General features: G+C 45.7%; 3 protein-coding genes across 9 annotated transcripts in view; all 3 read right to left on the minus strand.

The window, feature by feature from the left end:
- The window catches only part of LOC110517556 (dnaJ homolog subfamily B member 5), a 13,795-nt gene extending 11,358 nt beyond the window's left edge, over positions 1–2,437 (minus strand). The window contains exons 1-2 of one of the 2 annotated variants that reach the window (XM_036979913.2): positions 1,767–2,437; positions 131–383 (exon numbers count right to left, since the gene is read on the minus strand). In XM_036979913.2, coding sequence (XP_036835808.1) covers positions 131–341 — 211 coding nt within the window. In that variant the 5' untranslated portion in view covers positions 342–383; positions 1,767–2,437. Of the gene's footprint in view, positions 1–130; positions 384–1,349; positions 1,454–1,766 lie in introns of those variants that run through there. The other variant, XM_036979912.2, reaches the window with a different exon arrangement.
- A 14,649-nt stretch (positions 2,438–17,086) lies between these two features.
- Positions 17,087–41,759, minus strand: epg5 (ectopic P-granules 5 autophagy tethering factor). Of its 6 annotated transcripts, none has more exons than XM_036979908.2 (47): positions 41,626–41,759; positions 41,125–41,227; positions 40,854–40,952; positions 40,004–40,705; positions 39,616–39,876; positions 39,293–39,491; positions 39,022–39,158; positions 38,799–38,906; positions 38,533–38,606; positions 38,240–38,348; positions 38,020–38,134; positions 37,417–37,567; positions 37,178–37,327; positions 36,877–37,034; positions 36,538–36,689; positions 36,294–36,434; positions 35,987–36,148; positions 35,780–35,902; positions 35,432–35,694; positions 34,784–34,924; positions 34,419–34,563; positions 34,072–34,269; positions 33,780–33,887; positions 32,638–32,760; positions 32,320–32,486; positions 31,597–31,824; positions 31,396–31,519; positions 28,389–28,533; positions 27,383–27,554; positions 27,128–27,293; positions 25,544–25,686; positions 25,248–25,404; positions 24,674–24,868; positions 24,312–24,525; positions 24,050–24,225; positions 23,742–23,949; positions 23,551–23,626; positions 23,252–23,355; positions 22,990–23,165; positions 22,594–22,797; positions 22,278–22,487; positions 21,974–22,118; positions 21,654–21,896; positions 21,250–21,463; positions 20,951–21,163; positions 19,242–19,356; positions 17,087–19,139 (listed from the first exon to the last, which is right to left on the minus strand). In XM_036979908.2, exons 3-47 carry the CDS (start codon positions 40,899–40,901, stop codon positions 18,957–18,959), a joined length of 7,746 nt encoding a protein of 2,581 aa, XP_036835803.2. In that variant the 5' UTR covers positions 40,902–40,952; positions 41,125–41,227; positions 41,626–41,759; the 3' UTR covers positions 17,087–18,956. The 6 variants fall into 6 exon arrangements, with proteins under 6 accessions (XP_036835803.2, XP_036835804.2, XP_090093817.1 ...); XM_036979909.2 differs by having other exon boundaries at positions 41,129–41,227; positions 41,626–41,749; XM_090237691.1 differs by having other exon boundaries at positions 38,458–38,606; positions 41,129–41,227; positions 41,626–41,744.
- Positions 41,760–44,502: 2,743 nt separating this feature from the next.
- On the minus strand, positions 44,503–50,669 carry LOC110525023 (protein limb expression 1 homolog). Its single transcript, XM_021604983.3, has 6 exons — positions 50,128–50,669; positions 48,645–48,850; positions 47,116–47,256; positions 46,186–46,281; positions 45,509–45,586; positions 44,503–45,204 (listed from the first exon to the last, which is right to left on the minus strand). Exons 1-6 carry the CDS (start codon positions 50,210–50,212, stop codon positions 44,905–44,907), a joined length of 906 nt encoding a protein of 301 aa, XP_021460658.3. The 5' UTR covers positions 50,213–50,669; the 3' UTR covers positions 44,503–44,904.
- Between the last annotated feature and the right edge of the window lie 21,420 nt (positions 50,670–72,089).

Here is a 72,089-nt window from a genome sequence, read left to right on the forward strand (position 1 = left end):
ACACACACACACACACACACACACACACACACACACACACACACACACACAACGATAAATTACTTCATGACAATTATATAATCACACCGACAACACTCTCAGAATGCTGAGCACCCTCTCTTTCTCTTACCCTCCTCTCCTAGCTGGTCATAGATGACCCTCTTCTTGGGGTCACTCAGAACTTCGTAGGCCTCAGCGATCTCTTTGAACTTGTCCTCTGCATTTGCGTCTGTGTTCTTGTCTGGGTGGAACCTCAGTGCCATGCGGCGATATGCCTTCTTGATCTCCTCCTCGTTAGAACCCTTAGGGATACCCAGCGTCTTATAGTAGTCCTTCCCCATGGCAACGACCTTTCTGTGACCCCCAACACACACCCTGGCACTCTGGAGGTAGAGGGAGAGAAAGGTTACTGGGTTAGGTATACTCCTGGGCCTGAAAAAAACTGATCCACACAGCCTGGCTCTCTGGTGAGGCACACACACACATGCGCACACACACACACACACACATGCGCACACACACACATGCGCACACACACATGCGCACACACACACGCACACACACACACACACACACACACACACACACACACACACACACACACACACACACACACACACAAGTATTCTAAACACACATGTGAGTATTCTAATGAATCTTGAAGTCTTTACTCCATCACAGATGATGTGTGGAACTTGCTGTGGTAATGTAGTAAGGTGTTGCCATGGCAGTGTAGTAAAAGCTCAAAGTTAGTGAATGTGAGGAACTCCCTACCATCTGGCACCTCGCTATCTGCTACACACACACACACACACACACACACACACACACACACACACACACACGCTATCAGTAGTCTTATAAAACTGCAGTCCTGTTAGCCTAAATATGACACTATGCGTCTGTCATTGTAGGCTACAGTCTGCCCTGCGAGCTATTTTATAGCTGGATAAAATACATCAATCAGATGGTAGGCTATTTATATGGCCTATGTATGGTTGTTATTTGGGTTTTCCTGTAAATATCTTCATCACTGTGAATCTCTACGGTAGAAAACGAGACAAAGAAACAGCACCTGTCATCCATTATAGAGCCGATCTGCGCCGCACCGAATTTTGCTGTCGTTGTTCCGGCAGGTAGGCTAATTGTAGACTATTGCCGGCAAATATGTCAAGAGACAACAACGCCTCTCTCAGTGTGAGAATCGAACCTATCGATTGACCAATGCAGAAACCGGAGTGGTGCAACACCAGCTATTCCACAGGCTTCAATGACAGCGGTGGAAACTGACAGTGAGCGGTGCGGAGAGAACACATAAGAATAGAAGGATGAAATTAAACGTTTCCTACCCGATATAATTTCCAGTAGAAAAATCGGCAGATCAGATGAACATATCCCCGTCCCTCTCTTCTCTCCCGCCCTGGTATCCCTCTCGGGTCTTTATTGTGTGACGTCAGAGTTCAACTGCTCACCGGTTCCGAAATAGTTGGTGACAGAACAACGCTCTGACGTCAATTAGGCGAATAAAACCAAAACCCATGCCATTCAACCAGTGACTCAAACTCACATAGTTATGCGGTGTGGTTCTGGTTAAATTAAATAGACCTTCAACACTTATTTCCACTTACGATGTTAAACGTCTGAGGAGAAATACAGCAACAACCCAATTCCTGTCCTGGCCATAAGCTGAAATAGCCTAGGCCATATCTACTTCGAGTTAGTCTAGTAAATTTTTCCGTAGCCGGTGTGTTTTCGTAGCGTCTTACCGTATGCTAGTGACTGTCTCTGGACTTCACCAACTGTCCCTCGCCGCTCCTCCGCACGACAGCTGATTTGCGGGTCGAACTCTGCCAGTTCAAAGCGCAGCGCGCTTTGTTCCAGTCCACTCCGAGCGGATGGGAAAATACAGCCCGACTGTCTAGATAATTTGTTGCGCTGATTGAAGCGTTTATCAAATTAACTTCACCCGAGTCAATTTATCCAATCCATTTAATCACTGATCCACTAAGTGAGATGTTGGTTTACTTGACTTCCATTCCTGGGAGGAGATAAACAGTCTGAAGTTTAGGATTAGTCTACATCATGGCTCTGCTTCACTCTGAGAGAGCTGGGATTCTACTCTAAAAGAAAACAGAGACATATTAGGAGTCTGTCTGTCTGTCTGACTGTCTGTCTGTCTGACTGTCTGTCTGTGTGAGAGAGAGAGTGTGATAGCAGAGCCCTAGGCAGATTTACCCAATGCCCGTGGATGGTACTCCAGGCTGAGGCGGTGTGTGTTTGTGTGTATGCCCGTGGATGGTACTCCAGGCTGAGCTGTGATATAAACAGAGTTGGTACATGTGATCACTGGCAGTCAGGGACTAGAACCTTCCCGCACACGCAGGCAGGCAGGCAGACAGACAGAGAAGCCTGAGGAATGAGTCAGTCTCTCTCACTCAGTGCAGAGACCAGGGGTACATTTCAACAGTCTTAAGTGGCTGCCTCTCCTTGTGTCCTTTCCTTAATTGACAAATCTTACATAAATCTTACATCACTTCCATTCATCCAATGTTGTCAGTTCAGTACAAATAAAGAGGAGAGGCCATTTTAGACTGCTGAGACGCAGCCTGTGTCTCCTTCCCAATCTTCTGCTCTATACGTACTGTATTTATATCTGTCCACATGTCTACCTCTTCTCCCCTTCCTTTCTCCTCTTTCAAGAGGATGTGTTATGTCATCAGAGAGAGTTATGCTGTAAGAATCTTTTCTGTGACATTTTTACTGTTAAGGACGTTAACTGACATTAACTGCCTGCTCAGTACAGCACAATTAAAAAAGGAGTTGATTATAGTTTTCATTCCTACATTATGCAATTTCCAAGAAAAGGCACTATGTTCAGAAGCCTGTAAGCAGTAAATGTACCTCCAAGAGACATAAGAGAGCGCAGAACCATTAGGGTGTGGGGGAGGATTGAAGAGGTGGAGATAGGTGGGATGGGTGGAGAGGTAGAGATGCAGGCATGTCACTCAAGGTAGACAGAGAGGGAAGGGGATAGATAGAGGCTAAGGGGGAATTGTAGAGCGAGAGAGAGAGAGAGAGCGAGAGAGCGAGAGAGAGCGAGAGAGAGACAGAGAGACAGAGCGACAGAGAGACAGAGACAGAGAGAAAGTAGAGGAAGAGAGCGAGAAAGTTGGCCCAGGTTTAGTCTGGCTATAGCTTGAGTCATCCCTTTCTCTTCAGTAGTGAGGAGGTGTGAAAGAAACGAGTGACTTAGTGGAGAAGAGCAGCTCTCGTGGGAGGAGTCTGTCTGATAAACCGTGCACATGCACGCAGCATGTACAGTGCCTTCGGGAAAGTATTCAGACCCCTTGACTTTTTCCACATTTTGTTACGTTACAGCCTCATTCTAAAATGGATTGAATTGTTGTTTTTTTCTCTCGTCAATCTACACACAATACCCCATAATCACAAAGCAAAAACAGGTTTTTAGAAATGTTTGCTAATTTATTAAAAATAAAAAAACTGAAATATCACATTTACATAAGTATACAGACCCTTTACTCAGTACTTTGTTGAAGCACCTTTGGCAGTGATTACAGCCTCGAGTCTTCTTGGGTATGAAGCTACAAGCTTGGCACACCTGTATTTAGGGAGTTTCTCCCATTCTTCTCTGCAGATCCTCTCAAGCTCTGTCAGGTTGGATGGGGAGCGTTGCTGCACAGCTTTTTTTCAGGTCTCTCCAGAGATTTTCGATCGGGTTCAAGTCCGGGCTCTGGCTGGGTTGTCCCGAAGCCACTCCTGCGTTGTCTTGGCTTTGTGCTTAGGGTCGTTGTCCTGTTGGAAGGTGAACCTTCGCCCCCAGTCTGAGGTCCTGAGTGCTCTGGAGCAGCTTTTCATCCAGGATCTCGCTGTATTTTGCTCTGTTCATTTTACCCTTGATCTTCACAAGTCTCCCAGTCCCTGCCGCTGAAAAACATCCCCACAGCAAGATGCTGCCACCACCAAGAGATAGTGCCAGGTTTCCTCCAGATGTGACGCTTGGCATTCAGGCCAAAGATAATCTTGTTTCTCATGTCAAATCAATTGAATTTACCACAGGTGGACTCCAATCAAGTTGTAGCAACATCTCAAGGATGATCAATGGAAACATGAGGAACCTGACCTCAATTTTGAGTCTCATAGCAAAGGGTCTGAATATTGATGTAAATAAGGTATTTCTGTTTTAAAATGTTTAATAAATGTGCAAACATTTCTAAAAACCTGTTTTCACTTTGTCATTATGGAGTATTGTGTATAAAAAAATATGTAATCCATTTTAGAATAAGGCTGTAACGTAACAAAATGAGGAAAAAGTCAAGGGGTCTAAATAGTTTCTGAAGGCACTGTACACTGGTGTCAGGTGTAAGGGCACATACCATACAGTACAGTTTTTTTTCTGTTGACATTTCCTGAGACATTCCCCTGTGGCAAGCTGGGTTTGGCCGGTAGGGATATCCTTGTCTCATCGTGCACCAGCGACTCCTGTGGCGGGCCGGGCGCAGTGCACGCTAACCAAGTTGCCAGGTGCATGGTGTTTCCTCCGACACATTGGTGCGGCTAGCTTCCGGGTTGGATGGCGCTGTGTTAAGAAGCAGTGCGGCTTGGTTGGGTTGTGTATCGGAGGACGCATGACTTTCAACCTTCGTCTCTCCCGAGCCCGTACGGGAGTTGTAGCGATGAGACAAGGTAGTAGCTACTAAAACAATTGGATACCACGAAATTGGGGAGAAAAAGCGGTAAAAATTAAAATTAAAATAAAAAAAGTGAGTGTGAGTGCAACAGGGTAATTTGCATTGATTTAATTGAATAAACATGATTAATCCTATAAAGGGATTAACACACTGGGTAACATTTCTGTGAGTGTAATATTTCTGTGAGTGTAATATTTCTGTGAGTGTAATATTTCTGTGAGTGTAGTATTTCTGTGATTGTACACAGGAAGGCTCTAGACACTACATGTACTGACTGCTGACCCAATGTTTGTTTCCATGACAACAGAAGGAGCTGCCAACAGCGGAGCCCTCTGAGTGCTCTCTGTCTGTCTCAGCCTAGTCCTCTGTCTGTCTCAGCCTGGTCCTCTCTCATCCTGGTCCTTTGTCTATCTCATTCTGGTCCGCTGTCTGTCTCAGCCTGGTCCTCTCTCATCCTGGTCCTTTGTCTATCTCATTCTGGTCCGCTGTCTGTCTCAGCCTGGTCCTCTCTCATCCTGGTCCTTTGTCTATCTCATTCTGGTCCGCTGTCTGTCTCAGCCTGGTCTCTGTCTCAGCCTGGTCCTGCGTGTGTGAGGGTGGTGAGCGTGTGTCCCAGCAGAACGGGTAACAGAACCTGTCACAAAGTCTTACTAGATCTACTAGCAACCAATTCCATGAGCAACAGCACTTAAGAAGAGCTCCTCCTTAAATTGCACATGTTTGTAAAAAATGTGTATTATATGTTTACAGTTGAATTATCTTGGTGCATTGCTGTGTTCGGGCCATTTACAGGACCTGGAAGATACTTTTCTTTTGTGGAAATAGTTTGTAGATTTTGAGAGATTGATCGACTTGGTCTTGCTGCGGTGCTGACCCATCAAGACTCATCTGCGGTGCTGAATCATCAGACAACACAGGATAGGGGAACTATAAACCCAACATGGACAACAACAAGAATTAGGACATAGATAAACAAACACAAAACCAACAAAGGGAGAAAGAGGAAGGATTTCTGAGGAATTTCTGAAAGATAGTTCAGGCCTTGATAGCGAAACAAGCATTCAGACAAAAAAACAAACAATCAAAATAGCACTTGGAAAGGAGGTGGGAACATTCTGAACACTGAGAGAGTATTTTAATTTATGTGCAATGTGTTGTTTCATTGAAAAACACATTTCATATTTTTACTTGTATTCTTCATAAAAGTGCATTGTTTAAAAAGTGAATTTATCTATAGGTGCATTATTGAAATAAGTGCTTTCATCAAGAAGCACAAGCACGTCATTCTAGAGTAGAGTGAATTGTTTAATGAGGTCACAATGGAGATGAAAAGGAATGCATTCTCTAAGCATTGTTTCAGAGACCTTGCCATCACATATCTTGAAAATGTTACAAGTGAGTCAGGAAAAAATAAATTGCTAAGAGAATCCCCAGAGACTCTGAGGGCAGACTTAATTCTAAAAGCAGATGATCCTAATGCTTGGCACACAGCTCTCCACAAGAACAATAATGGACTTAAAATGTCAGGAAACAGAACAATGAGGCAACTGTACATTGATTCCACCCCCAAATCTAACATGCATTTTTATAATAACGGCACTGTGATGGTTCAAGGTTCGGAGGCCAGTCTGGATCAATTTGTCCACAACTTCGACCAATAAAACCTCTTGTTGCTGAACTTAAAACCTCTCCATTGTCACTACCTACAACAGCCTCCACTCCCTCTGTGCCCCAATATGTAGTCCCCAGTGTTCCTCCCTCGCCTGCAGCAGACACAGCCCTGAGCAAGCCTCTCTCACACGGGACACCTGCAGTACCACAGAATATTATAGAGGAGGAGACCAGCCTGGTGCGTCAGCATAGGGACGAGATCAGCCTGGTGCGTCAGCATAGGGATGAGATCAGCCTGGTGCGTCAGCATAGGGACGAGATCAGCCTGGTGCGTCAGCATAGGGATGAGATCAGCCTGGTGCGTTAGCATAGGGACGAGATCAGCCTGGTGCGTCAGCATAGGGAAGAGATCAGCCTGGTGCGCCAGCATAGGGACGAGATCAGCCTGGTGCGTCAGCATAGGGATGAGATCAGCCTGGTGCGTCAATATAGGGATGAGATCAGCCTGGTGCGTCAGCATAGGGATGAGATCAGCCTGGTGTGTCAGCATAGGGATGAGATCAGCCTGGTGCGCCAGCATAGGGACGAGATCAGCCTGGTGCGTCAGTATAGGGATGAGATCAGCCTGGTGCGTCAGCATAGGGATGAGATCAGCCTGGTGCGTCAGCATAGGGATGAGATCAGCCTGGTGCATCAGCATAGGGATGAGATCAGCCTGGTGCGTCAGCATAGGGACGAGATCCAGGAGCTGCAGTGTGCAATGAAAAATGTTGAGGAGGACAACCAGGCTCTCAGGATGGAAGTGTGTAGACTTAGAGAGGAACTGTCCAGCACAGTCAAAACCAGCCACATGTACGACCTGCAGAAGGAGCTACATGAGCTAAGGCAGGCCACCACCAGCCACCACCATCCACTCTACAAAGAGTCCCACAAAAACCCAGGACCAAGCCAACAGCTGAATCAAAACCAACCAACCCAACCAACCAATGCACCAACCCAGCTGACACCCTCCATCCCCATCTCACGGCCTGTAATTACTCCCATCACTCCTGACATACTCCACAGATCTGATGAGAAACAGACATTATATTAACGATGGACTCCAATGGAAAGTTTATATTAAACTTTTCCCAAATAAATAAAAAGGTGGCAAAATGATGGTGCCCCACAACAGAGAGAGGTATGGATCTCTTGACTGTGGCCCAGCTTGTCTCCCCATCATTCACACAGGGACCAATGACCTGCGTGCCCAACAGGAGAGAGTGGCCACATCACTAAGAGGAGTGATTGACAGGTCCTCCACCATCTTCCCCATCGCAAATATTGTAATATCTACCTTGCTCCAGAGGAGAGATTTCTACCACAGGAGGTTGGTGGCACCTTAATTGGGGAGGATGGGCTTATAGTAATGGCTGGGGTGGAATGGTATCAAATACAAACACATGGTTTGATGCCATTCCATTTCTTCCTGGCCATTATTATGAGCCCTCCTCCCCTCAGTAGCCTTCTGTGATTTCCACCTTGCCACCATCGAAGGTAAATGCCAGCCTCTCTCGGGGGACTGTGTGCTATGGCCTAACGTACACCTGGCCCACCATCCCACCCTCAGCTTGGACTGTCTTTACGACAATGTACACCTGTACAAAGAGGCAGTCCCCACCTTCTCCAGGACCTTAAAGGATGTTGCTCTGGGTGGCCAGTCCACCTCACCTCACAGGAGCAACAGAACAGTCACAAACTCCCTGAGACAAATCAGATGCTCCATTAGACATGCATGCAGTGGTGCCTCACAGAGACTGGAGAACAGCCAGCAACACTGCCCCCCACACCACCATCTACCACTTCTCTCCCAGGAACTGCATGCAGACACACTGAGCTATGACCAAGTCATACGCAGGCAAAGAGGCCCCACGCAGATTTTGGAGCATCGCCGGCCACACTGCCCTCCACACCACCCTCTTCAATTCTCCCTACAACCTCCCTCCCATGTTACCAGACCAGGCCCGCCTCAGCACAGCTCTACCAGACCAGGCCCGCCTCAACACAGCTCTACCAGACCAGGCCCACCTCAGCACAGCTCTACCAGACCAGGCCCGCCTCAGCACAGCTCTACCAGACCAGGCCCGCCTCAGCACAGCTCTACCAGACCAGGCCCGCCTCAGCACAGCTCTACCAGACCAGGCCCGCTTCAGCACAGCTCTACCAGACAAGGCCCACCTCAGCCCAGCTCTACACAGCACAGACTTCTACCCTAGGGTCTGGCAAAACACTGTTGAGGTTATTGCACCACATGATGCAGTCCACACCATGTATCATTCACATCATCAGCCCTTGTTTGCTGAGAGTCGGGAGCTTCGCCAGCCACACTGCCCTCCACACCACCCTCCTCAATTCCCCCCACACCCTCCCTCCCAGGCTAGTTTTGGTTACCCTCCCTACTCCCATCCCCAGGGCAGGCCTGGGACACTCCTGCCCCCCATGTCAGCCCCAACCCTGCAACAGGAGCTAGAATAGAGCATTGGCAGCCACTCCGGTCGGGTGGACTGAGCTCTGCCAACACTGCACTCCCAGTTCCTGCCCCAGCCCCGGCAACGAGCGACTTGAGAGAGGTCTGTCAAATGCTCAGTCTGCTCTGCTCTCAAGTGGTTGGCCAGGGACCTTGGCAAAGTCTCAGCTCACTCAACAAATAACTGCAGATGACCCTATGCCTGTTAGCTCTTATGAGCTGAATACCCCCTCTGACTTTAAATCTCTCAGGGTGCTTGGGCTAATGCATCTAATGCGCGAAACATGAATAAAAAAATGGACACAATTTCCATTTGGGGACATGACTCATGTCCTGACATTCTGGCTCTCTCTGAAACATGGTTAAATGGTTCTGTCGCTGACAAAGACAAAATTATTAATGTATTTAGATGTGACATATTACAGAAAGGGAGAGGAGTGGCCATACAGTGTATGTAAAATTACATTTCATAGAGTCCCAATCTTTAAATATTTCTGTTCCCAAGAAATTTGAGCTCCTTGTACTGTAGATGTGTCCATAAACCAGAATACATATGTATTTGTTGCTGGGATATACCGCCCCCTTGCTGTCATGGCGGATGCTATTTGTGCTATATCTGAGTGTTAAACACTTTTTCTGTCCTTGGAGTTGGTCATTTTAAGGGATTTGACTCTGGATTGGCTATCCCCGGCCTCAAATCAATTTAAGAGTATATGCATTTGAACGTGACTCAATTGATCTCAAAACCCACATGGCTACATTTTTTAAAATCCTGTTAACTCATTAATTGATTTAATTCTGACTAATAATTCCCATAAATATTTGGCTCGTGGAGTATTTGTATATGATCTCAGTGATCATTGTCCCATAGAACAGTATGTATTAGAGATATGAAACAACAAAAATACTAAAAATACTAATCCTCATTTAATGAAGATCTCCTCAAAGGTTGTTACATGACATGTTCTACTCTGATATAGCCACCAACTCCAGTGTTCCTGACCCTGAGTTGGCTCTAGAAAATGCATCCTACATGTTTATTCCTCTGGCAGATAAAACACCACACCTTTTAAACAATTCAGAGTCAAAGATAGATCTAACCCTTGGTTTTCATCTGACCTCACTCAAATGAGAAATCAAGCCTGGGCCAAAGCAAGGACAGCTGACTCTGTAGTGGACTGGAAATCTTTCAGACAATTAAAAAACAGGTGTACTATCTCGATAAAGAGAGCAAAAAAAAAGCTCATTTTTTTACATCTCTAACTCTGCTGGTGATCCTTCTAAATGTTGGAAAACAGTAAATGCGCTGAAGCGTACAAATTCCTCTTCTTCCTTGCCTAAGTGAAAGGGGGATACCTAGTCAGTTGTACAACTGAATGCATTCAACTGAAATGTGTCTTCTGCATTTAACCCAACCCCTCTGAAATCATAACTGAGAAGAATGGGATAAGTGATGCTTTTAATCATTATTTTATCTCGGTAGGCTTTTTATTTGCGAGAAACTGTGGTTTAATAAACTTTTTATTTTATTTTTTAAATATAACCTTTATTTAACTAGGCAAGTCAGTTAAGAACAAATTCTTATTTACAATGATGGCCTATACTGACCTAACCAGGACAACACTGGGCCAATTGTGCACCGCCCTAAGGGACTCCCAATCACGGCCGGTTGTGATACAGCCTGGAATCGAACCAGGGTGTTTGTAGTGACGCCTTTAGCACTGAGATGCAGTGCCTTAGACCGCTGCGCCACTCGGGCACCCTGGTCAGTCAATCGACTGCTCTTCCCTCTGCCAGCCTCGAGCTGACTCAACGGTTAACCTGTCAACTTCTAGTGAATCTTTGTTTTCATTTCAACAATTTACTATCTGTGATGTAAAACAAATCCACTGGGGCTGATATACTTTACAATTTTTTTCTGCAGCTCTCTGCCCCCCTTATTGCTGAATCATTAACCAATATTTTTTACCTGATGATTATATCTGCTACTATCTCTAAAGTTTGGAAGGTGGCCCACGTACTGCCCCTTCATAAAGGTGGAGACCCTTGTGACTTAAATAATGATCGCCCTATTTCTAAACTTTCTTGCCGAGCTAAAATATTACAATCCTTGATTAATTCTCAGCTAACATCTTGCTTATCTTTGAAATGTATTCTAAATGTACATCAGTCAGGATTTAGTCCAGGTCATAGCACTATCTCTGCTGCATCCCTAGTTATAGAAGTTGTGGTAAACTGTATGGATAAGAGCAACATTGTGTTCATTTCTCTACATTGACCTGTCAAATGCTTTTGATACTGTTGATCACTCACTGCTAATTTAGAGGCTTTCCTCAATTGGCCTAGACCAGGCTGCATGTAACTGGTTAAAAAAATGACTTGACAGATAGAACTCAGTGTGTATCTACTGATGGTGTTGAACCAGGTTTCCTGGATATTCAAAAGGTGTTCCTCAGGGGTCGATTCTGGGTCCCGTACTTTTTACTGTTTACATTACTTTTTACTGTTTACATTAACAATGTGGACTTAACAATATGGACATATTAACAATATGGACTAAATTTGTAAACAACAGCCGGTGTATGAAATCTAATGTTAAGGAAGTCTTGTGATTTTGCTTGCCTGAGGTAGAGTATCTCATGATAAACTGCAGACCACACAATTTATCAAGAGAGTTTTCATCTATATTTTTCGTAGCTGTCTATTTACCACCACAAACCGACGCTGGCACTAAGACCGCACTCAATGAGCTGTATAAGGCCATAATCAAACAGGAAAAAGCTCATCCAGATGCAGCGTTCCTAATGGCCGGAGATTTTAATGGAGGGAAACTTAATTTTGTTTTACCTCATTTCTACCAGCATGTAAAATGTGCAACCAGAGGAAAAAAAACTCTAGACCACCTTTACTCCACACACAGAGATACGTACAAAGCTCTCCTCGCCCTACATTTGGCAGATCTGACCATAATTCTATCCTCCTAATTCCTTCTTACAAGCAAAAATTAAAGCAGGAAGCACCAGTGACTCAGTCAATAAAGAAGTGTTCAGATGACGCAGATGCTAAGCTACAGGACTGTTTTGCTGGTACAGACTGGAATATGTTCTGGGATTCTTCCGATGACATTGAGGAGTACACCACATCAGTCACTGGCTTCATCAATAAGTGCATATATGATATCTTCCCCACAGCGACCGTACGTACATACCTCAACCAGAAGCCATGGATTACAGGCAAAATCCACACTGAGCTAATGAGTAGACCTGCCACTTTCAAGGAGCGGGACTCTAACCTGGATGCTTATAAGAAATCCAGCTATACCCTCCGACAAACCATCAAATAGGCAAAATGTCAATACAGGACTAAGATTGAATCGTACTGCACCGGCTCCGACGCTCATCGGATGTGGCAGGGCTTGCAAACTATTACAGACTACAAAGGGAAGCACAGCCGCGAGCTGCCCAGTGACATGAGCCTACCAGATGAGATAAATTCCTTTTATGCACGCTTCGAGGCTAGCAACACTGAAACATACATGAGAGCATCAGCTGTTCCGGACGACTGTGTGATCATGCTCTCCGAAGCCGATGTGTGTAAGACCTTAAAACAGGTCAACATTCACAAGGCCGAGGGCCAGACGGATTACCAGGACGTGTACTCCGAGCATGCGCTGACCAATGGGCAAGTGTCTTCAAATCAAATCAAATCAAATGTATTTATATAGCCCTTCGTACATCAGCTGATATCTCAAAGTGTTGTATGTACAGAAACCCAGCCTAAAACCCCAAACAGCAAGCAATGCAGGTGTAGAAGCACTGTGGCTAGGAAAAACTCCCTAGAAAGGCCAAAACCTAGGAAGAAACCTAGAGAGAAACCAGGCTATGTGGGGTGGCCAGTCCTCTTCTGGCTGTGCCGGGTGGAGATTATAACAGAACATGGCCAAGATGTTCAAATGTTCATAAATGACCAGCATGGTCAAATAATAATAATCACAAGCAGAACAGTTGAAACTGGAGCAGCAGCACAGCCAGGTGGACTGGGGACAGCAAGGAGTCATCATGTCAGGTAGTCCTGAGGCATGGTCCTAGGGCTCAGGTCCTCAGAGAGAGAGAGAAAGAAAGAGAGAAAGAGAGAATTAGAGAGGGCATACTTAAATTCACACAGGACACCGGATAGGACAGGAGAAGTACTCCAGATATAACAAACTGACCCTAGCCCCCCGACACATAAACTACTGCAGCATAAATACTGGAGGCTGAGACAGGAGGGGTCAGGAGACACTGTGGCCCCATCCGAGGACACCCCCGGACAGGGCCAAACAGGAAGGATATAACCCCACCCACTTTGCCAAAGCACAGCCCCCACACCACTAGAGGGATATCTTCAACCACCAACTTACCATCCTGAGACAAGGCCGAGTATAGCCCACAAAGATCTCCGCCACGGCACAACCCAAGTGGGGGCGCCAACCCAGACAGGAAGATCACATCAGTGACTCAACCCACTCAAGTGACGCACCCCTCCTAGGGACGGTATGAAAGAGCCCCAGTAAGCCAGTGACTCAGCCCCTGTAATAGGGTTAGAGGCAGAGAATCCCAGTGGAAAGAGGGGAACCGGCCAGGCAGAGACAGCAAGGGCAGTTCGTTGCTCCAGAGCCTTTCCGTTCACCTTCCCACTCCTGGGCCAGACTACACTCAATCATATGACCCACTGAAGAGATGAGTCTTCAGTAAAGACTTAAAGGTTGAGACCGAGTTTGCTTCTCTTACATGGGTAGGCAGACCATTCCATAAAAAAGGAGCTCTATAGGAGAAAGTCCTGCCTCCAGCTGTTTGCTTAGAAATTCCAGGGACAATTAGGAGGCCTGCGTCTTGTGACCGTAGCGTATGTGTAGGTATGTACGGCAGGACCAAATCAGAGAGATAGGTAGGAGCAAGCCCATGCAATGCTTTGTAGGTTAGCAGTAAAACCTTGAAATCAGCCCTTGCCTTGACAGGAAGCCAGTGTAGGGAGGCTAGCACTGGAGTAATATGATCAATCTTTTTGGTTCTAGTTAGGATTCTAGCAGCCGTATTTAGCACTAACTGAAGTTTATTTAGTGCTTTATCCGGGTAGCCGGAAAGTAGAGCATTGCAGTAGTCTAACCTAGAAGTGACAAAAGCATGGATTAATTTTTCTGCATCATTTTTGGACAGAAAGTTTCTGATTTTTGCATTGTTACGTAGATGGAAAAAAAGCTGTCCTTGAAATGGTCTTGATATGTTCTTCAAAAGAGAGATCAGGGTCCAAAGTAACGCCGAGGTCTTTCACAGTTTTATTTGAGACGACTGTACAACCATTAAGATTAATTGTCAGATTCAACAGAAGATCTAGAACAAGCATCTCTGTTTTGTCCGAGTTTAAAAGTAGAAAGTTTGCAGCCATCCACTTCCTTATGTCTGAAACACATGCTTCTAGCGAGGGCAATTTTGGGGCTTCACAATGTTTCATTGAAATGTACAGCTGTGTGTCATCCGCATAGCAGTGAAAGTTAACATTATGTTTTCGAATGACATCCCCAAGACATCCCCAAGTCTTCACTGACATTTTCAACCTACAGACTGAGTCTGTAATACCAACATGTTTCAAGCAGACCACCATAGTCCCTGTGCCAAAGAACACGAAGGTAACCTGGCTAAATGACTACCAACCCGTAGCATTCACATCTGTAGCCATGAAGTGTTTTGAAAGGCTGGTCATGGCTCACATCAACACTATTATCCCATAAACCCTAGACCCACTCCAATTTCCATTCAACCCTAACAGATCCACAGATGATGCAATCTCTATTGCACTCCACACTGCCCTTTCCCACCTGGACGAAAGGAACACCTATGTGAGAATGCTATTCATTGACTACAGCTCAGCGTTCAACACCACAGTGCCCTCAAAGCTCATCACTAAGCTAAGGACCCTGGGACTAAACACCTCCCTCTATAACTGGGTCCTGGACTTCCTGACGGGCCGCCCCCAGGTGGTAAGTCTAGGTAACAACACATCTGCCACGCTGATCCTCAACACGGGTGGCCCCTCAGTCGTGCATGCTCCAACACCATCATTAAGTTTGCCGACGACATGACAGTGTTAGGCCTGATCACCGAAAACGATGCGACAGCCTATAGGGAGGAGGTCAGAGACCTGGCTGTGTGGTGCCACGATAACAACCTCTCCCTCAACGTGACAAAGGAGATGATTGTAGACTACAGGAAAAGGAGGATCGAGGCCGCCCCCATTCTCATCGACATGGCTGCAGTGGAGCAGGTTTAGAGCTTCAAGTTCCTTGGTATCCACATCACCAACAAACTGTCATGGCCCAAGCACACCAAGGCAGTCGTGAAGAGGGCACGACAAAGCCTATTCCCCCTCAAGAGACTGAAAAGATTTGTCATGGGTCCTCAGATCCTCAAAAAGCTCTACATCTGCACCAAGGAGAGCATCCTGACTGTTTGCATCACTGCCTGGTATGGCAACTGACCGCAAGGCACTACAGTGTTGTGCGTATTGCCCAGTACATCATTGAGGCCAAGCTTCCTGCCATCCAGGACCTCTATACCAGGCAGTGTCAGTGGAAGGCCCTAAATATTGTCAAAGACTCCAGCCACCCTATTCACAGACTGTTCTCTCTGCTACCGCACGGCAAGCTCTACCAGAGCACCAAGTCCATGTCCACGAGGCTTCTTAACAGCTTCTAGCCTCTCTACTGTTATTTTACTGCTGCTCCTTAATTGTGTGTTATTTTTATTTTTTTACTTAACACTTATTTTTTCTTAACTGCATTGTTGGTTAAGGGCCTGTAAGTAAGCATTTCACTGTAAGGTGTCCGTCCACCTGTTATATTCATCAGCCATCAGAGTCCAGCAACTGTGGGGCATATGCTTTGGTAATGCCAATTTCTGAGGGGGTTTTGGGAGGCATTCATGGGCCAGATGGTGTTTGAGCTGCTAATGGAGAATGGCTATTGTTTGTTTTGTTTCAGTACAGGCAGTTATGTCATGTCAATGGTTACAAAATGCAGATACTGTAGGTGTCACAATAACAATGGAATCCAATTTTCTTTTGTTCATTTTATTTTCTCTTTTCTGTATTTTATTTCAACTGTTGCATGTATATATATTGTAATGTTTTATTTTTTGTTTCAGTCATTGTTCTTGTTTAATTGTTTTGTATGATGCCTTGGTGGAGTGGGTGGGAAGGATCAGTTCTGAGGATGTCGTATTGATGTCAATCTCTCTCTCCATGTTCTCAAATTTGAAAATGTATGAAGTATAAAAAAAAACACGAAACATAGATGATTTTGTTCAATAGCTGAGAATAAAAACGGACTTCTATAGAAATAGGTCCTACCTTGCGCTAAATAGTTGACAGCAGATTATTCAGTCTGCGTTCCCATCGGTCCTAGACTATGACGACATCATCTATATGAACACAGCTGCCACTTCCTTAAAGCTGTTAGATGCAGTTTATCATAGTGTACTGCGCTTTATTACAGGTGACCATTTTTGTACTCCACACTGCATTCTCTGCCAGGAAGTTGGTTGGCCATCTTTGATGTCACGTAGGTTGACACAATGCCATGTTGTCTTTTAGTTCCACTGTACCTAACATCTTTACTAAACTTTAGACATACGAGTTACCACACCCGGTCTCAGGGATGATTCACTGGAAATTCCTTTGGTCTCTGCTGAGATAGGAGAATCAGCTTTTAGTTGTTGCACATTTGTGGATCTTCAAAATGTTCTTAAATGTGATGTTCTGGTGCCTCTAGGGCACTTCAGAAAACTGAGTGAGAACATCATTACTGATGAATGTGTTTTTTTTTTAACCTTGTTTCTCTTTCTGCTTGCATTTTGTATTTATATTGCTGTGTGTATTTCGTGTAATTTCTGTAATTCAGGGCTCGTCTGTAAAAAAGAGGCCGTGTTCTCAGTAGGACAAAAGAGGTTACATTTTCTTCCAAACATTTTTTTTGTGAAGGTGTAAACCTGACTGACTCGCTCACTCATATACAGACCCAATGGAGTCTGGAGTGACAGACTGTGTGTGTGTAAGTTCTCTCCTTCATCTGATGGGCTCAGTACTGTACACACCATTCTCTCTCCTCTAAGATCTATCTATCCCATTTCCATGGAGACAGCCGGCATCTGAAGTGCAGCATGCTCCTTTCACAGACAGACATACAAGGTGCCAGACATTAACACATGATTGATGAGACTTAAACACGTTTTAATTTCAGAAAAATCATTTATTCCAGATCCAAATTGCGTAATCACACTTCTAAACACCATATCACCAGGGGTGGAATTGGGGGAGAATGTGTGTAAACACTGTTCCCAGAGTGAATTCCTAAGTGATTACCCCCCCCCCCCCCCCCAGCCCCAACATTACCCATCTGTATATTATGATCCTCTGCTAGGCATGCCTGTGGACGAGGCTGATCATATACACACAGCCAGTACATTCGGGGGGGGGGTGGGACCTGGCCCCATTCTAGACTACTGAGCAAGGAGTCATGTCTGTTTTACACCTTACATTTCTATCTGATCGTCCTGTAACATTGCTCCCCACTGGCAGCCCATAGTAAGGCTGGCAGTAAGGCAGGTTACATACTGTACAATCATATCACTGCTGTTGTTCCTGCTGCTGCGTCATACCATAGTACTCCGGAATATATGGCTGCTCAAATGGCGCCCAATTACCTATATAGTGCAATACTTTTGACCAGAGTCCCATCGGTCCTGATCGAAACTAGTGCACTATAAAGTGAATAGGGTGCCATTTGGGAGACGTCCTGAATAAATGACTAATAACCAAGTGTGCTTCTCCAAAGCATAGAAGACAAGATGGTTTTTCCTAAGGCTAATTGATAAGTTGAGTGTATTTGGCACAAACAATAAAAGCACTTTTAGCCAATTCAACCATTCTACCTTCAGTCATAGCAGGCCATGTAACTGTTGGGTGGATCCCCTGGCATTCAATATGGGCAATATAATACTGGTATGTAAAATCTTCCTCCACATGCACCCCTGGGGATGAACTTAAAAGAGCTCTAAATACGTTATACACCACGAGTTATAATCTCCATCATTAAATGTTGATCACAGAGAATAAGTGAAATCAGTGCCACTGGTTTATGGTAATGTCTGTGAGTTTGTTTCTCATACTAACTCTGCTTCATAATTGTCATCCAACACTTGCAACATCAGCCATAGGCAAAATGTGGAGGAACTGCTGAAGTAATTAAAAATAAAAGGCAACACCCTTTAAGAAACAAAAAGCTAATTCCCAGCAAATAGATCTGTGTGTGGGGGGGGGGGGGGGGGGGGGGGGGAGGAGAGAGAGAGAGAGAAAGAGATAGAGAGAAAAAATAGGAAGCCGAACAGAGACAGTAAGGGCTCTATTTAATCAGATCCGATTTAGCCAACATCCGGTCGTTTTGACAGTGTCTGAGGTGGAACTGCTTTATTGCTGTCAAATCCACAAGTGGCTCCTGGCATTATACCTAAAGCGGCATTACCAGTAAGAGAAATCCCATGCAGTCTTTTTACAAGATCAAACACTGGAATGTGAGATGTAAGATAGAAATCCTTAATGATTTTCAATTTGAGCGTAATTATTTCTACATAGCCTAGACCTTTTCGTTCTGAACTAATGCGAGTGGGACGGGTGTGGCTTCGTGACGATGATCAAGAGCAGCCACTCACCGGTTTGACAGCTCCAAAGTGGTTACACTTCATACACGGCCAAAACATCAGCTATGCGGTCGTCGGCTATTGCCAGATAGGCATAGATTCAATCAGATCAAGCGTTAAGTATCACACTCTAATAAACTAGACCTTTAACTGATAAACTTATAGTTGTGTCACAATCATTAGCAGTCAAATCATGTTCTTTGTTGAGATCCAGTCCATTATGGCTATCAGTCCAGCTCCAGCATTCGATGGCTAGTAGGCTACTAGCATATCGGTGCACATCTCAAATGACACTATATTCCCCATGTAGTTCCCTACTTTCACCACAGGATAGACTGCTGTTTCTAACTTTTCTTGTTTAGCATACTGTGTCACAGTGCTAGCCGATGCTAACTGGCGCTGCTATCGTATGATGTTGAGGTATCCTTGGTCTGGGTAGAGGAGGTTGGCCAGCAGAGAAAGGAGGCAAGGTCCATCTCTAAGACAGTGTCCTGGGTAGTGGATGAACTGAACAGCTTTTCCTATTGAGTCCTTTAGGCCAGCATACTGTTTACTGCTGGGCATGGACTCCAACACAACCAGAGCCTAGAAACACACATGAAACACACAAGCTGAGCAACTCTCTGTGTGTGTGTGTGTGTATATATATATGTATATATGTATGCGTGTGTATGTATGTGTGTGTACCTGTTGTGCTTTAGCAGTCAGCTGCTGGTCGGTGCTGGGCTGGAGGCGGACCTGGTCCTCTGAGGGAATCTGGACTGAGAGAAACGCAGACAGACTGCGCACCACCACCCTGAACCTAAACATGCACACATCGGAGTTACCTAAAGAATCACACAGTAAACACCGAAGGTGAATATACAGTGCCTTCAGAACGTTTTCAGACCCCTTGACCTTTTCCACATTTTGTTAGGTTACAGCCTTATTCTAAAGTTGATTGGATTTTTTATTTAATTTTTCCCTCAATCTACACACAATACCCCACAATGACAAAGTAAAAATAGGTTTTCACAAATGTTAAAAAAATAATCACATTTACATAAGTATTCAGACCCTTTACTGGGTACTTTGTTGAAGCACCTTTGGCATCAATCACAGCCTCGAGTCTTCTTTGGTATGACGCTATAAGCTTGGCACACCTGTATTTGGGGAATTTCTCCCATTCTTCTCTGCAGATCCTCTACAGCTCTGTCAAGTTGGATGGGGAGTGTTGCCGCACAGCCATTTTAAAGGTCTCTCCAGAGATGCTCGATCAGGTTCAAGTCCGGGCTCTGGCTGGGCCACTCAAGAACATTCAGAGGCTTGTCTCGAAGCCACTCCTGCGTTGTCTTGGCTGTGTGCTTAGGGTCGTTGTCCTGTTGGAAGATGAAAATTCACCCCAGTCTGAGTGCTCTGGAGCAGGTTTTCATCAAGAATCTCTCTGTACTTTGCTCCGTTCATCTTTGCCTCGAACCTGACTAGCCTCCCAGTCCCTGTCGCTGAAAAACATACCCACATCATGATTCTGCCACCACCATGCTTCACCGTAGGGATGGTGCCAGGTTTCCTCCAGACGTGACGCTTGGCATTCAGGCCAAAGAGAATCTTGTTTCTCATGGTCTGAAAGTCTTTACGTGCCTTTTGGCAAACTCCAAGTGGCTGTCATGTGCCTTTACTCAGGAATGGCTTCCATCTGGCAACTATACCATAAAGGCCTGATTAGTGGAGTGCTCCAGAGATGGTTGTCCTTTTGGAAGGTTCTCCTCTCCACAGAGGAACTCTAGAGCTCAGTCAGAGTGACCATCGGATTATTGGTCACCTCCCTGACCAAGGCCCTTCACCCCCGATTGCTCAGTTTGGCCGGGCGGACAGCTATACCATAGCAGACTACAGAACGCCAAACTTCTTCCATTTAAGAACAATGGAGGCCACTGTGTTCTTGAGGACCTTCAATGCTGCAGACAATTACTAGTACCCTCCCCCAGATCTGTGCCTCCAAACAATCCTGTCTCGGATCTTCCTTCAACCTCATGGCTTGGGTTTTGCTCTGACATCCACCGTCAACTATGGGACATTTATGTAGACAGGTGTGTGCCTTTCCAAATCCACAGGTGGACTCCAATCAAGTTGTAGAAACATCTCAAGGATGATCAATGGAAACAGGATGTACCAGAGTTAAATTTTCAGTCTCATAGCAAAGGGTCTGAATACTTTCTTACTGACTTACTGAATACTTTTCTAAAATACTGTTTTCGCTTTGTCATTATGGGGTATTGTGTGTAGATTGCTGACTATTTTTTATTTGATTTAATCCATTTTAGAATAAGGTTGTAATGTAACAAAATGTGTTAAAAGTCAAAAGGCTCTGAATACTTTCCGAAGGTACTGTACATGTCCAGTATGTCTGTGAGTACCTGTTGGATAGGGGTGATCGGCGGCCCAATCCTATAGCCCCCAGCAGTCCTGAGCCGAGTCTCTCCTCTCCCATCTGAGAGAGCCGTGTCTGCAGCCGCAGCAGCCCCGCTACCACGGCTGGAACCTCCCCCAGCCCCTGCTGCAGATGCTCCACATACACACACAGGGCCTTGTGCCACCAGAGGAACAATTTAGCCTCATCATAGGGACCACTGTGAGAGAGAAAAAAACTATATTACCAACACACACAGAGAGAGACACACACACATGGGGGGCGGGGGGGGGGGGGTGGTCAGACCTGGGGAAGACCTGACTGTTCCATGTGTTGAGTAGAGCGAGCGTCCTCTTCTCATTGGCCACTGTGTGTTCCGTGTTGAGGCGCTGCAGGATGTAAGCATAGAGTGTCAGGAAGCTGCCTCCTGATTGGCTCTCAGACAGGAAGTCGTCCACGGTCAGCTCAGGCACCTGCAGGGATGCCAACACAGGACCCCACCCGACACCCTCCTCTTCCGCTAGAGCGAGAAAAATAAAGATAGACGGAGGGAGGGGAGAGCAAGCGATAGAGTGAGGTTTTCACCTCATGTATGAAATAAAATACATCTGTCCGTCACCAGTAACCCCTGCTGACAGACCCTGACATAGACCCTCCCCTAAGACCTTCCTTGGTAAACCCCTCCCCATGGTTACTGTCTCTGTGGTTACCATGGGTGAAGTAGGCGGTGATGCAAGCCTCTGTGATGCGGGTCATGTGGCGTACGGACGCTAGGCAACGGGAGCAGGCTGTCAGGAGCGGCAGCACTGGGAAACCCTGCCCCTTCCTGTCCAGCCAGCCAATGACACGAGCTGCCAAGGCCTCGCCTGTAGACACGCCCACTCCGTTCAGCAGAGCCAACGAATCACAGAACAGACTACAGAACGCCATGTGTCTCTGCTCCAAGCCCACCTCTACAGACACAAGAGACAGAGAGAGACAGAGGTTATTGATGAAGGTGATGATGAAGATGACTATGAAGAGTTCTTACCAGGTGGGTTGAAGGTGATGATGCTCTCCAGTAGTGCCTCTAACTGCATCTCCAGGTTAGCCAGACTGATGCTACCACTCTGCTCCAGAGAGACCAGACACTGGACACACCAGCGCACACACACACTAGCCTTCAACGTCTCCTCCTACACAGAGAGAGAGGGAGATTAATGCATTAATTTTGTCTGCGGTAATGAGAGAGACAGTCGGTCTATATTAGAGTGAGGAGAGATTGACTGTCTGTTAATGATAAAACTAGAGAAATAGGGGGAGGGTGACATTCTGTTGTGTTCCCTCTTTCTCACCCGGTATGGCATCCCATGGGGGCGTGGCCGCAGCCCAGCAGCACTGCGTAGTGATAGGAGCAGTGTCTGAGCGGCGGAGTCTGCGCTGAGCAGCAGAGCGTGAGGGTAGTGGGTGCCTACATATCCCATGATGCCTTGGTAGGAGGAATGGTCCACCTGGTGCCATGGCAGGGAGACAGACTGGACCAACAGACTAAGGAGAGGGGAGTCCTGGAGGACAGAGGGGAAAATAGGCTAAACCAGGGACAGACCCTCGACAATTCCATCAATTGTGTACAAACACAAATAGCTATCCAGTGTCCTAATTCTCCCTCACCGGTTGGCTGAGAAGCTGCTCTTCTTTAGTGAGGAACACCAGCATGTAGAGTAGATAGACCAGCATCTTGTGTGAGTCTGTGTGTATGTTAGTGTTAGAGCTGGCTGGAGTTTGCAGGCTGTCACTCAGAACGCTGACCCAGTTGACCTTACAGAGGACTGCCCCTAGGAACAGGAAGCAGCTCTTAGGACTTCCTCTCTCCACCTGCAGAGGAACAGATTAACCTTGGGTAAAGAATCCCTCTACACCTCCCTAATGCTACATCGCACAGCACTACCCGCAAACAAGTCCTATTGACTGTGACACTCAAAGTGTACGAGGAGTCCGTTTGTTTTAGGAATCCAATGAGTTGTGGGTTGAGGTTAGTGATTAAGGAGTCTGGGGTCAGAGTCTTACATTGAACAGCTGTTCCATGAGGTGTGTATCGGGGTGCAGGTGTGTCCAGGGCAGGCTGCCGAGGTGTGTGTGGTAAAGGTAGAGGAGGTACTCTGGTGTACGAGGAGAGCTGCAGCTGTCACAGTACTGCATCAGACACAGCCACAGAGCTCCACGCTGCCCGGGGAGGAGGCGGTCTGGAACACACACACACACACACACACCTTAAATGTAGGCTCAAACACATGAATGACCTTCATTACATCTAACATCACACGCAAACCTCTGAACTTGTGGTGTAGTGTTTGGGTCAGCTGGGTGTAGAGATCCACAAGACAGCCTGCAGCGTTGGCGTCTGACTCCAACCAGGGATAACACCTCGGATTACTGAGAGAGACAGAAAGGAGGAGAGAGAGTAAGAGAAGATAGGAGAGAGGGAGAAAATATTATAGTCCAAACAGCGCAATGCCACAGGCCTGTGGTTTTGTTAGCGTTATACAAGGCAAAGTAAGAAAGGGAGGAGTGAGATAGAAAGATGGAAAGGAGAGAGAAATAGACAGAGGGATAGAGACGTGTGTTTACCTGACATCGTCTGTCTCCAGAACCAGGATCCAGGGCTTAAACAGCCGGACCATCTTACCGTGTAGATCCTGCAGGGCTGAGAGAGACAGAAAGAGGAAGAGATGAGCGGTGGGGAGGAGGAGATATGTCAACAGTGACTGGGGGGGGAGCAAAATGTCTTAATGAAAAACAGCCTAAACTGTGTCTGGTACCTTTCAGCACTCTGGCTCCCCCCAGTGGCTCCCTGGAGCAGGCGCTGAGCTGCAGGTCGATGAGGTAACCAATCAGATATCCCCAGAACGTGGTGACCTCACTGACGTATGGCGCCCAGGCGGAGTAAAGGCCAAAGCTGCGGAGGTCCGGCTTACTGAGACGACAACGCTGAAAATACTCACACAGCCAATCAACCGTCTCCTCCACCTGAGGAGGGCCAATCAAGAGACAAGGCAGGGTTAAATAAACTGGACTGGAAATTAACAGTATTGAATATGAAGATTTAGGTAGGACTTTCAGCACTCACCTGCTGAGGAGAGAGGGTGATGGGGGCTTGGCTGGGGGAGATGGATGTGGGTTTGGGGGTATCTGCGGTACCGGAAGGCTCTGCTGTGGGTTTGGTGTTGCAGGGGAGAGGAGAGACGCCAAGCACACACAGAGTCACCCTCCAACACTCTGGGCTCAGCAACTGCTCTGTCGAACCTGACAAGGACACACACGAGCACACGTTCGACGTCCGCACACACGTTGAAGTCCGCAATAAGAGATAACAAACAAAACAGTCTTACTGGTCATGAGCAGGCGCAGGCAGTCGCTGTAGTGGTCAGGAAAGTGGTGTCTGAGCAACAGGGTCCAGTGTCGTGTGAAGAGGTGAAAGGGCGTGAGGAGGTCAGCCTCGGGGTCACGGCCACAGGAACACAGAGCAGTGTGGACCAGCTCTACCAGTCTGCTACGCTCCGAGAACACTGGCTCGGCCTTACTCAGCCACGTACTCAGGTCAAACTACACAGGTAGAGAGAGAATCTGGTCATCTTAACACAGGAATACCACAGGCCTCCAGTTCTCTGTGTGATGTGTCGAGGTGGAAGTGTGTGTTCTGCGTGGGTGGTGTGTGTAGCTGTTGTGTATGTTTCTGAAGGTGGAGGCTGACCTTAGTGAGCAGCATGAAGATGACGTCAGCGCTGTCAGGGTGCAGTGATGTCACCACTTCCTTGTAGAGAGAGACAAGCTGATTGGGTGCTGCATTTGGGGTGAAGAAGGGGGAGAGGAGGGGACACAGACGTCTCTGCTCCAGGATAGTGCTGAGGACACGCCCGCACTCTGCCTGGTTGCCCTGGATAAAAACCTACACACACAAACTGGATTAACACCTACACACACACAAACTGGATTAACACCAACACACACAAACTGGATTAACACCTACACACACAAACTGGATTAACACCTACACACACAAACTGGATTAACACCTACACACACAAACTGGATTAACACCTACACACACAAACTGGATTAACACCTACACACACAAACTGGATTAACACCAACACACACAAACTGGATTAACACCAACACACACAAACTGGATTAACACCAACACACACAAACCGGATTAACACCAACACACACAAACTGGATTAACATTTACACACAGTCACGTCCTATGTGTATAAAATTAGTTTGTTTGTGTGTTTGTGTGTGTGTGTGTGTGTGTGTAGTACCTGTCCCAGTATCTCGACGCAGGAAGAGAGGTACTGGCGAGTGGGTGGGTGGCGGAGTGTGTCCTCACAGACGAAAGAGACCACCTTGTAGAAGGCAGCCACTCCTACACTCTGCACTGCTGCCGTCGGCTTGGCCTTGTACAAATTCACCAGAGCACTACACACACACATTTTTAAACTTTATGGCACATATGACTATCAACAATTCTATTGAGAAATAATATGATACAGGTATGGTGTGTGTGTGTGTGTGTGTGTGTGTGTGTGTGTGTGTGTGTGTGTGTGTGTGTACTGACGTAATGAACTTCTCTGTGTGTACTGCAGCCTGGGCAAGGCTCTGAGGGGGAGGAGTCTTGGCTTCCGTCTGCAGCTGCTTAATGTCGCTTCTCAGAGACACGATCTGATTCTCCACTGCTTCCTGCTTCTGTACACACTCGCACTGCACACACACAGAGACGGGAATGAGGGGAATAGGATGCATGTTTACAGAAGGAACACCTATGTGAGAATGCTATTCATTGACTACAGCTCAGCATTCAAAGCCATAGTGCCCTCAAAGCTCATCACTAAGCTAAGGATCCTAGGCCTAAACACCTCCCTCTGCAACTGGATCCTGGACTTCCTGACGGGCCGTCCCCAGGTGGTAAGGGTAGGCAACAACACATCCGCCACGCTGATCCTTAACACGGGGGCCCCTCAGGGGTGCGTACTCAGTCCCCTCCTGTACTCCCTGTTCACTCAAGACCGCACGGCCAGGCACGACTCCAACACCATCATTAAGTTTGCTGATGACACAACAGTGGTAGGCCTGATCACCGACAACGATGAGACAGCCTATAGGGAAGTGGTCAGAGACCTGAACGTGTGGTGCAAGGACAACAACCTCTCCCTCAACGTGATAAAGACAAAGGACATGATTGTGGACTACAGGAAAAGGAGGACCGAGCACGCCCCCATTCTGATCGACGGGGCTGTAGTGGAGCAAGTTGAGAGCTTCAAGTTCCTTGGTGTCTACATCACCAACAAACTAACATGGTCCAAGCACATCAAGACAGTCGTGAAGAGGGCATGACAAATTCCCCCTATTCCCCCTCAGGAGACTGAAAAGATTTGGCATGGGATCTCAGATCCTTAAAAGGTTTTACAGCTGCACCATCGAGTGCATCCTGACGGGTTGCATCACTGCCTGGTATGGCAACTGCTCGGCCACCAACCGCAAGGCACTACAGAGGGTTGTGCGTACGGCCCAGTACATCACCGGGGCCAAGCTTCCTGCCATCCAGAACCTCAATATCAGGCGGTGTCAGAGGAAGGCCCTAAAAATTGCCAGAGACTCGAGCCACCCTTGTCATATACTGTTCTCTCTGCGACCGCACGGTAAGCGGTACCGGAGCGCCGAGTCTAGGTCCAAGAGGCTTCTAAACAGTTTCTACCCCCAAGCCATAAGACTCCTGAACAGCTAATCAAATGGCTACCCAGACTATTTGCATTGCTCCCCCCCTCTTCTACGCTGCTGCTCTGTTATTATCTATGCATAGCCACTTTAATAACTCTACCTACATGTACATATTACCTCGACACCGGTGCCCTCGCACATTGACTCTGTACTGGTACCCCCTGTATATAGCCCCGCTATTGTTATTTACTGCTACTCTTTAATTATTTGTTATTCTTATCTCTTACTTTGGTTAAGGGCTTGTAAGTAAACATTTCACTGTAAGGTTGTTGTATTCTGTTGTATTCTGCGCATGTGACAAATACCATTTGATTTGATTATTTGAACAGTCAGTTAATCATGTCACCCTTTCTTAGTGGAATTTTCAAGCAGAATCAGCCCATTCTGAAAATTAAATCAAAACAGAATTAACTCATTGTCCTACCGTGACAGTGATGTGTGCCGCTCCCTGGCAGGGCTGGCCCCCCCTCTGCCCTCTGCACTCAAGCGCCATGGTAACCTGCTCTGGCCTGTTCCTGTAGAGTAGAGGAAGACTCTCCAGCAGCTCTGATTCCAACGCCACCTGCTGGGCCTCCCGAGACACTGCAAACCTAAACACACCAAGCACACTGTGAACCATGTCCCAAAACATCACATACAGGTATACATCCATGGCGTGACGGTTGGTGTGTGTGTGTACCTGGCCTGCTCCTGCAGACAGCAGAGGTCCTGCTGTAGGAGAGTGGAGGCAGCAGCAGGGTCAGCGAGGCAGGCAGAGGGGACCTCTGGTACCGGAGCTCTCTGTGATTGTAGCTCGGGGAGCGGCCGAGGGATAGTGTGCTTTTGCAGGTTAGACTGGATACGCTTCCTCGCTACACACACACGAAAAGGTTACAACAACGACAATAACAAGGCCGCTTGGTTTGTTAGTACTAAAATCATTTACAATGTACACCCTACCTAAAAGCGAGCGATCGCTTTGTGCACAAGTAAGATCAGGGATATTGCCCCTGCGTATTGAAACAGGTCGGTGTAATGGTGAAATGTAAGAGGAAAGACTAATGTAAATATTGTGACCTTGATGAAATAGAGAATGAAATTCATTTGATCCTCTATTGCCCTTTCTACCTTGACATATACGATTGTCCTTATTCCAGAAAGCCCACCAGATATACCCTGGAAATATGTGGCTGAGCCACGAGGAAAAACTGAAATGTTTTTTTTCTGTAAATTATGTATTTCCATTTACAGATTTTTTTTTATAAAGCCTGGAATAAAAGAAAAAGGTTCACCTATAATAAAATGACACAAATATTTTGCTCCCACATAGGGAATGGCACCTATGTATATAGATTGTATGTAGGCTTGTCTCACACATGGAATCTTCTCTGTGTGAGACTTGGTTCGAACGCCTTCTGTGTATTTTTTCTGTAATTAACTGTGTTTATGTGTGTTATTTTTACTGCTCTTGGGATAAATAATGTTTGCTTGGATAACCTTATTTACTATTATATATGGGTTTCTTTTTCCACTCTTTATCCACTGCATCCTGCACAGGAACACCGGAAGAATTATCACTGAATTATTGTAACGTGTCAATTAAACCCATGAGGAATGGGCTGCCAACCAAGCGGGTTGACACAAGAATAAAACGTCATTAATTCAGTCAACTACTATGTGCTGAGGCGGTGTTCATGTGCGTGTACCTGCGCTGGGGTTGGTGTAGTCAGTGAAGGCAGGGTTGTTGCTCTGTATGAAGGTGGGTTCATTCTTCACTTTGTCCCAGAGATCCAGCACCTCCCTCTCATCATACTGGACACGCTCCTGGTCCACATACTCCACCCACAGCTCCTACACTCAACCAATACAATATGATACATCTAGCAAGCAATACATCTAGCCACCAATACAATATGATACATCTAGCAACCAATACAATGATACATCTAGCAAGCAATACATCTAGCAACCAATACAATATGATACATCTAGCAACCAATACAATGATACATCTAGCAAGCAATACATCTAGCAACCAATACAATGATACATCTAGCAAGCAATACATCTAGCAACCAATACAATATGATACATCTAGCAACCAATACAATGATACATCTAGCAAGCAGTACAATATGATACATCTAGCCACCAATACAATATGATACATCTAGCCACCAATACAATAAGATACATCTAGCCACCAATACAATATGATACATCTAGCCACCAATACAATAAGATACATCTAGCCACCAATACAATATGATACATCTAGCCACCAATACAATATGATACATCCAGCAAGCAATACATCTAGCCACCAATACAATATGATACATCTAGCCACCAATACAATATGATACATCTAGCCACCAATACAATATGATACATCTAGCCACCAATACAATATGATACATCTAGCCACCAATACAATATGATACATCTAGCCACCAATACAATATGATACATCCAGCAAGCAATACATCTAGCCACCAATACAATATGATACATCTAGCCACCAATACAATATATCTAGCCACCAATACAATATGATACATCTAGCCACCAATACAATATGATACATCTAGCCACCAATACAATAAGATACATCTAGCCACCAATACAATATGATACATCTAGCCACCAATACAATAAGATACATCTAGCCACCAATACAATATGATACATCTAGCCACCAATACAATATGATACATCCAGCAAGCAATACATCTAGCAACCAATACAATATGATACATCTAGCAACCAATACAATAAGATACATCTAGCCACCAATACAATATGATACATCTAGCCACCAATACAATATGATACATCCAGCAAGCAATACATCTAGCCACCAATACAATATGATACATCTAGCCACCAATACAATATGATACATCTAGCCACCAATACAATATGATACATCCAGCAAGCAATACATCTAGCAACCAATACAATATGATACATCTATCCACCAATACAATATGATACATCTAGCCACCAATACAATAATTATACATCTAGCCACCAATACAATAAGATACATCTAGCAACCAATACAATAAGATACATCTAGCAACCAATACAATATGATACATCTAGCAACCAATACAATATGATACATCTAACAACCAATACAATATGATACATATATCCACCAATACAATATGATACACCTAGCCACCAATACAATATGATACATCTAGCCACCAATACAATATGATACATCTAGCAAGCAATACAATGATACATCTAGCAAGCAATACAATGATACATTTAGCAAGCAATACAATATGATACATCTAGCAACCAATACAATATGATACATATATCCACCAATACAATATGATACACCTAGCCACCAATACAATATGATACATCTAGCCACCAATACAATATGATACATCTAGCCACCAATACAATATGATACATCTAGCAACCAATATATCTAGCCACCAATACAATAAGATACATCTAGCAACCAGTACAATATGATACATCTAGAAACCAATACAATATGATACATCTAGCAACCAATACAATATGATACATCTAGCAACCAATACAATATGATACATATATCCACCAATACAATATGATACACCTAGCCACCAATACAATATGATACATCTAGCCACCAATACAATATGATACATCTAGCCACCAATACAATATGATACATCTAGCAACCAATACATCTATCCACAAATACAATATGATACATCTAGCCACCAATACAATATGATACATCTAGCAAGCAATACAATGATACATCTAGCAACCAATACAATGATACATCTAGCAACCAATACATCTAGCCACAAATACAATATGATTCATCTAGCAACCAATACAATATGATACATCTAGCAACCAGTACAATACATCTAGCCACCAATACAATACGATACATCTAGCCACCAATACAATATGATACATCTAGCAAGCAATACAATATTACACATCTATCAACCAATACAATATGACACATCTTTCAACCAATACAATATGACACATCTTTCAACCAATACAATATGACACATCTATCAACCAATACAATATGACACATCTTTCAACCAATACAATATGACACATCTATCAACCAATACAATATGACACATCTATCAACCAATACAATATGACACATCTATCAACCAATACAATATGACACATCTATCAACCAATACAATATGACACATCTTTCAACCAATACAATATGACACATCTATCAACCAATACAATATGACACATCTATCAACCAATACAATATGACACATCTATCAACCAATACAATATGACACATCTATCAACCAATACAATATGACACATCTATCAACCAATACAATATGACCCATCTATCAACCAATACAATATGACACATCTATCAACCAATACAATATGACACATCTATCAACCAATACAATATGACACATCTATCAACCAATACAATATGACACATCTATCAACCAATACAATATGACACATCTATCAACCAATACAATATGACACATCTATCAACCAATACAATATGACACATCTATCAACCAATACAATATGACACATCTATCAACCAATACAATATGACACATCTATCAACCAATACAATATGACATCTATCAACCAATACAATATGACACATCTATCAACCAATACATCAAAGGCAAAGCAGAGGCAACAGTGGCAAGGAAAAACACACGACACACACACCTGTTGCTTGTGCATGACCTTGGCCAGTCTTTGGGGGTCATACTGTGGTGGGAGAGAGGGCAGATACACTTCCTTCTTCTGAAGAGTCTCATCGTCCAACCACACGGCAAACACACCAAACAGCCTGTAAACAACCAATCAGATCAGCCTGGGAAACAGCCAGTCACAAAGTTAAGGGGAGGGGCTAGTAGCTGTACGTACCTGACCAGCTCTGTGTGTATCTGTGGGGATGTGAGGAAGAGATGTGGAGGGGAGTTGGGGCGGTCCTCTCCCTGGCTGGGTGTGTGTGTGGGGGGCACCCTCAGGGCCTGGCTGGCGGCGTGGTGGAAGTCAGACACCTCCTGTAGTCTCTGTCTCAGATCTCTCAGTAACACAGCCTGAGTCGAGCCCTGGAAGAACCGACGACCAATACAGCCCCCTGCATCCAGACTGCAGACACCAGAAACAGGGGGACACTGAGAACATTACTGAATTGATACCAGCCTAGAGCAGGGTTCTCCAAGTGGTGTCTGAGGTCAAATCTCTAAATAAATAAATAAACTAACAGATTAAACTCATTTGGGCCAAAATAACCGTGGAATAAGTTTAGAGGGTGTGGTACAATTAAATATTATTCATCTACAATTTATATTCTTAACCCTGGGCAACATGGGCCTGGGAGACTGACAGGGATATCGGTATTCACAGTACTCCACCAAGTATTTCCCCAAAAGCTGTAAAACTCCCAAGTTCTCCCTCTGCCACATCGACAAATGTGTAGAATTGCAGGAGATTATCTTGTAAACTGCAACATTCTCTCACTGATGTCAAGAGGCAGGACTCTAAAATGTTCATTCCCAGGGCCAGAGACTGGGTTCGTCCAGCCACGCAGCGCTGAAGTCATAGAACCCCTGGCCTAGAGGTTATGGTGTGTGTGTGTCGTACCCATACTCAGGTCCTGGCTGTCTCAGGTAGAGCTGCAGGAACCTCTGCCAGACGAGGGGGAGTAGCGGGTGGTCAGGGGGTGTGGACAACGCCTGACACGCCCACCTGTACACCTGCAGCCGCTGCAGAGATGGAGCCACTGGGAGCTTCAACCTCTGCTGGGCCTTCTGTCTCACACAGACACAAGAAACAAAGATAGTGAAACACAAACACTATGTATCTCAGATTAAGGCTTATTAATCTCTCATAGTTTTATTGTTCTGCTGGTCAGGTGAGAGGTTGGAGTGTGTGTGTGTGTGTGTGTGTGTGTGTGTGTACCTTCAGAGCCTGGTCAGGTGAGAGGTTTGGATCAGACAGTAGTTCATGCTCCACACAGCGTCCCAGCTGAGAATCCTCCTCAAACATCCCCTCCATGTTCAACACCAGCCAGGCAAACCACACCTAAACACATACAGTTATCATTTCACATACAAACCACACCTAAACACATACAGTTATCATTTCACATACAAACCACACCTAAACACATACAGTTATCATTTCACATACAAACCACACCTACACACATACAGTTATCATTTCACATACAAACCACACCTAAACACATACAGTTATCATTTCACATACAAACCACACCTAAACACATACAGTTATCATTTCACATACAAACCACACACATACAGTTATCATTTCACACACAAACCACACCTACACACATACAGTTATCATTTCACACACAAACCACACCTAAACACATACAGTTATCATTTCACATACAAACCACACCTAAACACATACAGTTATAATTTCACATACAAACCACACCTACACACATACAGTTATCATTTCACATACAAACCACACCTAAACACATACAGTTATCATTTCACATACAAACCACACCTAAACACATACAGTTATCATTTCACATACAAACCACACCTAAACACATACAGTTATCATTTCACATACAAACCACACCTAAACACATACAGTTATCATTTCACATACAAACCACACCTACACACATACAGTTATCATTTCACATACAAACCACACCTAAACACATACAGTTATCATTTCACATACAAACCACACCTAAACACATACAGTTATCATTTCACATACAAACCACACCTAAACACATACAGTTATCATTTCACATACAAACCACACCTAAACACATACAGTTATCATTTCACATACAAACCACACCTAAACACATACAGTTATCATTTCACGTACAAACCACACCTAAACACATACAGTTATCATTTCACATACAAACCACACCTAAACACATACAGTTATCATTTCACATACAAACCACAGACGTTTTGTTTAGTTGTGGTTTTTAGCAGAATTTTTGGGAAAATGCAGCAAAAATGTTTCCTTCTGTTTCACACAGAATGACAGCACGGATACGACAAGTTAGATAGGACTGAGGTTAAAGTTCTCACCTCCCCACTCAGCGATTGGCCCTCAATGAATGAGGGTGTGGCATTTCCAGCAATCCAACCAACCAGGGAAGAGAGCAGACCCCGGTCTCCATGGTAACCTAAAGCAATCTACAGAGGGGTGAGAGAGAGCATCACAGACTGATCTACTGTGTGTGTGTGTGTGTGTTTGTGTGTGTATACTCTTTCTTCACAGAAAAAGAACACACACTGATCAAAATAAGCATAACAGCTGAAATATTTGGGACTCTACAATCTCCAGTCTCTCTGTGTGTGTGTGTGTGTGTGTGTGTACCTTGTGCTGCTGGTACAGTAATCTCTGTACACACTCCTCCTGGTGGTGTGTGAAGGCAGAACGACAGATCTGATCCATCAGGAATAGAACGGTCCTGTCTCGGTACCACAGGTTCTGCTGGGTAAGAATTCCCACCCAGAACTCTAGAACCGCTGCCGGACCCACACGACCTGGCCTCGAACTCTCCACCACGTGAGTCTGAAAGAGAAAAAACACACACACTCATCGTGAAGAGATTCATGGACTGTTCAGAGGCAGGAACATCCACTTCTACAGCTGGCCAAACTACTGATCTGGTTAACCCCATGTTTCACACCAGTTCGGATGTATTAGGTGTGTGTACATACCTGTATGACACTGTTGAGCAGGCGTACCATGTCCCCATAGGTGCCTCCAGTGAAGAGTGGCGCCACCCTGTGGGTGACCTGCTGCGTTACACCCTGAGGACACACACCGTCACACTGCAGGAACAACTGGACACAGCCCACAAACCTGGCACAGAGAGAGGAAGAGAGAAACATATATCGTAGTCCAAACATAGCAATACCACAGCCCTCTAGTTGTGTGAGATTTTAGTGTGATTTTAAGGTTTAGTTTAGGCAGGGGTAAAAGATACTGAAAGTTAACTGTAGAAGCTGTGCGGGCAGAAAAGAGGGAGGATGTTGTCCAGTACAGAGGAAGTAGGGTCTAGGACATAGTGTGTATCTCTTACTGTGTGTTCTTCAGCAGGTAGAAGCTGAGAGGGTAGGTAGGAGGGAGGATGTTGTCCAGGAGATGGACAGCAGCTCTCAGATGTTGAGACTGAATCAGGTTCTTCAACAGATCCACTCCTTCTGTGCAAAACACCTCCAGACTGGGATCAGACAGACAGACGGACGGTAATAGATGTTACACACATGTAAACACACAGTATGTAACTGTGCTGTGGTCCTCACCAACCGGCCAGAGGGCTCATAGGGATAGTGACTTTGCTCTCTGTGCCGGACACCGCAGCTGGTTTCACTGACCTGTAATACTAATAACTGCACTATACTGCTTTTGTACCATGTACACTTCTTCACAATATTTACGACAGTATATACACACACACACACACACTGCATATATAGATATATCCTCACTGTAAATTGTAACGTTATATCCTCACTGTAGCTCAACCTATACTATAGGGTTTTATGATTACTGTATTTATATTGTATATTCTGTATGTCGACTTTGTGTAAATTTCTCTGTCTGTATTCTGTTTGTACATTTGTCTATTGCTGGCAGCACCTGTTCATTTAGTCTAACTCCATGTATGTGGAAATGTACTTGGCGAATAAAGGTATTCTGATGTGAGAGAGAGAGCAGATGGTCACACCTGTGTCCTACAGTTGTCATGGCAATGGCCAGGTAGCAGCCAATGGGAAGGCCCGCCTTTACGGCCCTTAGAACAGGGTGCATGTTTGGGGCGTGCGTGAGCTCCGGAGAGGGGTTGGGGGCAGAGCCGGGGGTGGACCAGGCTGCTTGAGGGTACTGGGTGTTGCCATGGAGCTTCAGCCTTAGCAACAGTTGCCAGGCCCACTGGCTGAAGGAAGCCTCAGGTGACAGACCCAGACGGAGAACACTAGCCAGGTAGGACACCTGATCGACAGAGACAGAGAGATGTGTGTTAAACTCAGAGATGAGACGGGTGTATGATGTGCACGAATGTGTGTATTTGCGTTACCTGTTTGATTCCCTCTGAGATGAGTCCATTGTATGGCTTGTCTGTGAGGTATTTCTGATAGGCTTCTGCCACCAGCAGAGCGACTTCACTGTGGAGAGAGGAGGGCAGGGCCAGAGTCCCATCCTACAAGACACACACACTCAACATTACACACTGTACACACTCAAACTCAATGTAGGGTTAGGTGTGTGTGTGTGTGTGTAGTACCTGTGTGTAGCCCCAGTCCAGCCCTTCCAGTAGAACACAGGCCAGGCTGTTCTCCACAGCAGAGAGGGGGTGTTGGAGCAGCCAGCCCCCGATCACACACACTTCCTCCGGGCTAGGACGCCACAGGAACAGGGGCAGCTCCTTACTGAGGTACAGTGCCACCTATCATACACAAGGCTAATCAACATGCAGGTGTACTTAACCGAACCACCTCTTTTACACTTGAGGTCTTCATCCCCATCCTTTCCACAGCAACCCCAGGTGTTGACAGACGCCACGTGCGCACACACACACACACACAACTTACCATACCGACTGTCTCGATGGTCTCTCTGAGTCTGTCCAGCAGGACTGAGATGATGTAAGGATGAACGGTTGCTATGGCGGCCAGCAGCTCCCGCCCCACCTTCGAGTAGGTTTCCCTCGTAGACACACTGACATAGGACACCTGGAGGCAGGGATGGAAATAAAGGGCAACCTGCAGTAGAAACTGCCAGCCGGCTTTGCTGCGACCTCTATTCATTCCGTGTGACAAATGATGTGCGTGTTACCTGGAAGACGAGGAGAGCTATAGTGGTAATGAAGGTGGGGTCAGAGTGGTGGGTGGGCATGGCCATGTGAGCTAGCGCCGTGAGGAGAGAGATTCCATCAGAACTGTTGACCTCACACAGCCATTTCTCAAACCTCTCCTGGTGACTCGGCTCTGCAATACACGTTAGTACATCGTTAGCCTACGGTTCCTGTGCTGACACACTGTGTATGCGTGTGAACGTATAATATTGAGCTCTATTCTGTGTTTTTTTTAGTACATTGTGTTTTTGGAAAAAGTACTTGACGAACACAAGTCATTCGCATCACCATTATGTGTGTGTGTGTGTGTGTGTGTGTACCTCTGAGGGCCTGTAGGCAGGTGTATGTGTTGTCTGTAGAGTTGAGTGCGTCCGGTGCAGCGGTCTCTGCACACTGCATCACGTACAGAACTCTCCACAGCATGGAACTGGACAGGGTTCCGTAGGGCATCTCTGACATGAACAGCCAGATACCCAACCTAGGAGAACACAGTCAGATAATACACAAACACTTTACACTCTCTCTTTCACACACACAAGTATGCACGCACTCCCCAATCAATATTCTTACTGCCTTGTAAGAATAGACAGCCAAAAACATGACATTTCTTCCCCCTCGCACCTCTTGTTTCTGAGGACGTGTAGTACAGCTCTGAGGAACAGATGGTCGTACTCTAGCTGTAGTTTCTCCAGAGAGATAGTTCTGGGCTGGGCTGGACCAGCAACACTCACATACTGGGCCCAGTGATCACTGACATAACACACCGTCATCCTGCAGGGAGGGAGCGCACAGAAGGCAGCGGTTACACACCGTTACAAAACACATCTCCATCTAAAATGTACTGCGTGTGGGTGTCTTACCGTATGGTGTGTCCGATGCGTTTGACTAGCTGGCGGTAGCGAGCGCTGTCGTAGGTGTTCAGACCCACAGCTAGCAGCTCGATCAGTGACGAGGCAAACGCAAACACACGCATCATCTTCTGACTGGAGCAGGACTTGGGCTCATAGACACCTAGATAAAGAACATCCGTTATAAAATGGTAGGACAGTCACACAGCTACACACACGCACATCTGAAGCCAAAAAGCAGGCACCAGAATAACAGAATTATCACGTCAGTGAAATACATGACAACACACGCGCGCATGCATACACACACAGCTTTACTTTCGTGAAATGTCAGGACTTTTTGGAGTGTAAAAATGTTTGACCATTAAAAATCTTATTTTCCCTAATCCTAAACCAACCCCTTAACATAACCCAAAAACCCAACCCCTTAACCTAACCCTAACCCTAACCCCCAAACCCCAACCCTTAAGCTTAAAATAGCACAAATTCAGGTCCTGACTTTTCAAAAATGTTATTGTTTTCATACCTTTTCAGGACATTCGGGTGAAATGTTAGGACATGGGGATCCTGATAATGTAGGAAAACAAGTACACACACACACCCACACCCACACACCCTTCTTGCTCATCTCCAGCAGGTGTGTGAAGAGCTGTTGGAAGGGGAACTGGGACAGCAGAGAGATCAGGTCCTCCTCACACAGTAACAACCAGCTGCTCTCTGGGTCCTCATCCTGAAAAACACTCATGCACATCAGCAACCTTACAACACTTCTACCAACGCTCCTAGGGTCAAATTCCACACACACCAACACATGCATGCACACACACACGGTTACCTCCTCTCCACCTTCATCCACTAGGGTCCAGTTGCCAGACTCAGGGCCGGAGGCTGCAGCACTCTGACTCTCACAGGGCTTCATGTGGCTCATGAACTCAGCCCGGTGTCTAAAGATGAAGGGTCAACAATCAGAGAGAAAAACCCATAGGGAGCTAAATTGAAGTGTGCAAAAATCACATAAATAGGTAAGGATTAGAGATGAAAGGTCAAGGCTACCTGACTGGAGACATGAGGGTGGTGCCATGTAGGGTTAGGGGTCAGGGGCCAGAGTGAGAAGTTAGGGTTCTTTACCTGACTGGAGACATGAGGATGGCCAGAGCCTGCATGAACTGCTGTACTCCTGAGGGGTTTCCTAGGACCTGGATCTGAAACACACACCCCCAAGCATGTTATAGTTAAGACTGCTAACTTTACCTGGCAATGATGCCATTGTTAGCCGAATATGATAACCTGCCAAAAAGCATACAGAAATAGTGGAGTGAGCCTTCATTCATAAACCAGGCCTACTTTTGAGGAAATCAAAACAATAAACAAACTAGATAGAGGGTGTGTCTCACCTGTAAGAAGGCTGCAGCCCACTTGCCCACCCCTGCAGAACAGCACAGCAGATGGTTCAACAGGTAGAGGTGCTCTCCTGATCCCCCCACACGCAGTAACACTGCCACCTATACACAACACACACCACAGCATAGCATGACTAAACTGCACAACAGGTGGGACAACAGGTTCTGCTGTACCAGGGCTAGTGTTGAGGTTTACTGTGTGTGTCTGTGTGTGTACCAGTCTCTGCAGCCAGAGGTGGATGTCTGTCTGGAACTGCGTGTCGTCCAGGACTCTCCGTGTGAAGCTGAAGAGAACACTGATGCTCTCCTTCAGAGGGAGGAGGGAGCTGGGCTGACTCTGGGTACCACACATATCTACAATACACACACATACACTTAACTAATTAAACAAAGAAACACACTAAACATGTGTACAATATGGAAAATATGAAATTAAATCCAACCTGTGTGTATATGTATGTACAGTGTGTGTGAGAGTGTGTTCTCACCGTGGAGCAGGCAGTGTAAGTATGACTCCACCTGAAGACGTGACAGCAGAGCTGTGTATGCGTGCAGCGCCACCTTCTGGTGCAGGAGTTCAGAGCGGGCCTCAAACAGCTTCCGCAGCTCCACCAACACAGCCTCACTGAAGTCAGCCTGCTGGAAGCGGTGGTAGCCATACACCTTAGACTGGTCCCCACACACACCCTGGAGAGAGAGAAAGAAAGGATTTAAAGAGAGAGAGATGAAGAACAGAAGTGTACTGTATAACTTTGTAGCTTCTGTGTTATGTGCTAAATCGTATACTAACATAATCTATTGAACCACATACCTGAAGTGTGAGCTGCTCATCTCTGAAGCTCCAGAGTCGGTTCTGTGTGGTGTTACAGTCGGAGGTGTGTGTGTGGAGCTGTGTGTGTGCGTGTGTCAGCTGTCTGCGGCAGCGCCAGTAATTCTGCAGGAGTTCTGTCAGCTCGTGGCCTTCCTGCCGGGCCAACACTGCAAACCGGGCTGCACACACCTCCACCCCCTCCACCCACACACACATCCCCCCACCTGGCTCCCACACACTCAGCTGCTCCAACGAGAATGCCTTCAGGAAAAACACAAGACAGTCAACACTATAAATAAATATTATTCACCATTATTTTGTAACATAGATAGCTTTGTAATATAAAGCGGTTCGAGCCCACAATGGGTCATAGTAAGTGTGTGGTTACCTGTAGTTCTGGGCTGGGCTGGGGTAGTTCAGGGTACAGTCTGGTCCTGGAGCCCTCAGATGGAGCTAGTTCCACAACAGGCTCCAGACTGAGAGGACACTCCTGCTCCCCTAGAGGCAGAACAGCAGGGCCCCTTGTCCCACAGGCCCGCAGAGCCTCCTTATGCAGCTGCATCAGGGAACCCTCCTCCAGTGTGGGTAGTGAGGGGTAGAGGGCAGGAGCGCTGGGGGCCAAGGGTGTCTCAAGCGTGGTAGATATGCAGGCCTGAGTCTGGATGTGGGTTTTGTTTTGGGTCTCTCTCCCCACCTCAGTGCTCGGTGGTTCAGCTCTGAGCTCAGCCCCTTGGGCCTCTCCTCTCCCCTCATTCCTCTTCTCTGGCTCTGTCTCAGAGGGCTTTTCTAGTTTCTGGGGTGAGGTTGATGATGATGTCTGTGATAATGTGGATGATGATAGTGTTTGTGATGCTGGTAATGGTTCCTCTGACGTCTGTGGTAATATCTGTGTTGATGGTTGTGATGTCTCTGATAAAGTCTCTGATGCCTCTGCCAGACCCTGTTGTTGCTCTGTCCCCTCGTTGGGCAGACTGAGGGGGATGTCTGTGAACTCAGAGCTGGGCGGGGCAGCAGCACCAGGTTTCTCATCACAACCAGCAGAGAGAGCTGTGGGACTCTTCACTCGTACACTCTGCCTCTGTTTTCTGTCCTGTTGGGGGTAACACACAACAGTAGTCTGACTGGTTATTACTCATGAATAATGACAGGGTGATAAATACTATCATGTGCTTTCACCATCATTTGATAAATAGACAGTAGTCTGCCCTCGGGGACATACAGGAGTGTACTGTACATACCTGAGACCTGCTACTGGTCTTGGACTTCTTTTGTCTCACAGCCTCCATCTGTCATATCCTTCACACCTTGTTCCTCTCACCACATTCACCCTAAGGCTTCTAAGGGGAGAAACAGTGTGTCTGTTAAATGGGAGCACAACAGTCAGCTCACAGTCTTTGGTACATGATTATTTTCTAATCTCACATTAGCCAGCTTGGTCCTGGCTGCCAACACAGGGCCAAATGATAATCCAGTCATTCATGCGTCAGCAAAACAACACCACTCACTTACTCACGTGACTTCTGATGATAAACAAGGACCTAGATGTCTGTGTTATCTTTACATGAAGGCGGTTCTTGTTAGCAAATAGGCGTGGTTTCAGACCAGTCTCGAGCTGTATAGGGTAAGGGTTAGCTATTTAGAGTTAGCTAGTGTCGAGAAAACGAAACACATCCACCCTCTCCTCGCACAGCACTAGCAAAGCAATGGCTAGAGAGGGTGTAATGACAGTCGTCGGTCATCATGGCTAGCACAGTGTACCCCACTTTACATATCACTGTCAGTTGATTATAAATAAGCTCTGCCATCTAGTTATCTTAAACAAACTGGTGAAAGCATATTGTCGTTAACGTTACTAGCAAGCTAGCTTACACGTAGCGCTCTCGAGGAGTGCGAAAACAATGACATAATATAGCTAGCTAGCACCAGTTTTTTTGGTGTAGCTAACGTTAGCTATAATGATCAGCTGTAAACTGTAGGCTAAACCCCTACAAAATGTAAAATGCTACCTACCTTTGTAAAACAATGTGATCAACGCCAGCGAAGTGACATTTGGCAACACATCAGCTGTTATTTGTTTTGCTCCAGGAAGAAACAGTTATCGCGATAATATTTCGTCACATGACTCCAGCACTATCTTTACGTACAACAAAAAGTGCCTACATCAAAGATTATGGATATACTGACAAGATACATGTCAATTCAATTCAATTGACTTTTATTGACATGGCAAGATAATTATTACTTACATTGTCAAAGTATACATATATAAAATATATATATATATATATATATGTATTTAAATAAATGGTGGGACCAACAGCAATAATAATAGTAGTAGTGGACATGGGATTACCATTAACAACAACTACAACAACAATATTAATCAGAACAACAATACGTTGAAGCAATGGTAGTAGACCAGTGTCAACATGACTGAGAATGGTATGAAAGACAAAACAAAACAAGATTGGAAATATTATCGACATTACGTTGCACTTTTCACTGGCTGTCCCTCAGGTTGTGGCAGGAGGACACATATTTGGCTGCCAAAACTGCACATTTTGGCTTTTCACCCAATAAATATTTGATTTGTTCTTCATCTTTTATAGTTTCAAATTCTTTGTATTAAATTATAATACATGTCTCTCTGCCCTAACAAATGGGAGTCGTTGTCCACAAAGCGACACTGCAGGCTGTCTAGCTCCCGCGTATCCTTTCTTTGGATTTGGTGGATGCGTCGATTGTTGTAATATTTAAAAAAAATATATTCGATGAGGGTTGTTGACGTCAAACGCCTGTATTCAATGGAGAGAGACGCTATGCTGCTAGCCTCATGCATCAGATACGGATAGCCATCTTGAGACAACTCCGATATAAAGTGTTTTTTCTCAAAGGATGTCACTAGTCCTACTTATATCAGTAGACGCGTAACAACGTATGCATTACGAAACTTCTATTCAATCTACTCTCATTGATTTCCTTAAAAAACTCTTTGTTTGGTGGGCGAAAAAACGCCACCTGCTGGAGGGAGACAGATTTTCCGCTGAGTTGGCCTCTCTTCCTCTGCCACCCGGGTGCACACCTGCCTACATTCATGTTAGTTACCCTGTCGATGTGGTCCGTGTTATTCGGGATCCTTAGGACGTCCCTAACCCTATGAAGTTTGTATTTAAAATGGTTACGGTAAGGGTTATGGTTAAGGGTATGGAAGTCCCAAGGATTTCCGGCAAGCACTGACCCTATCTATTTGTGTTGCAAACGTTATGTTTACAAAATTACATGTTTATAACATTTATTGTTTATTGGAGAAAAATACTCAAATTACACTGCATGACCAAAAGTATGTGGACACCTGCTCCTCGAACATCTCATTCCAAATTAATGGGTATTAATATGGAGTTGGTCCCCCCTTTGCTGCTATAACAGCCTCCACTCTTCTGGGAAGGTTTTCCATTAGATATTGGAACATTGTTGCAGGGATTTGCTTCCATTCAGCCACAAGAGCATTAGTGAGGTCAGGCACTGAGTTTGACAATTAGGCCTGGCTCGCAGTAGGTGTTCCAATTCATCCCAAAGGTGTTCGATGAGGTAGAGGTCACGGCTCTGTGCAGGCCATCCAAGTTCTTCCATACCGATCACACAAACCATTTCTGTATGGAACTTGCTTTGTGCACTGGGGCATTGTCAATCTGAAACAGGAATGGGCCTTTCCAAACTGTTGCCACAAAACTGGAAGCACAGAATCGTCTAGAATGTCATTGTATGCTGTGGCGTTAAGATTTCCCTTCAATGGAACAAAGGGGCCTAGCCCTAACCATGAAAAACAGCCCCAGATCATTATTCCTCCTCCACCAAACTTTACAGTTGGCACTATGCATTCGGCAGGTAGTGTTTTCCTGGCATCCGCCAAACCCAGATTCATCCATCGGACTGCCAGGTGGTGAAGCGTGATTCATCACTCCAGGGAACATGTTTCCACTGCTCCAATGGCAGCGAGCTTCACACCACTCCAGCCGACGCTTGACATTGCACATGGTAATATGGACTTGTGTACAGCTGCTTGTCCATGGAAATCCATTTCATGAAGCTCCCGAGGAACAGTTATTGTGTTGAAGTTGCTTCCAGAGGCACTCTGGAACTCGGTAGTGAGTGTTGCAACCAAAGACAGACTATTTTTTACGTGCTACGCGCTTCAGCACTCGTGGTCCTATCTGTGAGCTTGTGTGGCCTTCCACTTCCCAGTGTTGTTGATCCTAGAAGTTTCCACTTCACAATAACAGCACAGTTGACCACCACAGTTCTAGCAGGGCAGAAATTTGATAAACTGACTTGTTGGAAAGGTGGCATCCTATGACGGTGCCACGTTGAAAGTCACTGACCTCTTCAGTAAGGCCGTTCTACTGCCAATCTATGTATATGGAGATTGCATGGCAGTGTGCTCGATTTTATACCCCTGTCAGCAACGGGTAGGCCTATGGCTGAAATAGCCAAATTCACTCATTTGAATGGGTGTCCACATACTTTTGCATATATAGTGTAGTTAAATCTATCTGTGATTATCAAGAACATAACTTGTGTGTTCCCAAACGTTATATTACTTTCGCTTTGGTCTTGAAACAACATGCTGGAGGAAACAGTATTGCTGCTCTAACTGTGACATGAATAGCCCTGGTATAGCGAACCACTGTGCATTGTTCAGTGCAGGTAGCCACCCTGGTGCACTGTTCAAAGCCCAAGGTCAAGTCGGCTCAAAACAAAAGTGATGTAATTAAGCACGTGGAGTAATGAGTTGGATTTGGTGTTTTCACACGCACAAGTGATTGCTTTTCTTTTCTCTCTTTATCTGCCTTCCCAATGAAAACTATTTGGAAAAATGTTCTATAATTATATAGCAGACAGACAAAGTATTTATTTAAAACGTACACAAATATTTCACATTCCCTTTTAAAACTCATTGAAGACAGCAGTCAGCTGTCTCAGCTGTGTCTTGAATTTGACAGAAGGTAGCCTGGCAGTGTCAATGGTGACCTTTGACCTAGTCACCTGCTCAGTCTCTCTTGATGAAGCACCTCTTTTCTCTTGCCACTGTTTACATGCTAGTTGGGATGAGTTTTCTAGTTCCAACTAGTACATGAAGACTGCATCTGTTGTTCTCATCTAATTCAGCTGGGTGTATGTATGGTGGTTCAGGGTTTCATGTGTGGATCAGATGCTGTGTCTGGATAGATGATGGTTCATAGTTTATGTGTGGTTCAGGTGGTTCATGTAGTTTGTGTGTGTATGTGCGACTCATTGGTGGTGTGTGTGTGGTTCAGGCGATTCTTGTGAATCTGTGTGTGGTCCGTGTATATCTGTGTGTGGTTGGTGTGTGAATTCTTGACTCAGTGCCAGGCTAAGGATCTCTGTTTTCTCCTTGTAGAAGCGGAGTTCATTGCCATGACGCCTAGCCACGTCCAGTTCCCTCTGTGCTGCTCGTAGCTCCATCCTCAGCTGCCTTGGCGTCTGCCGCTCCCTGCCCAGCCAATCCAGAGCCATGCTGCTGCGCATGCTGGCATCCAGTCCCCGCTGCAAGTAATAACCAATCACATTCTGTGGGGTCAAAGAGTAATAACCAATCAGGAAGTGTGCTTGATGTAGCACCCTTGGGTTAAATGCAGAAGACACATTTCAGTTGAAGGCATTCAGTTGTACAGCTGAATAGGTATCCCCCTTTCCCTTTCTGATGTGAGAATAGCAGGGGTGTATCCATCTTGTCCGCAGAGGGCCAGTGTGGGTGCAGGCTTTTGTTACAGCCAAGCAGTAATACACCCGATTCAAATCAAAGATTGGCCACCCTTGGAGTATAAGATTATAGGATCAATTATATAATTGAATATCCAGATGAGTGACTTGCCTGGCGGGAACACTGTCTTTCCCTTAGAATCTTCAACGTCCCGTTCCAGTGTAACAACTGAAACACTGTCATCCCCTCCTACAGAGAGAGAGAGAGAGAGAGAGAGAGAGAGAGAGATAGAGAGGGAGAGAGAGAGAGAGAGAGAGAGAGAGAGAAAGAGAGAGAGAGAGAGAGAGAGAGAGAGAGAGAGAGAGAGAGAGAGAGAGAGAGGGAGTGAATAGACCTGAGCAATAAAAGAACGGCATAAAAAATGATCAGTGAAACTTGACAAGTATGAATTGTGTAATTACGCAGGACAGGGATGATAGATGATCGGAATATTTTTCTAATCCCTAACCAAACTGTGTGTGATTGTTTGAAAAGTTACGTTAGACCTTTATGTTCCAAGCCTGTCTGCTGAAGTTGTGATTGAGAGCATACGGTCTGGCTGGACGGCTGCCATGTATCCATAGACAATGTTATAAAATGATAAGGGTAACGTTCAGAAACAGACAGAACTAGTGCCAGTGCTTAGAACAGGTGGTGGAGGTCAAAGAATAGGGTTCAGCAAAAAGTAAAAAAGAGTCTGTATGAGGTCATGTTTGCAGTGCAAGAGAGAATAACATTTATTATTAAACATATATTATAACATACAGTAATTAACCTATAACAAATGCCTATGATAATCCTGTCCTTACCTGGAACTCCAACATGGTTCTGCCAGTGTATGACTGGAGCAGGAGACAATAGGATCCCAAACTGGTGCTAGGATCACAGGCATCCTCCACAGAGACCTGGATGGAACGTACAGTAACACAACACTTCAACACTGACACGTATGATATCAGCCAATAGAAGAGAGCTTTTCATGACCAATAACTCAGGATATCCTATTGTATCCATGCTGCCATGCTGATGCTTTGTCGTGGTGAATTAGAGTTAGTCCTGTGCTAGAGTAAGTCCTGTGCCAGAATAGTCCTGTGCCAGAGTAAGTCCTGTGCCAGAATAGTCCTGTGCCAGAGTTAGTCCTGTGCCAGAATAGTCCTGTGCCAGAGTAAGTCCTGTGCCAGAATAGTCCTGTGCCAGAGTTAGTCCTGTGCCAGAATAGTCCTGTGCCAGAGTAAGTCCTGTGCCAGAATAGTCCTGTGCCAGAGTTAGTCCTGTGCCAGAATAGTCCTGTGCCACAGTACGTCCTGTGCCAGAATAATTGCGTGACAGAGTTAGTCCTGTGCCAGAATAGTCCTGTGCCAGAGTAAGTCCTGTGCCAGAATAGTCCTGTGCCAGAGTTAGTCCTGTGCCAGAGTAAGTCCTGTGCCAGTTAGTCCTTTGCTAGAGTAAGTATTGTGCCAGAGTTAGTCCTGTGCCAGAGTAAGTCCTGTGCCAGAGTTAGTCCTGTGCCAGAGTAAGTCCTGTGCCAAAGTTAGTCCTGTGTTAGAATAAGTCTTATGCTAGAGTTAGTCCTGTGCCAGAGTTAGTCCTGTGTCAGAGTTAGTCCTTTGCTAGAGTAAGTCTTGTGCCAGAGTTAGTCCTGTGCCAGAGTAAGTCCTGTGCCAGAGTAAGTCCTGTGCCAGAGTTAGTCCTGTGCCAGAGTTAGTCCTGTGCCAGAGTAAGTCTTGTGCTAGACTCACGGTGCTGGCTGAAGCAGCCTCCTGCAGGCTGTGTGTGATGAACAGAGGAGTGATTCGTCTAGACGGCAGCTCGTTCACTAGAGAGTTCATCAGAGCGACACGTGCCGCATCCCTACGAGCTTCCGCCTGGGTCTCACACTCCTACAGAGAGTCAGAAAGAGGTGGGAGGTTGGCAGAGAGAGGAAGTGGAGAGAAAAGAGGGAGACATAAGTCCCACTATGTAAATTATATTTGCAGTGTTGTTGGTTTGAGATGATCACTGTTTGCATAATCTCGGTTAACCCAGAACCAAAGTCCTGTGTAATTGGTCAAATGCTGGATTGTTCTGGGTCCATATGTGTTCAGAGAAGAAATAGAACGAGGATCGAAAACGGAATGAAGAGCTCCACCCTCTATCTTTACAAAATATGGGACAAATCTATGGGCCAAATGTCCACCACCCCTTCCGAAAATCCAAAGATACCAACACTTGTGAAATCATGATTAGTCCAAAGCACCGGAACTAATGCTGCTCGTTATCTCACGCATCCCGTTGTATCAGGACAGATTTATGTTTATGTAGTCTGCCTACGAGAGATGACTTTTTGCATGAATATGATTGACTGGAACAGAACTAAAGGTCATCTAGAAAAGGCCTCTGCTTGGGTTCGTTTCATGACTTTCTTCAACATGTGAGAGTTTATAAAAGCAAATCATGGGATTAGCAATCAAATGTGGAGTCAGAATATAACATCACAGGCAGCTCTGAACCAATCACAAGGCATTTGGGGCCTCGACCTCTGGGAGGCTGTGTGAGCCACAATGAGCCCTTTGAAAAGTATCACGGGATTCCAGCTGAATAAAATCATCAAAGCAGGTTGAGAGGCTGTGTGTGTGTACTGCCCAGGGTCTGACGGGTATAGATGAAGGACCTCTCTTTAGGGGCTGTGCAGTAATGAGGCCCTCCACACACCATTCAGACCCACAGCAAGGTTGAGCAGCACTCCTGTCCAGACAGGTATTTTTCTCACTCACACTAATGACAGAGCACCGTTAAAGCTGTTCAGTGGTGGTCTTTGGCTGCGCTATGGAAACTCTGTCTCTACTCCATGGTGGGCTCCTGTCATTGGGATATGGAAAATAACCACCTGGCCCCCAACTCTTACCCCCTCCTCCCTCCTCTCCTCAACCCTTACCACCAACCCTAACTACCTACCCTACCCCACCAATAACCTTGTCCGCAACAACCCTAGCTTTCCACCACAGTGGAATTTGGTAATGAAGGGAGGGGTGGCAGGTAACCTAGTGGTTAGAGCGTTGGGCCAGTAACCAAAAGGTTGCTGGATTGAGTCCCCAAGCTGACAAGGTAAAAAATCTGTCGTTCTGCCCCTGAACAAGGCAGTTAACCCACTGTTCCCCGGTAGGCTGTCATTGTAAATAAGAATTTGTTCTTAACTGACTTGCCTAGTTAAATAAATACATATTTTGTGAGTAGTGCTGGTTTAGGTGGGTTAGGTAGCTGTGGTTGTGATGGTTATGATGGCAGTCACCTTATAGTTTCCAAAGCAGCTTCCTCCAGGCAGAGTGACGTAGTAGATGTAAGGGGGTCTTGGGGAAGGGGCAGACTCATACAACAACAAGCCCTCTGATTGGCTGGCAGAGCCTTTCACCGAGTCCTCTGATTGGCTGTCGGACCCCTTGACCTGTTCCACCTGCTTCTGCTCCCAAAAGTTATGCAACATGGCCACAATGTTCACTGAGGACACACACACACACACACACACACACACACACACACACACAAACACACACACGCAATAATGAAAGTCTGCATAAAGGCCTGATGATTGACGCGTCAAAATAAATCTGAAAAAAGTCCTCAGGGCTTTAGAACAAGCCATACAGTTTCAGAGATGTCCTGTGCCTGAGGTGGAAACACAATGAGGAATGAAGAGAGGCCAGGGTGATTTAGAGTTTCAATATACTCAGCACCACTCCTCTACAGACCCTCTATCTGACTTAATAAGGGTATGAGGCGGACACTGTTGGAATGGACTGTAGATATATTTATCTTAATTAATGCAGAGACAGCCCATTAAAACGTTGTTTAACTTCTGATATCTACTGTCCGTCTATAGTGTTGGCCACAGTTATACACCTATTCCTTCACTGTGTGTGTGTGTGTGTGTGTGTGTGTGTGTGTGTGTGTGTGTGTGTGTGTGTGTGTGTGTGTGTGTGTGTGTGTGTGTGTGTGTGTGTGTGTGAGAGAGAGAGAGAGTGTGTGCATGCGTGTGTGTATGTTCGTGGAAACAACCTGTTTCTGTAACTGAACATTCCCAGGCTGAGTTAGGTTCGAGCTGATTTAGAAAAAGGGGACACCACCCAACCACTCAACTCTAAACCTCCCTACAGAGATGGCTGAGATGGCTTCAGGTCATGGCAGGCTAGCCCTGCAGCCTGATGAACGAGGGCAAGCTTACCTTTGAGTGAAAAAGTTTCATTAAAATCAAATGCATTTGAAGGGGATTATGCCTACTGTAGATCGACAGAGTGGAACATCTCCACGCAACACTGCTTGCATCAAATCAAAACAAAAGTACTTGCATCAGAACCACTGTAATGTTTTTTTTTACTGTGTGCATTTATGGCTGATGCCGTAAACAGAGGCACCTGAATGTTCTATCTGGGAAAACAAGCATCTAATGAATCAGCGTTTTCAACTCTGCTTATTGATAAAAAGCAATTCACTGAAGATTTACCAGGCCCTATGTCAGTGTGTTTTGAGTAACTAAATGCAATACATGCCTATATAAAACAGCCATATGCAATACATGCCTATATAAAACAGCCATATGCAATACATGCTTATATAAAACATCCATATGCAATACCAAAGTCATGGTCTGAGTATGGCCCTCACATTGATTCAACTGCAGGTGACATCCCAGTTAGATGCTCAAGCCCAGATGTCTGAGAATTATGTGCATTTGTGTGTCTCCATGTGTGTGTCTCTGTGTATGGATAGCTACTCACAGTCCTTGAGGCTTTTACCGAAGTCACTTGGGGACAGAAGGTGTGACATCGTATTATCGTATGGAGAACCCCAAACTTGGCTCATCCTCTTCAATCTCAAGTCTTCCTGCACACACGCTCAGTCTAGTTCAAACCATGTTCCATGGAGAGCGCAGCAAGCAGTGGGAAACTACTCCAAACGAAACTCCACTCAATACTTTTTTAAATGAGAGGATAAAGACTGCACTTCCCCTTAACTCAACTCCCCCTTTTTCTCTCCTCCTCCCCGCTCCTCTTTCTTCCCCTCTCTCGTATGGAGGCCTCCCCAGGGGTTCTCCTCTGGAGCGCTCTACCTTTTGTCACGAGCTCTGCTAATTAGCTAGGGGGCCCCCTCACACGCATATACACTGAGGCCTGCTGTTGGTATGTGCCCCCCCTCCCCCCAGCCCTCTCACCTCTCCTCTGCAGCTGCCTAATCCCAGAGTGGTCAGACAGACTTTACAGGGCTCTATAGAGGGTCACTGTGGAGCCCCTCTCTCCTCTCTTACAGCCACACAGGATCTGGGTCACACCCTAAACATACCAGGGCCGTTGGCAGCAGGAATCCTAGTGGGCAGAACCGTCCCACCCCTAACTGGGTCCCTCTGTCCATGAAATGTGCTCAAGCTTCTCATAGTAAAATGTGCCATAAGACCAACCAATGTTAATAACCCCCATCCTAATCCCTAACCCACCAGCCAAACACCAACTAACCCACATCCTCAGAGGAATGCTGTGTGTGTGTGACCGTGTGAGTGGGGGTGGGTGGGATGGAGCCATGCTGTTGACTTCTCTTGGCTATTATTGTGGATCCAGGGCCTGAGCTCCTTTCAGGCTGCGTGTATGAATGGCCATTGTTCAGCTCTGCATTCACTCAGACACTCACTCCCTCCAAATATATTACAGATTAATATACTCACTATCACAGAGTGGAGGGGATTCTGTCCTCAAGACTTCCATTCCTCATTGTCAGGTTGGTGCAGTGTTTCCCAAACCCGAGAACCATTAGGGCAGTGTTTCCCAAACCCGAGAACCATTAGGGCAGTGTTTCCCAAACCCGAGAACCATTAGGGCAGTGTTTCCCAAACCCGAGAACCATTAGGGCCGTGTTTCCCAAACCCGAGAACCATTAGGGCCGTGTTTCCCAAACCCGAGAACCATTAGGGCAGTGTTTCCCAAATCCGAGAACCATTAGGGCAGTGTTTCCCAAACCCGAGAACCATTAGGGCAGTGTTTCTCAAACCCGAGAACCATTAGGGCAGTGTTTCTCAAACCCGAGAACCATTAGGGCAGTGTTTCTCAAACCCGAGAACCATTAGGGCAGTGTTCCCAAATCCGGTCCTGGGACCCCTCTTTTGTTTTTTGCCCTAGCACTACATAACTGACTCAAATAAATAACTCATCAAGCTTTGATTATTTGAACAACTGTGTAGTACTATGGCCTTTGCCGTTCTGTACCATCACTCATTCACATATCTTCATGTACAGATTCTTTATCCCTTTACACTTGTGTGTATAAGGTAGTCGTTTTGGAATTGTTAGGTTAGATTGATTACATGTTGGTTATTACTGCATTGTCGGAACTAGAAGCACAAGCATTTCGCTACACTCGCATTAACATCTGCTAACCATGTGTATGTGACGAATATATTTGATTTGAAACTTCCGCTAGTGAGTGACACAAGTAATCTCTTTACAAGGTAAAGCACTTTGACTACTTGGAAAAGCGCTATATCAATGTAATCCATTACTTTTACCAGTCTTTTGTCTGTTTGCAAATCAGTATTTTTTTGGAAGATATAGGCAATATGTGCAACAATTCTAAACTCCCATTAAAAAAAAATACTTAGAACTGTAGCTATATAGTTTGAATACACACCTGGACTCATTGTCATTCATATTAAAGTTGTCTATATTGTAAGTATTCACACTGCATTAGATACAGAGCAGGAGAGTTCAACACTGGGGGATCGTCACTGGGAACATTAGCCTTCTTCCAATAGGTCTTTCTCCTCTCATCTCCAATGTGGTTCATGTTCTCCTCATCTTCTGCTGTCCTCGGGGACCAGGTTATCGGACGCACTGCTGTAGTGACCATATTACCGCCACACCGGCGATCATGAGTCATGAAGGCAGTCAAATTCCACATGACAGTTTAGTCACGATAATTAGGCTTTCCCAAGCTCTGATGCTACTGATGGTCATGAGTAGCCTACCAAACTTGCTAACTGCATGGTACTCAGCACTCTATTGTCCCTCTAATCACTCTGATATCAATGCAACTGCATTCGAAAATCTAATCAAACACTTCATGGGTGTTCATGGGCTGAGAGCCCATGAGCTCTCAGTCAAGACAAATACACACACAAACTCACACTTTCACACACTACCTGAAAATGAGGAATGGAAGTCGTGAGGAGAAAACAGAGTGACGGCTGCTAATAAAAAGGAGGATCCCATCAACTTTCTATATTTATTTCTCAACTTTCCAAATATTAAGCACATTGCTTATATTTACAACAGGAGTATAGCCTACCTGGCTGTCATCAAAATTAACCACGGGGAATAGCATCCTCCATTCGCTATTTAAGTGCATAGATGACATGTATTTTTTCCCCGCTGCCTCTGTTTCGATACAGGTGCATGATAATGGTCAATTCTAAATCAAGACAAATGTCACACATATATTATTTAGTATATGTAAAGACAAGATTAAATCAAGAATAGTCTGATGGGTGACAATAATTGTCTCGACTTCCACCGAAGTCGATTCCTCTCCTTGTTCGGGTGGCGTTCGGTGGTCGGCGTCACCGGTCTTCTAGCCATCGCCGATCCACTTTTCATTCTCCATTTGTTTTGTCTTGTTTTCCTTCACACCTGGTCTTCATTTCCCTCATTAATTGTTGTGTATTTAACCCTCTGTTCCCCCCATGTCTTTGTGTGGAATTGTTTGTTGTAAGTGCTTGTGCACATGTTTATTGGTGCGCGTCGGGTTTTGTACCCATGTTTGTTATTTCTTTATGCCGTCGGTTTTGCAATTAACTTCTTGGTGACAGTGGGGCAGTATTGAGTAGCTTGGATGAATAAGGTGCCCAGAGTAAACTGCCTGCTACTCTGTCCCAGATGCTAATATATGCATATTATTAGTAGTATTGGATAGAAAACACTCTGAAGTTTCTAAAACTGTTTGAATGATGTCTGTGAGTATAACAGAACTCATATGGCAGGTGAAAACGCTACCGTCCCACATATCCCAGAGAGGTTAAACTGCTCCGACTATTACCTAGTTCTGCTCTCCTGCGTCTGACTTCCCTGCCACCAGTTACGCGCACCTTACAGAATTCCACACCACCATATGGAGTCAGTAGGAGTAGGTGCCCCTGGTATAGGTGTCTAGGGGCGGGTCCAGGAGCAAGCGGCGAGGATCCACCATCTCGGCACCGCCATGGACCGCGTCGTCCAAACCATGGACCGCTAGGAGAGACAGGGAGTTTCTCCAGCGCCTCCACCAGCACAACCAGGGCCTCCACTACTCATCCCCCCTTCACCCGGCCCCAGTGGGATTCGTCTCGCCCGTCCCAAGGAGTACGACGGGACAGCTGCACACTGGCAGGGTTTCCTATTGGGCCGTGAGACGGTGTCCGCCCTCGTCTCGTGCCTCTCAGGGAAAGCCCTGGAGTGGACCTGTCCATTCGGTTGGATAACCTGCTGGCTACCCGCGGACGTCCAAAGCGGGTTCTGTCGGTTCCATCCCCCAGCACCACCGCTCCAATGCCCATGGAGCTGGGATGGGCTGTGCGCTGGGAGACCAGAGGAGGTTCCGTCTCGTGCACCATCTGTGGCCGCAGAGGTAACACTGCCGGTCGGTGCCGGGTTAGTTCCTCTGGGGATCGAGGCAGCAGGCAGGGCACTCTGGTGTCACCCCAGGTGAGCCGGCACCATTCTCATCCAGAGCCCTCTGTTGCACACATGTTTTTGTTTGTCACTTTTCCTGAATTTTCCCCGCATTCCCAGCATAAGGCACTCGTCGATTCAGGCGCGGCTGGGAATTTTATAGACAGATCGTCTATAGTTTAGGGATCCCCATTCAAATCAAATCAAATCAAATTGTATTTGTCACATGGTACACGTGGTTAGCAGGTGTTAATGCAAGTGGTATTCCACTTGTCCAGATGGGTTAGAGCAGTGTGCAGTGTGGTTGCGATTGTATCGTCTGTGGACCTATTGGGGCGGTAAGCAAATTGGAGTGGGTCTAGGGGGTCAGGTAGGGTGGAGGTGATATGGTCCTTGACTAGTCTCTCAAAGCACTTCATGATGACGGAAGTGAGTGCTACGGGGCGGTAGTCGTTTAGCTCAGTTACCTTAGCTTTTTTGGGAACAGGAACAATGGGGGCCCTCTTGAAGCATGTGGGAACAGCAGACTGGGATAAGGATTGATTGAATATGTCCGTAAACACACCAGCCAGCTGGTCTGCGCATGCTCTGAGGATGCGGCTGGGGATACCGTCTGGGCCTGCAGCCTTGCGAGGGTTAACACGTTTAAATGTTTTACTCACGTCGGCGGCAGTGAAGGAGAGTCTGCAGGTTTTGGTAGTGGGCCGTGTCAGTGGCACTGTATTGTCCTCAAAGCGAGCAAAAAAGTTATTTAGTCTGTCTGGGAGCAAGACATCCTGGTCCGAGACGGGGCTGGGTTTCTTTTTGTAATCCGCGATTGACTGTAGACCCTGCCACATACCTCTTGTGTCTGAGCCGTTGAATTGCGACTCTACTTTGTCTCTATACTGACGCTTAGCTTGTTTGACTGCCTTGTGGAGGGAATAGCTACACTGTTTGTATTCTGTCATGTTTCTGGTCACCTTGCCCTGGTTAAAAGCAGTGGTTCACGCTTTCAGTTTCGCGCAAATGCTGCCATCAATCCACGGTTTCTGGTTTGGGAATGTTTTAGTCATTGCTGTGGGTATAACATCGCCGATGCACTTTCTAATGAACTCGCTCACCCAATCAGCGTATTCGTCAATGTTGTTGTTGTACGCAATGCGGAACATATCCCAATCCACGTAATCGAAGCAGTCTTGAAGTGTGGAATCAGATTGGTCGGACCAGCGTTGAACAGACCTGAGCGCGGGAGCCTCTTGTTTTAGTTTCTGTCTGTAGGCTGGAAGCAACAAAATGGAGTCGTGGTCAGCTTTTCCGAAAGGAGGGCGGGGCCTTATATGCGCCGCGGAAGTTAGAATAACAATGATCCAGGGTTTTACCAGCCCTGGTTGTGCAATCGATATGCTGATACAATTTAGGGACTCTTGTTTTCAGATTAGCATTGTTAAAATCCCCAGCTACAATGAATGCAGCCTCAGGATATGTGGTTTCCAGTTTACATAGAGTTAAATAAAGTTTGTTCAGGGCCATCGATGTGTCTGGTTGGGGGGGGATATATACGGCTGTGATTATAATCGAAGAGAATTCCCTTTGTAGATAATGCGGTCAACATTTGATTGTGAGGAATTCTAAGTCAGGTGAACAGAAGGACTTGAGTTCCTGTATGTTGTTATGATCACACCACGTCTCGTTAATCATAAGGCATACTCTTATGATTCTTACCAGAAAGATGGTTGTTTCTGTTGGCGCGATGCGTGAAGAAACCAGCTGGCTGCACCGACTACGATAGAGTCTCTCGAGTGAGCCATGTTTCTGTGAAGCAAAGAACGTTACAGTCTCTGATGTCTCTCAGTCTCTGATGGAATGCTACCCTTGCTCGGATTTCATCAACCTTGTTGTCAAGAGACTGGACATTGGCGGGTAGTATGCTAGGGAGTGGTGCGTGATGTGCCCGTCTCCGGAGCCTGACCAGAAGGCCGCTTCGTTTGCCCCTTTTACGGCGTTGTTGTTTTTGGTCGCCGGCTGGGATCCGATCCATTGTCCTGGGTGGAAGGCAAAACACAGGATCCGCTTCGGAAAAGTCATATTCCTGGTCGTAATGATGGTGAGTTGACGTTGCTTTTATATTCAGTAGTTCCTCCTGACTGTATGTAATGAAATCTAAGATTACCTGGGGTACCAATGTAAGAAATAACTCGTAAAAAAACAAAATACTGCATAGCTTCCTAGGAACGCGAAGTGGCTGTGCCCTTCCCCTTTCACACCTTAGACAGTTGACCATTAGGGTTGATTAGGGAGGCCACTGCTACCCTGGGCATGGTGATGCAGAGGGATCACAAGGAGAGAATCAGTCTTTTTCTTATTGACTCTCCTGCATTTCCCAAGGTACCCTGGTTAGCCTGTCATGGCCCCACTGTTTCGTGGCAACAGAGGGCTCTCACGGTGTGGTCGCAAGAGTGCTCGGGGAGATGTTTAGGGGTTTCTGCATCCCCCCTGAATATGCCGATTTGGCTCTCGCCTTCTCCAAAAAGAAGGCGACTCAATTACCATCCCATCGACGGGGGGATTGTGCGATATATCTTCTGGTAGACGCCGCACTTCCCAGGAGTCACGTGTATCCCCTGTCACAGGCGGAGACAGCGGCTATGGAAACATATGTCTCTGAATCCCTGCGTCAGGGGTACATTCGCTCCTCCACTTCACCCGCCTCCTTGAGTTTCTTTTTTGTGAAGAAGAAGGGAGGTCTGCGCCCGTGTATTGACTATTGAGGTCTAAATCAGATCACTGTGAGGTAGAGTTACCCTCTACCTCTCATAGCCACAGGATTGTCAATGCACGGGGCGTGCTTCTTCACCAAACTAGATCTCAGGAGTGCTTACAACCTGGTGCGTATCCGGGAGGGAGACGAGGGCTTTTAGTACTACCTCAGGGTATTATGAGTACCTCGTCATGCCGTAAGAGTTGATGAATGCTCCATCAGTCTTCCAAGCCTTTGTAGACGAGATTTTCAGGGACCTGCACGGTGTAACGGTTTTCTTCTATCTCCTCCTCTGATGAAGAGGTAGAACAAGGATCGGACCAAAATGCAGCGTGTAGATTGCGATTCATGTTTAATGAAAAAACCACACTAAACACAAACACTACAAAAACAATAAACGTAACGAAAACCTAAACAGCCTATCTGGTGAAAACACATAGACAGGAACAATCACCCACAAACACACAGTGAAACCCAGGCTACCTAAATATGGTTCCCAATCAGAGACAATGACTAACACCTGCCTCTGATTGAGAACCATATCAGGCCAGACATAGAAATAGACAAACAAGACATCCAACATAGAATGCCCACCCAGATCACACCCTGACCAATCAAAACATAGAAAATACAAAGTAAACTATGGTCAGGGCGTGACAGTACCCCCCCCCCAAGGTGCGGACTCCGGCCGCAAAACCTGAACCTATAGGGGAGGGTCTGGGTGGGCATCTGTCCGCGGTGGCGGCTCTGGCGCTGGACGTGGACCCCACTCCATGACAGTTTTAATCCCCCTCCTAAACGTCCCTAAATAGGTTACCCACCACAATGATAACATGGGACAGAGGGACAGCTCGGGACAGAGGTAACTCGGGACAGATGGGTAGCTCAGCCCTGAGAGGAAGCTCAGCACTGAGAAGAAGCTCAGCACTGAGAGGAAGCTCAGGCAGGTGGTTGGATCCGGCAGATCCTGGCTGGCTGGCGGTTCTGGAAGATCCTGGCTGACTGGCGGATCCAGGAGAATCTGGTCGACTGGCAGATCCGGAAGAGTCTGGTCGACTGGCAGATCTGGAAGAGTCTGGTCGACTGGCAGATCTGGAAGAGTCTGGTCGACTGGCAGATCTGGAAGAGTCTGGTCGACTGGCAGATCTGGAAGAGTCTGGTCGACTGGCAGATCTGGAAGAGTCTGGACGACTGGCAGATCTGGAAGAGTCTGGACGACTGGCAGATCTGGAAGAGTCTGGACGACTGGCAGATCTGGAAGAGTCTGGACGACTGGCAGATCTGGAAGAGTCTGGACGACGGGCAGATCTGGAAGAGTCTGGTCGACTGGCAGATCTGGAAGAGTCTGGTCGACTGGCAGATCTGGAAGAGTCTGGACGACTGGCAGATCTGGAAGAGTCTGGACGACTGGCAGATCTGGAAGAGTCTGGACGACTGGCAGATCTGGAAGAGACTGGTCGACACAGACTGGCTGCTCTGGCTGCTCCATGCTGACTGACAGCTCTGGCTGCTCCATGCTGGCAGACTGCTCTGGCTGCTCCATGATGACTGACAGCTCTGGCTGCTCCATGCTGACTGGCTGCTCCATGCTGACTGGCAGCTCTGGCTGCTCCATGCTGACTGGCTGCTCCATGCTGACTGGCAGCTCTGGCTGCTCCATGCAGACTGGCTGCTCTGGCTGCTCCATGCTGACTGGCTGCTCCATGCTGACTGGCTGCTCCATGCTGACTGGCGGCCCTGGCTGCTCCATGCTGACTGGCGGCCCTGGCTGCTCCATGCTGACTGGCGGCCCTGGCTGCTCCATACTGACTGGCGGCCCTGGCTGCTCCATGCTAACTGGCAGCTCTGGCGGCTCCTTGCAGACTGGCAGCTCTGGCGGCTCCTTGCAGACTGGCAGCTTTGGCGGCATCCTGCAGACTGGCAGCTCTGGCGGCTCCTTGCAGACTGGCAGCTCTGGCTGCTCCATGCTGACTGGCTGCTCCATGCTGACTGGCAGCTCTGGCTGCTCCATGCTGACTGGCTGCTCCATGCTGACTGGCAGCTCTGGCTGCTCCATGCTGACTGGCTGCTCTGGCTGCTCCATGCTGACTGGCTGCTCCATGCTGACTGGCTGCTCCATGCTGACTGGCGGCCCTGGCTGCTCCATGCTGACTGGCGGCCCTGGCTGCTCCATGCTGACTGGCGGCCCTGGCTGCTCCATACTGACTGGCGGCCCTGGCTGCTCCATGCTAACTGGCAGCTCTGGCGGCTCCTTGCAGACTGGCAGCTCTGGCGGCTCCTTGCAGACTGGCAGCTTTGGCGGCATCCTGCAGACTGGCAGCTCTGGCGGCTCCTTGCAGACTGGCAGCTCCATGCAGACTGGCAGCTCTATGCAGACTGGCAGCTCCTTGCAGACTGGCAGCTCCTTGCAGACTGGCAGCTCCTTGCTAACTGGCAGCTCTATGCTAACTGGCAGCTCTATGCTAACTGGCAGCTCTATGCTAACTGGCAGCTCTATGCTAACTGGCAGCTCTATGCTAACTGGCAGTTCTGAACAGGCGGGAGACTCCGGCAGCGCTGTAGAGAAGGCAGGCTCTAACAGCGCTAAACAGGCGGGAGACTCCGACAGCGCTGAAGAGAAGGGAGGCTCTGGCAGCGCTGGACAGGCGAGGCGCACTGTAGGCCTGATGCGTGGTGCTGGCACTGGTGGTACTGGGCCGAGGACACGCACAGGAAGCCTGGTGCGGGGAGCTGCTACCGGAGGGCTGGGGTGTGGAGGTGGTACTGGAAAAACCGGACCGTGCAGGCGCACTGGAGCTCTTGAGCACCGAGCCTGCCCAACCTTACCTGGTTGAATGCTCACGGTCGCCCTGCCAGTGCGGCGAGGTGGAATAGCCCGCACTGGACTATGCAGGCGAATCGGAGAAACCGAGCGCAAGGCTGGTGCCATGTAAACCGGCCCAAGGAGACGCACTGGGGACCAGCTGCGTAGAGCCGGCTTCATGGCATTAGGCTCGACGCCTGTCCGGTCTCTCTAGCCCCCCGGTAAGCACAGGGAGTCTGCCCAGGTCTCCTACCTGGCGTAGCCATACTCCCTGTTAGCCCCCCCCCAAGAAATTTTTGGGGCTGCCTCTCGGGCTTCCTTGCCAGCCGTGTTCCCTCATATCGCCGGCTCCTCTCTCCGGCTGCCTCTGCTCTCCTAAGTGCCTCCACCTGTTCCCATGGGAGGCGATCTCTTCCAGCCAGTATCTCCTCCCAAGTGTAACAGCCCTTGCCATCCAAAACGTCCTCCCATGTCCATTCCTCTTTACGCTGCTGCTGCTGCCTGTTGACACGCTGCTTGGTCCGTTGGTGGTGGGTGATTCTGTAACGGTTTTCTTCTATCTCCTCCTCTGATGAAGAGGTAGAACAAGGATCGGACCAAAATGCAGCGTGTAGATTGCGATTCATGTTTAATGAAAAAACCACACTAAACACAAACACTACAAAAACAATAAACGTAACGAAAACCTAAACAGCCTATCTGGTGAAAACACATAGACAGGAACAATCACCCACAAACACACAGTGAAACCCAGGCTACCTAAATATGGTTCCCAATCAGAGACAATGACTAACACCTGCCTCTGATTGAGAACCATATCAGGCCAGACATAGAAATAGACAAACAAGACATCCAACATAGAATGCCCACCCAGATCACACCCTGACCAATCAAAACATAGAAAATACAAAGTAAACTATGGTCAGGGCGTGACACACGGACAGGGTGTAGTGGTGTATATTGATGACATCCTGATATACTCCACTACAGGCGCCGAGCATGTGTCCCTGGTGCGCAGGGTGCTTGGTCGTCTGTTGGAGCATGACCTGTACGTCAAGGCTGAGAAATGCCTGTTCTTCCAACAGTCTGTCTCCTTCTTAGGTTACAGCATTTCCACCTCAGGGGTGGAAATGGAGAGTGACCGCATTTTAGCAGTGCGTAAATGGCCGACTCCCACCACGGTAAAGGAGGTGCAGTGGTTTCTAGGCTTTGCGAATTATTACCAGAGGTTTATCCAGGGTTTTGGTCAGGTAACGGCTCCCATTACCTCACTGCTGAAGGGGGGACCGGTACGTTTGCAGTGGTCGGCTGAGGCGGACAGGGCTTTTGGTCACCTGAGGGCTCTGTTTACAGTGCCTTGCGAAAGTATTCGGCCCCCTTGAACTTTGCGACCTTTTGCCACATTTCAGGCTTCAAACATAAAGATATAAAACTGTATTTTTTTGTGAAGAATCAACAACAAGTGGGACACAATCATGAAGTGGAACGACATTTCTTGGATATTTCAAACTTTGTTAACAAATCAAAAACTGAAAAATTGGGCGTGAAAAATTATTCAGCCCCTTTACTTTCAGTGCAGCAAACTCTCTCCAGAAGTTTAGTGAGGATCTCTGAATGATCCAATGTTGACCTAAATGACTAATGATGATAAATACAATCCACCTGTGTGTAATCAAGTCTCCGTATAAATGCACCTGCACTGTGATAGTCTCAGAGGTCCGTTAAAAGCGCAGAGAGCATCATGAAGAACAAGGAACACACCAGGCAGGTCCGAGATACTGTTGTGAAGAAGTTTAAAGCCGGATTTGGATACAAAAAGATTTCCCAAGATTTAAACATCCCAAGGAGCACTGTGCAAGCGATAATATTGAAATGGAAGGAGTATCAGACCACTGCAAATCTACCAAGACCTGGCCGTCCCTCTAAACTTTCAGCTCATACAAGGAGAAGACTGATCAGAGATGCAGCCAAGAGGCCCATGATCACTCTGGATGAACTGCAGAGATCTACAGCTGAGGTGGGAGACTCTGTCCATAGGACAACAATCAGTCGTATATTGCACAAATCTGGCCTTTATGGAAGAGTGGCAAGAAGAAAGCCATTTCTTAAAGATATCCATCAAAAGTGTAGTTTAAAGTTTGCCACAAGCTACCTGGGAGACACACCAAACATGTGGAAGAAGGTGCTCTGGTCAGATGAAACCAAAATTGAACTTTTTGGCAACAATGCAAAATGTTATGTTTGGCGTAAAAGCAACACAGCTGAACACACCATCCCCACTGTCAAACATGGTGGTGGCAGCATCATGGTTTGGGCCTGCTTTTCTTCAGCAGGGACAGGGAAGATGGTTAAAATTGATGGGAAGATGGATGGAGCCAAATACAGGACCATTCTGGAAGAAAACCTGATGGAGTCTGCAAAAGACCTGAGACTGGGACGGAGATTTGTCTTCCAACAAGACAATGATCCAAAACATAAAGCAAAATCTACAATGGAATGGTTCAAAAATAAACATATCCAGGTGTTAGAATGGCCAAGTCAAAGTCCAGACCTGAATCCAATCGAGAATCTGTGGAAAGAACTGAAAACTGCTGTTCACAAATGCTCTCCATCCAACCTCACTGAGCTCGAGCTGTTTTGCAAGGAGGAATGGGAAAAAATGTCAGTCTCTCGATGTGCAAAACTGATAGAGACATACCCCAAGCGACTTACAGCTGTAATCGCAGCAAAAGGTGGCGCTACAAAGTATTAACTTAAGGGGGCTGAATAATTTTGCACGCCCAATTTTTCAGTTTTTGATTTGTTAAAAAACTTTGAAATATCCAATAAATGTCGTTCCACTTCATGATTGTGTCCCACTTGTTGTTGATTCTTCATAAAAAAATACAGTTTTATATCTTTATGTTTGAAGCCTGAAATGTGGCAAAAGGTCGCAAAGTTCAAGGGGGCCGAATACTTTTGCAAGGCACTGTACCTCGGCTCCCGTGCTGCCCCATCCGGATCCCTCTTTGGCATTCATAGTGGAGGTGGACACATCCGAGGGTGGGATAGGATCCACCAAAGCTCCGTCCCTGTGCCTTCTGTATGAAGCTCTGTTTGACACAGAGGAGCGGCCCATGGATCCCACCCCCATACTCCCGGCCTCCTGCCTGGTGGCGCCAGTAGTGTGGGAGCTGGACACGGACATTGAGCAGGCGCTACGTGCAGAGCCCCTCCGGGGCGCCAACCTTTTGAGAGCATGACGACGTCAGGGCCTACTAGTTGTTAAAGATTTGTAAATGTTTTTTTGTTTTTTTACAGGAGCAACATAAAAACAAGACTCATTGCTTTTAAAAAATTATATTGAAATGCTCTAGCCACTTATACCTTGTTATTCATGTTAGAATAATTGCAGTTCCTCGCCTGCAAATAAGTTGTGAGAATGTGTTGTAGTGTTTTGACACGGAGTTTACAAAACATTAGGAACACCTTCTCTTTCCCAGACGTAGACTGACCAGGTGAATCCTGGGGAAAGCTATGATCCCTTATTGATGTCACCTTCTTAAGCCTTGAGACAATTGAGACATGGATTTTGTATGTTTGCCATTCGGAGGGTGAATGGGCAAGACAAAAGATTTAAGTGTCTTTGAACGGTGTATGGTAATAGGTGCCAGGTGCACCGGTTTGAGTGTGTCAAGAACTGCAACGATGCTGAGTTTTTAACACTCAACAGTTCCCTGTGTGTATCAAGAATGGTCCACTACCCAAAGGACATCCAGCCAACTTGACACAACTGTGGGAAGCATTGGAGTCAACATTGTCCAGCATCCCTGCGGAACGCTTTCGACACCTTGTAGAGGCCATGCCCTGACGAATTGAGTCTGTTCTTAGAGCAAAAGGGGGTTCAACTTAATAGGAAGGTGTTCCTAATATTTTTGTCTACTTGGTGTACATCTCAGGCAGGACTATTTGTTGGCGCACCATAAACATGTCATTCTAGAGTGGGTCTAAATTAAATCTACCGTATGTCCATATCTTTTATTTGCAGATCTATTAATTGAATATCTGTAGTATATTAGCTGGGGTGTTAATTAAGTCTTGCAGCGGACATCGTTTACCATTTAAGAACCAAACGGAAGCCAACAGAGCAAACGGAACACAACGGGGAGGGACCTACCATAGAGATAGATAGAGGACACAGCTTTGTATCTGTGCCATTATAGTGTCTGTGACAGCATGGGCAGCGCCATTGAGGCTATCTCTATTTTAAAGTAGTACATTTTCTTCTTCCTTGGCTGATTGTTCCCAACTCATAGGAATCTCCACCCAGTTGACTACTTTAAAATGGCGGAGCCCTCAAGGGTAATGTTCATGTTACACTGAACAAAAATATAAACGCAACTGTGTTGGTAAAGTGTTGGTCCCATGTTTCATAAGCTGAAATAAAAGATCCCAGAAATTCTCCATACGCACAAAAAGCGTATTTCTCTCAAATGTTTAGCAAAAATGTGTTTACATCCCTGTTAGTGAGCATTTCTCCTTTGCCAAGATAATCCATCCACCTGACAGGGGTGGCATATCAAGAAGCTGATTTAACAGCATGATCATTACATAGGTGCTCCTTGTGCTGGGGCCAATAAAAGGCCACTCTAAAATGTGCAGTTTTGAGGGAGCGTGCATTTGGCATGCTGACTGCAGGAATGTCCACCAAAGCTGTTACCAGATAATTGAATGTTAATTTCTCTACCATTTTTCTGCCTCCAACGTCGTTTTAGAGAATTTGCCAGTACGTCCAACCGGCCTCACAACCGTAGACCACGTGTAACCATGCCAGCCCCTCCGGCTTCTTCACCTGCGGGATCGTCTCAGACCAGCCACCCGGACAGCTGATGAAACTGAGCAGTATTTATGTCTGTAATAATGCCCTTTTGTGGAGAAAAACTGCGCCCCTGCCCAATCATGTGAAATCCATAGATTAGGGCCTAATGAATTTATTTAAATTGATTGATTTCCTTATATGAACTGTAACTCAGTAAAATCATTGAAATTGTTGTATGTTGCGTTCATATTTTTGTTCAGTATAAAAAGGGTTATATCCACGATAAGTCCTCTATCCATCTCTATCGAACCTACCTGAAACGGTCCGCTAGAAACTTTCGTTTTCGTTGCAAAACGTTTTCCGTTTGTAGTTTTTTTTTAAACGGTTTCTGTGGTTTCCACTAGTTACCACAGCCACAAAGTCAAACATGGGTATATCGTATGAATTCATAATAACAAAAATTAGCTTTTTGGTAATTATTTAAGGTTAGTCATAAGGTTAGCAGTATGGTTAGGGTTACGGTAAAGTGTTAGGTTTAAAATCACATTTTATGAAGATAAATTGTAGAAATATGCAGGGTCTATGACTTTGTGACGTGAAAGGTTTTGCAACAGACGAAACGTTTTGTAACAGAATCGGCGTAATGAATACACCCCAGCGACACACTTTTGCAACACAGTTGTTGGTTGTTGCGAAACAGTGAAGAGAGAAAGTAGTGCTGAGCGAGTAGTGATTTTTGTGGTAGGTTCATTTAGGTTTCGTTTATTAAATGCGGTATGCATATGTGCATTGAATGCTGAAACAAAACAGAATAAAACAATTAATAAAAGTCCCATGATGTAAGTCACTGCCCATCATTTATTCACATTACTTTACTACAATATTTCAGTTGATGTGTAAATTACATTTGTTTAATTTGATGACATAATTTCATTCAAAGTCATAATTTCATCGCTGTAGACCGCTGACTATGCTGTCTGCCAAAATCTTATTTTAGTAGTTCTTCAAAGTAAGTAAATAAGGCATACTTTTATGACTGCAGAATACCAACCAATCACTTAGTTCATGTATTTTCTGGTGGAAATACCTTGCGAAATACCTCTAGCTCTCAATGTCTGTCCCACGCTAACCTGACACAGCGGGTGTAAAGAAAACGCAAAAGGCGCGCAGGGTCATTGTAGTTAATTATCACGTTTTCTGAAACAAACTATGCAGCATATTGGCCTGTTGGAAACTACAACTCACTACAACATCACACAGTTCGGTCTTGATCTGATTTATCTCTAGAGAAACTGAGCAATGTGCACATTGAGCTCACAGAAAAAGCCCAAAGCAAATGCAATTGAACCGGTGTCGGTCAGTTATTTGTTTGAAAACCCAAAAATAATAGATATTTCAGTTACTCGATCAGCTCTACCGCCAAATGTGATTTACAGTAACAGTTACCGCCAGTAGTTATACAATTACCTGTAAAGTACCCCATGAATACTATCAGGCATTCGATAAAGGTAAGCAACATTAGTAGGCTATAATAACTAGCTATTATAACTAGGGTTCTCAATCTCAGTAGGCTACTGTCAGTATCACACAAAACAGGGAGAATCTCTTTAACCACAGTTTTACATAGTAATAGATTTGCTATACTGGTAGCTAGTTAACCAGGCTTGTTGGCATTCACAATGTTTTTCATGCTATAACCAAAGCTTCAGTGAACAGGTAAACTTCCAGTCTTTTTGCCACAACTTTCATTGCTATCTACTGCTGTCTAGTGCTCAAAGTCAGTAATTGTAGCTACTCATCATGGGCACAAACCACCAATTTTGACTTCTCCAATCTCTGCGTAAATATCAGTATGTCCTGGATACCCATTCAGGGTTTGCACTGCAGGCTTTGACTCTATCCCAATACGGATTACACGGTAGACATATTAACATGCAATAATCTCACATCAGTCTAGCTAGCATAACTAGGGTGACTAGGGTGAAGTTAGGGTAGTGGTGCGAATAAGCTTTTTCTGCTTTTGATCGGCCCTAATAAATTGTGTTTCTTATGATATCTCTCAATGGTGAATATGTACAGTGAAACACTGATGTTGAAATCAGAACATTGGGCTGAGAAAGAGTTTTTACTGGGCATTGACTAGAGGTCGACCGATTATTCGGAATGGCCGATTAATTAGGGCCGATTTCAAGTTTTCATAACAATCGGTAATCAGAATTTTTGGACACTGATTGTGGCGGATTTATTTGTTTTTGTTTTTATTATAATAATTTGTGTACACCTTTATTTAACTAGGCAAGTCAGTTAAGAACACATTCTTATTTTCAATGACGGCCTAGGAACAGTGGTTTAACTGCCTCGTTCAGGGGCAGAATGACAGATTTTTCCCATGTAAACTCTGGGATTTATTTTTGCAACCTTCCGGTTACTAGTCCAACGCTCTAACCACCTGCCTTACATTGCACTCCACGAGGAGCCTGCATGGCAGGCTGACTACCTGTTACACGAGGACAGCAAGAAGCCAAGGTAAGTTGCTAGCTAGCATTAAACTTATCTTATAAAAAACAATCAATCTTAACATAATCACTAGTTAACTACACATGGTTGATGATATTACTAGTTTATCTAGCGTGTTACATAACATTGAAGGTTGTACAATGTAACAGCAATATTTAGACTTAGGGATGCCATCCGTTAGATAAAATATGGAACGGTTCCGTATTTCACTGAAAGAATAAATGTTTTGTTTTCAAAATGATTGTTTCCAGATTTGACCATATTAATGACCAAAGTTTTGTAGTTCTGTGTGTTATTATGTTATAATTAAGTCTATGATTTGATATTTGATAGAGCAGTCTGACTGAGCGATGGTAGGCAGCAGCAGGCTCGTAAGCATTCATTCAAACAGCACTTTCGTGCGTTTGCCAGCAGCTCTTCGCTGTGCTTCAAGCATTGAGCTGTTTATGACTTCAAGCCTATCAACCCCCGAGATTAACCTGGTGTAACTGATGTGAAATGGCTAGCTACTTAGTGGGGTGCGCGCTAATAGCGTTTCAAACGTCACTCGCTCTGAGACTCTGAGTAGTTGTTCCCCTTGCTCTGCAAGGGCCGTGGCTTTTGTGGAGCGATGGGTAACGATGCTTCGAGGGTGGCTGTTGTCGATGTGTTCCTGGTTCGAGCCCAGGCAGGGGCGAGGAGAGGGACAGAAGCTATACTGTTACACTGGCAATACTAAAGTGCCTATAAGAACATCCAATAGTCAAAGGTATATGAAATACAAATGGTATAGAGAGAAATAGTCCTATAATTCCTATAATAACTACAACCTAAAACTTCTCACCTGGGAATATTGAAGACTCATGTTAAAAGGAATCACCAACTTTCATATGTTCTCATGGTCTGAGCAAGGAACTTAAACGTTAGCTTTTTTACATGGCACATATTGCACTTTTACTTTCTTCTCCAACACTTTGTTTTTGCATTATTTAAACCAAATTGAACATGTTTCGTTATTTATTTGAGCCTAAATTGATTTTATTGATGTATTATAGGAAGTTAAAGTAAGTGTTCATTCAGGATTGTTGTAATTGTCATTATTACAAATACATTTTAAAAATCGGCCGATTAGTCAGTATCGGCTTTTTTGGTCCTCCAATAATCGGTATCGGCGTTGAAAAAAAAGGAGGTGCAGTGGTTTCTAGGCTTTGCGAATTATTACCAGAGGTTTATCCAGGGTTTTGGTCAGGTAACGGCTCCCATTACCTCACTGCTGAAGGGGGGACCGGTACGTTTGCAGTGGTCGGCTGAGGCGGACAGGGCTTTTGGTCACCTGAGGGCTCTGTTTACAGTGCCTTGCGAAAGTATTCGGCCCCCTTGAACTTTGCGACCTTTTGCCACATTTCAGGCTTCAAACATAAAGATATAAAACTGTATTTTTTTGTGAAGAATCAACAACAAGTGGGACACAATCATGAAGTGGAACGACATTTCTTGGATATTTCAAACTTTGTTAACAAATCAAAAACTGAAAAATTGGGCGTGAAAAATTATTCAGCCCCTTTACTTTCAGTGCAGCAAACTCTCTCCAGAAGTTTAGTGAGGATCTCTGAATGATCCAATGTTGACCTAAATGACTAATGATGATAAATACAATCCACCTGTGTGTAATCAAGTCTCCGTATAAATGCACCTGCACTGTGATAGTCTCAGAGGTCCGTTATAAGCGCAGAGAGCATCATGAAGAACAAGGAACACACCAGGCAGGTCCGAGATACTGTTGTGAAGAAGTTTAAAGCCGGATTTGGATACAAAAAGATTTCCCAAGATTTAAACATCCCAAGGAGCACTGTGCAAGCGATAATATTGAAATGGAAGGAGTATCAGACCACTGCAAATCTACCAAGACCTGGCCGTCCCTCTAAACTTTCAGCTCATACAAGGAGAAGACTGATCAGAGATGCAGCCAAGAGGCCCATGATCACTCTGGATGAACTGCAGAGATCTACAGCTGAGGTGGGAGACTCTGTCCATAGGACAACAATCAGTCGTATATTGCACAAATCTGGCCTTTATGGAAGAGTGGCAAGAAGAAAGCCATTTCTTAAAGATATCCATCAAAAGTGTAGTTTAAAGTTTGCCACAAGCTACCTGGGAGACACACCAAACATGTGGAAGAAGGTGCTCTGGTCAGATGAAACCAAAATTGAACTTTTTGGCAACAATGCAAAATGTTATGTTTGGCGTAAAAGCAACACAGCTGAACACACCATCCCCACTGTCAAACATGGTGGTGGCAGCATCATGGTTTGGGCCTGCTTTTCTTCAGCAGGGACAGGGAAGATGGTTAAAATTGATGGGAAGATGGATGGAGCCAAATACAGGACCATTCTGGAAGAAAACCTGATGGAGTCTGCAAAAGACCTGAGACTGGGACGGAGATTTGTCTTCCAACAAGACAATGATCCAAAACATAAAGCAAAATCTACAATGGAATGGTTCAAAAATAAACATATCCAGGTGTTAGAATGGCCAAGTCAAAGTCCAGACCTGAATCCAATCGAGAATCTGTGGAAAGAACTGAAAACTGCTGTTCACAAATGCTCTCCATCCAACCTCACTGAGCTCGAGCTGTTTTGCAAGGAGGAATGGGAAAAAATGTCAGTCTCTCGATGTGCAAAACTGATAGAGACATACCCCAAGCGACTTACAGCTGTAATCGCAGCAAAAGGTGGCGCTACAAAGTATTAACTTAAGGGGGCTGAATAATTTTGCACGCCCAATTTTTCAGTTTTTGATTTGTTAAAAAACTTTGAAATATCCAATAAATGTCGTTCCACTTCATGATTGTGTCCCACTTGTTGTTGATTCTTCATAAAAAAATACAGTTTTATATCTTTATGTTTGAAGCCTGAAATGTGGCAAAAGGTCGCAAAGTTCAAGGGGGCCGAATACTTTTGCAAGGCACTGTACCTCGGCTCCCGTGCTGCCCCATCCGGATCCCTCTTTGGCATTCATAGTGGAGGTGGACACATCCGAGGGTGGGATAGGATCCACCAAAGCTCCGTCCCTGTGCCTTCTGTATGAAGCTCTGTTTGACACAGAGGAGCGGCCCATGGATCCCACCCCCATACTCCCGGCCTCCTGCCTGGTGGCGCCAGTAGTGTGGGAGCTGGACACGGACATTGAGCAGGCGCTACGTGCAGAGCCCCTCCGGGGCGCCAACCTTTTGAGAGCATGACGACGTCAGGGCCTACTAGTTGTTAAAGATTTGTAAATGTTTTTTTGTTTTTTTACAGGAGCAACATAAAAACAAGACTCATTGCTTTTAAAAAATTATATTGAAATGCTCTAGCCACTTATACCTTGTTATTCATGTTAGAATAATTGCAGTTCCTCGCCTGCAAATAAGTTGTGAGAATGTGTTGTAGTGTTTTGACACGGAGTTTACAAAACATTAGGAACACCTTCTCTTTCCCAGACGTAGACTGACCAGGTGAATCCTGGGGAAAGCTATGATCCCTTATTGATGTCACCTTCTTAAGCCTTGAGACAATTGAGACATGGATTTTGTATGTTTGCCATTCGGAGGGTGAATGGGCAAGACAAAAGATTTAAGTGTCTTTGAACGGTGTATGGTAATAGGTGCCAGGTGCACCGGTTTGAGTGTGTCAAGAACTGCAACGATGCTGAGTTTTTAACACTCAACAGTTCCCTGTGTGTATCAAGAATGGTCCACTACCCAAAGGACATCCAGCCAACTTGACACAACTGTGGGAAGCATTGGAGTCAACATTGTCCAGCATCCCTGCGGAACGCTTTCGACACCTTGTAGAGGCCATGCCCTGACGAATTGAGTCTGTTCTTAGAGCAAAAGGGGGTTCAACTTAATAGGAAGGTGTTCCTAATATTTTTGTCTACTTGGTGTACATCTCAGGCAGGACTATTTGTTGGCGCACCATAAACATGTCATTCTAGAGTGGGTCTAAATTAAATCTACCGTATGTCCATATCTTTTATTTGCAGATCTATTAATTGAATATCTGTAGTATATTAGCTGGGGTGTTAATTAAGTCTTGCAGCGGACATCGTTTACCATTTAAGAACCAAACGGAAGCCAACAGAGCAAACGGAACACAACGGGGAGGGACCTACCATAGAGATAGATAGAGGACACAGCTTTGTATCTGTGCCATTATAGTGTCTGTGACAGCATGGGCAGCGCCATTGAGGCTATCTCTATTTTAAAGTAGTACATTTTCTTCTTCCTTGGCTGATTGTTCCCAACTCATAGGAATCTCCACCCAGTTGACTACTTTAAAATGGCGGAGCCCTCAAGGGTAATGTTCATGTTACACTGAACAAAAATATAAACGCAACTGTGTTGGTAAAGTGTTGGTCCCATGTTTCATAAGCTGAAATAAAAGATCCCAGAAATTCTCCATACGCACAAAAAGCGTATTTCTCTCAAATGTTTAGCAAAAATGTGTTTACATCCCTGTTAGTGAGCATTTCTCCTTTGCCAAGATAATCCATCCACCTGACAGGGGTGGCATATCAAGAAGCTGATTTAACAGCATGATCATTACATAGGTGCTCCTTGTGCTGGGGCCAATAAAAGGCCACTCTAAAATGTGCAGTTTTGAGGGAGCGTGCATTTGGCATGCTGACTGCAGGAATGTCCACCAAAGCTGTTACCAGATAATTGAATGTTAATTTCTCTACCATTTTTCTGCCTCCAACGTCGTTTTAGAGAATTTGCCAGTACGTCCAACCGGCCTCACAACCGTAGACCACGTGTAACCATGCCAGCCCCTCCGGCTTCTTCACCTGCGGGATCGTCTCAGACCAGCCACCCGGACAGCTGATGAAACTGAGCAGTATTTATGTCTGTAATAATGCCCTTTTGTGGAGAAAAACTGCGCCCCTGCCCAATCATGTGAAATCCATAGATTAGGGCCTAATGAATTTATTTAAATTGATTGATTTCCTTATATGAACTGTAACTCAGTAAAATCATTGAAATTGTTGTATGTTGCGTTCATATTTTTGTTCAGTATAAAAAGGGTTATATCCACGATAAGTCCTCTATCCATCTCTATCGAACCTACCTGAAACGGTCCGCTAGAAACTTTCGTTTTCGTTGCAAAACGTTTTCCGTTTGTAGTTTTTTTTTAAACGGTTTCTGTGGTTTCCACTAGTTACCACAGCCA

This window comes from Oncorhynchus mykiss, chromosome 6 (genome assembly GCF_057628025.1).
Source record: "Oncorhynchus mykiss isolate SJ-2025 chromosome 6, ASM5762802v1, whole genome shotgun sequence".
Classification (NCBI taxonomy): domain Eukaryota; kingdom Metazoa; phylum Chordata; class Actinopteri; order Salmoniformes; family Salmonidae; genus Oncorhynchus; species Oncorhynchus mykiss.

Coding starts and splice junctions, on each gene's coding strand:
- LOC110525023 (XM_021604983.3), bottom strand. CDS start 50,212: ATGAGCCAAGTTTGGGGTTCTCCATACGATAATACGATGTCACACCTT. Junction 46,282..47,115: donor AGGCTGCTTCAGCCAGCACC/GTGAGTCTAGCA, acceptor CGTTCCATCCAG/GTCTCTGTGGAGGATGCCTG. Junction 45,587..46,185: donor GAACCATGTTGGAGTTCCAG/GTAAGGACAGGA, acceptor CTCTCTCTGTAG/GAGGGGATGACAGTGTTTCA.
- epg5 (XM_036979908.2), bottom strand. CDS start 40,901: ATGGAGGCTGTGAGACAAAAGAAGTCCAAGACCAGTAGCAGGTCTCAG. Junction 38,135..38,239: donor TGGATGAAGGTGGAGAGGAG/GTAACCGTGTGT, acceptor AGTGTTTTTCAG/GATGAGGACCCAGAGAGCAG. Junction 22,119..22,277: donor CCCATGGGATGCCATACCGG/GTGAGAAAGAGG, acceptor CTCTCTGTGTAG/GAGGAGACGTTGAAGGCTAG.